General features: G+C 43.6%; 1 protein-coding gene across 3 annotated transcripts; it reads right to left on the reverse strand.

The window, feature by feature from the left end:
* Positions 1-1,131: 1,131 nt before the first annotated feature.
* On the reverse strand, positions 1,132-59,382 carry LOC110486489 (phospholipid phosphatase-related protein type 5). 3 transcript variants are annotated; one of them, XM_036941201.2, is made up of 8 exons: positions 58,910-59,382; positions 53,630-53,757; positions 34,551-34,739; positions 11,920-12,040; positions 8,312-8,562; positions 7,979-8,155; positions 5,503-5,630; positions 1,132-4,749 (listed from the first exon to the last, which is right to left on the reverse strand). In XM_036941201.2, exons 2-8 carry the CDS (start codon positions 53,702-53,704, stop codon positions 4,641-4,643), a joined length of 1,050 nt encoding a protein of 349 aa, XP_036797096.1. In that variant the 5' UTR covers positions 53,705-53,757; positions 58,910-59,382; the 3' UTR covers positions 1,132-4,640. The 3 variants fall into 3 exon arrangements, with proteins under 3 accessions (XP_036797096.1, XP_036797098.1, XP_036797097.1); XM_036941203.2 differs by having other exon boundaries at positions 5,487-5,630; positions 58,910-59,324; XM_036941202.2 differs by having other exon boundaries at positions 1,132-4,979; positions 5,487-5,630; positions 58,910-59,311.
* Positions 59,383-60,176: the final 794 nt, after the last annotated feature.

Below are 60,176 nucleotides of genomic sequence, written 5' to 3' on the forward strand. Positions count from 1 at the left end.
GTACTGAGGTAATAAGGACATTTTAAAACGTCTTAGGGCTAGGCAACCTTTTTTCTCAATTTCTGCCTGAATGATGTGCCCAAAGTAAACTGCTTGTAGCTCAGGCCCTGAAGCCAGGATATGCATAGAATTTATACAATTGGAAACACTTTGAAGTTTGTAGAAATGCTAAAATAATGTAGGACAATATAACACAATAGATATGGTAGGAGAAAACCCAAAGAAAAACCAACCAGAATTTTTTTTTGAGAGGCCATCCTCTTAGAAATGCAAGAGAATGGTCATATTGTAAAATAGCTCTCTGGATGCAATTCCTATGGCTTTCATAGGATGTCAGCAGTCTATGTTCAAGACTTCAGGCTCATGAATAAGAAATAGCAGTTTTTGTAAGAGGACAGTCTTGGAAATCCGTGTTTTTGCGAGCCATGACGAAGTTGCGCACCTCCTAAAATTGGTTTCCTATTGAACATACTTCTTTCCAAAATAAATATTATAGTTTGATTACATTTTAGGGTGTCTGAGGAGTAAATAGAAATGTATTTTGACTTGTTGAAACAAAGTTTAGGGGTAGATTTTCAGATTCCTTTTCTGCAAGTTGAATGAGTGGATTACTCAAATCGATGGCGCTAAATAAACAGACTTTTTGGGATATAAAAAATGATTTTATCTAACAAAACGACACTACGTGTTATAGCTGGGACCCTTTGGATGACAAATCAGAGGAAGATTTTCAAAAGGTAAGTGAATATTTAATCTTCCCAAACAACTTGTATATTCACAGAGGTTAGAGAGTTATCAACTCAGACTTTGCAGCTCTGCATTGACTAATAATACAAATTATTTACATGTAATGCGTATCTCTCACTAGCAGGTGGCAGTAACCCTACTATTATGTTCTTCTCAAACCTTTAGAGATTGTTGCTGAGGCAGAAGTGCATATTATGTCCAATAGAGAAAATAAAACGAGAACATTGATTAAAAAGTACAAGACATTCCTGTTGGCTATGATCCACACCCTGGGCCACGTTTGAGCAACACTCAGCATTGTGATTGGTCAAAGGATAAAATCAATGACAGTAAAACAGAATGTGTCCTGCCCTCATAAAAGGCAAGAGCGAACACTCAACATCCTTTTTATTGCAATATCCATTTATTGTTCTCATCAGACAAATCCTTACAAAACAGAAGGTACGTTGTAACAAGATGAAATGAAGTGTTAAAACTCAGAACACTTTTCTTTTGTTACTGCATTATTTATCGTCTTATTATTTTAAAATAGAACTAAATCAAACTGCAGATGTATTGTATTGTATGTGCACCAAGGAACACACATTCTGACCAAAAACATAATCAAGCCATCTGTGTAGTATTTTGTAGCTGCTGTCATTTTTGGCCTAGCAGTTAAGAGCGCTGGGCCAGTAACTGAAAGGTCACTGGTTCGAATCCCAGAGATGACAAGGTGCCCTTGAGCAAGGCACTTAACCACAATTGCTTCTGTAAGTCGCTCTGGATAAAAGCGTCTGCTAAATGACTAAAATGTAAAAGCAACAGACCCCGTCAAGATTGTGATAGTAGTATACAGTGCACTTTGTCCTAATTCACTGACTTTGGTGTATAGGGAATGGGGGACACCTAGTCAGCTGTACTGCTGAATGCATTCACAGGGGGACACCTAGTCAGCTGTACTGCCGAATGCATTCACAGGGGGACACCTAGTCAGCTGTACTGCCGAATGCATTCACAGGGGGACACCTAGTCAGCTGTACTGCCGAATGCATTCACAGGGGGACACCTAGTCAGCTGTACTGCCGAATGCATTCACAGGGGGATACCTAGTCATCTGTACTGCTGAATGCATTCAACCCAAACCCTCTGAATCAGAGAGGCACGGGGGGGCTGCCTTAATCGATGTCATCGTTGCCCGAGGAAGAGTGGGTTAACTGCCTTGCTCAGGGGCAGAACCACAGATTTTTACTTTGTCAGCTCGGGGATTCAATTCAGCAACATTTTGGTTACTGGCCCAATATGGGCTGGCAGGTGAACTATTACAAGAGAAACTAAACCATGAGAGGATTCTATTGTTAGCATAAAACCACGAGTCATCTTTGGTTGACTCCAACCTTGGTCCGGGAGGACACCTGGTTTGATGCAGAATGGCTGCCAGTTTGGGACGAGGAGAGGTCCAATCCAGGCCTGATTTAGAGTGGACCAGAACCTTTACATACACTCTTGTCTTCAGTAATAAAGTTGATACAATTAAATGTTCCCATTTCTCCATAACAACTTAATGTAAGGAGAGCAGTGGGGTGTCTGTGTAAAAATCACATTCTCATTACAAAAAATTACTATTTACAAAACCATACAAATAGGTTTAAGTGTAAGAAAGTGGAAAAGAGGGGAGGTATAGCCTAGAGATTAGGAGAGGTAAGTGAGTGTGTGTGTTTGTTTGTTTCGTTGGGTGAGTATGTGTATGTACATCCAAAAGTGTGTGTATTTTGGTAAGTTTGTCAATATTAAATGTATGTTTTCTTATGAGCGTTTTCGTGTGTGTGTGTGATGTCCAGCAGAGGGAAACATTACACAGCACAGTGACGGTATAGTCAGGATACAACACAAAGAAGAGAACCAAACAGTGGTAGAAAACCATATGCCAGTGGGAGGGAGTGGGGAGTGGAGGGTGAGATATGAGCATACTTGAGTAAAAGTAAAGATACCTTAACAGAAAATGACTCAAGTAAAAATGAAAGTCACACAGTAAAATACTACTTGAGTAAGTCTAAAAGTATTTGGTTTTAAATATACTTAAGTATCAAAAGTAAATGTAATTGCTAAAATATACTTAGTTAAACGTAAAAGTATAAATCATTTCAAATTCCTTATATTAAGCAAATCTTTTTAATTTATGGATAGCCAAGGGCACACTACAACACTCACATAATTTACAAACAAAGCATTTGTGTTTCGTGACTCCTCCAGATCAGAGGCAGTAGGGATGACCAGGGATGTTCTCTTGATTAGTGCATGAATTTGACCATTTTCCTGTCCTACTAAGCATAAAAAATGATTTGGGTGTCAGGGAAAGTGTTTAATTTGCAAATAAATTCATAAAAAATCCTACAATGTGATTTTCTGGATTTTTTTCTCATTTTGTCTGTCACAGTTGAAGTGTACCTATGATGAAAATTACAGGCCTCTCTCATCTTTTTAAGTGGGAGAACTTGCACAATTGGTGGCTGAATAAATACTTTTTTGCCCCACTGTAAGTAGTACTTTAAAGTATTTTTTACTTAAGTACTTTACACCACTGGATATGAGTGAGGGCTGTGCAAATCAAAATGAAACTGTTTGTGGCAACCACAACATATATACACATCAAATAAATACATCTACGATCAATCTCCTCATAAATAAATCACATTATCACATGAATAGGCAAAGTCCAATAATATCTCTCTACAGCCCAGAGACAGGGAATCTTGGTTTTCCAGTGTGGCGTTCCGTTCCATGCCGGTGTGATCCGTTCCATGCCGATGTGATCCGTTCCATTCCAAGCAAAAGGGGTGTGTAAGTAAACAAGTATTTTAGTGACATCACAATGACAAAGCTTTGGTAACCAAGGTTCCCTGTCCAGATACATTTGAGTGTAAAATAAAATGTTTTGTACTGTACAAAGCTCATGTCCTGTCACTTGTGATGTATTTCAAAATGTGTCTCATCCGGTCTTACCAAATCTGTATCTATTTCACGCTGACTTGCGGCAGCTGCAACCAATCGAAAGCAGAGAAAAATAAACTGTCTGCAGTTTCATCCTGTTTGTTCTTGTATCGTCTTCTCCTCAGTGATATGAACAGAATCCTTTGATCTGGGTAATGTCGTGCAGAGCTGAAGAGAGGTCTGATCTGTGTGTGTTGTCTCTATGCTGTATTTGGATGGTACAGTAATTAAGTACCACAGTTGCTACAGAAGGTGATTGGTCCGTAAACATTTTGAGTTTGTTGACTCTTGCAGATATTTGATGATTGGCTCATTCTAGGATACTGAAAAGGAGCCCTAAAGCCAGCGGAGAGCGTTCATTGAGCGGTTGTTTGGATTCATCTTACAATTGCACAGAGACACAAATGACTGAAGTGTTTCAGGATGACTGGCTGCATTGCCTGTGAGGACACCTCCGACAGACAGTTGAAAACACAAAACAACACAGTTCTCAAATGGATTCGGACAGTTTCCAAGCACGAAGATGATGAAACATCACCTTGTGATGTCAGTGAAATGTGTACTTCACACTATGAAGCACATTCAAAAAAAAAGTCTGCAAAACAAAAAAGAAGCCTCTGAAAACAACTAAATGAAAGAGGCATACCTGTACCTGACACTGTACTGAATGTTCAGCTGGACAGCTGTTAAGTCTTTGTGAGTCTCACTTTATGAGCTCACCTTTCGGTTCCCCCAGGGGTTTGGGCTTGGACAAGGTTAGGGGGAGGTTCGTAGAGGTCTGAGTATGCTGTGTGTGTTGTGTTTGTGTGCGTGTGTTTTGAAAGTCTAGACCTGCGTGGAGTAGGATCTGTAGAGGGTGGAGTAGCGGCCTGCCGGGTGGGCGGCGCAGTGGTGTTCGTGTGAGTGTTCATGTTCGTGTGGCTGGTCTAGACTTCGCTGGAAATGGAGCGAGACGGAATGAGGACATCTGGGGTGGCGGGGAACCGATACGGCTGATGGTCATGTGATCTCTGTGAAAGGAGACCCCCTCGGAGTCTGCAGGGGAGAGAGAGGAGTGAAAAAGAGAGAGGGAGGGACAGAAGAGAAGAGAGGGAGGAAGAAGGAGAGAGAGAGGGAATGAAAGAGACAGAGAGAAAGATGGGGTGGAAAGAGTGATGAAAAAAAGAAAAACGAGTGAGGAGCAAGAGAAAAAGATCCAAAGTTGGTCAAAATGGGTGGTGAACGTAGGGATTGTAGGGAGGGCAGGAGGAGGAGAGTGCAGGATGCTGGTGACATAGATAGAAGGATAGAGATCAAGTGAGGGATAAGGGAAAAGAGCAAGGTGGGAGACAGGGGAGAGGAGGTCAGGTGAGGGTTAGTGTAGGTGACAGACAAGAGGAGACACAAGCAATCTCAAAGCTGCTCCCTTGAATCACACTTCCAACAGGTTGTCCTTCTCTAGTGCCTTCTGCTCTCCCTTATCTAAAGAGCTCACAGTGCACCTCTCATTCACTTCAAAGTTCTAAGAGGCCTTCAAAGCTTAAACCACTGAGGGATGGTGAATGAATGCTGAGGAAGAGACTACTGCAAATGGCTCCCTCTAAAGACAAGGTTTGGTGTTCTTGTGCTTTGGTTGGGGTTGAGGGTTAAGGGGTGGTGCTGGGGCATGCACTGTGAGGGGACATCTACTTTTGGGATTGGGGGGACGACAGAAGGGGAGAGAAGGGGTGCATGTCTGCCCCCCCCCCCCCCTGTGTGTGCAGCCCTGCCGCTCACCCACCCCCACCCCTTACCTGAGTTCCACTTAACTTTTCGAGTGGACTCTCCACACAGGGCAGAGCCACCATGGGCATGCCTAGCACCGACTCAGGGCGCTGGGGTCGCGGGGGAAGGGGAGGGGGCCTCGTCTGCTGGAAGTTGTTGATCACACACGTCACCTGGAGAGAGAAGAGTGAGTGAGTGAGTGAGTGAGTGAGTGAGTGAGTGAGTGAGTGAGTGAGTGAGTGAGTGAGTGAGAGTGAGTGAGAGAGAGGGGGAAAAACTGAGTTAATAAGAAAATAAAAGGTAATGCCAAAATGATTGGGACAGTGATAATTGTGTTGTTTTTTGACTCTGTACCGCAGAACTTTGGATTTGAAATGATACAATGGCTATGAGTGTAGACTGTCAGCTTTAATTTGGGGGTATTTTCAACAATGAACAATGAACCATTTAGAAATTACAGAACGTATTGTATATAGTCCCACCATTTTAGGGGACCAAAAGTATTGGGGCAAATTCACTTATCAAATCAAATTGTATTGGTCAGATGTGCCGAATACAACAGGTGTAGACTTTACAGTGAAATGCTTACTTAAGAGCCCATTCCCAACATTGCAGAGTTAAAAAGTAAGACAAATATTTGCGCAAAAAAACTAAATAGTAAGACAATAAAAACAATAACATGGATACAGTTGAAGTCAGAAGTTTACATACACCTTAGCCAAATACATTTAAACGCAGCTTTTCACAATTCCTGACATTTAATCCTAGTAAATATTCCATATTAGCTCAGTTAGGATCACCAATTTATTTTAAGAATGTGAAATGTCAGAATAATAGTAGAGAACGATTTATTTCAGATTTTATTTCTTTCATCACATTCCCAGTGGGTCAGAAGTTTACATACACTCAATTAGATTTTTGGTAGAATTGCCTTTTAAATTGTTTAATTTGGGTCAAACTTTTCGTGTAGCCTTCCACAAGCTTCCCACAATAAGTTGGGTGAATTTTGGCCCATTCCTCCTGACAGAGCTGGTGTAACTGAGTCAGGTTTGTAGGCCTCCTTGATCGCACACGCTTTTTCTGTTCTTCCCACAAATGTTCTATAGGATTGAGGTCAGGGCTTTGTGATGGCCACTCCAATTTCTTGACTTTGTTGTCCTTAAGCCATTTTGCCACAACTTTGGAAGTATGCTTGTGGTAATTGTCAATTTGAAAGACCCATTTGCGACCAAGCTTGAACTGATGACTTGAGATGTTGCTTCAATGTATCCACATCATTTTCCATCCTCATGATGCCATCTATTTTGTGATGTGCACCAGTCCCTACTGCAGCAAAGCACCCCCACAACATGATGCTGCCACCCCCGTGCTTCACGGTTGGGATGGTGTTTTTCGGCTTGCAAGCCGTCCTCTTTTTCCTTCTAACATAATGATGGTCATTAAGGCCAAACAGTTCTATTTTTGTTTAATCAGACCAGAGGACATTTCTCCAAAAAAATGATCTTGGTCCCCGTGTGCAGTCGCAAACCGTAGTCTGGCTTTTTTATGGCGGTTTTGGAGCAGTGGCTTCTTCCTTGCTGAGTGGCCTTTCAGGTTATGTCGATATAGGACTCATTTTACTGTGGATATAGATACTTTTGTACCGGGTTCCTCCAGCATCTTCAAAAGGTTGTTTGCTGTTGTTCTGGGATTGATTTGCACTTTTCACACCAAAGTACGTTCATCTCTAGGAAACAGAACGCGTCTCCTTCCTGAGCGGTATGATGGCTGCGTGGTCCCATGGTGTTTATACTTGCATACTATTGTAAATACGTGGTACCTTCAGCCGTTTGGAAATTGCTCCAAAGGATGAACCAGACTTGTGGAGGTCTACAATGTTTTTTTTCTGAGGTCTTGGCTGATTTCTTTTGATTTCCCCATGATGTCAAGCAAATAGGTACTGAGTTTGAAGGTAGGCCTTGAAATACATCCACAGGTACACCTCCAAATGACTCCAAATTATGTCAATTAGTCCAAATTAGTATAATTTACGAATGGTAAATAACGTATTGTGTCATTTTGGGTGAATTTTGGCCCATTTCCTCCTGACAGAGCTGGTGTAACTGAGTAATTGTAAATAAGAATAGAATATCTTCTAAACACATCTACATTAATGTGGATGCTAACATGATTAAAGATAAAATGAATCATGAATAACCTCTTACCACTACAATAACAGGGAAGGTTAGCAGGGGGGGGGGGGGTATGAAATTCCAGCCTCTAAATTTCTCACTCCTCAATATTACACTTTTGGGGCTCACTGTAAGTGAAATGAGAGTGACATTTCTCATCCCATGGCGAGAAGTACCAGGATTAACAGCCCCTGTGCTTATGAACTTAAATATCAACGGAAAATGTCAGCAATATACATCACTGTTACATTCTATCACCCTCATCTCCCTGAATAATGACTTCCCTAACCACCTTCTTCTCCCTCACCATTCCCTCAGCTCCCTCCATCCTCCCCTCCCCTCCCCCTCACCAGAAACACAGCGATGGCTCCTCCAGTGAAGAAGCCGGCCAGGACGTCGGCCCAGTGGTTGCGGTACTCTGCCACCTTGACCACTCCCACCAGCATGGCCAGGCATAGCAGGGTCAGGCTGACCGTAGGCTTGGTCAGCCGAGTGCCTTTGGTCCGGAATACCAGCGTCACATACATCTGAGACAGACAGAGGTAGGGGGAGGAGACCAGGAGGACTGTCAAGAATTGTAATACTGTAGGCTGGGTATCAACTCTATACTATAGGGTGGTATACCAAAACATGTGTATCAAACTGTCCAAACTCCTACTCCTACTCCCCAGACCAGAACCTACCACAGTGTAGACTGCAGAGTAGACACTGAGGGCTGCGTCCTTGGAGGGGAAGGATTTGCGTGCGGATGCCACTACCAGGGGGTTTCCAGTGCAGGCACGGGGCTGGGTGATGTACTGCATGTTGGATGTGCACCCCAGGGCCGTGTAGTTAGGCCGGCAGGCAGACAGGAAGTGAGGCGTCTGGTTTCCTGTCACCACCTGACCCGCGTTGGCAAAGATGGTGGTGGTGAACAGGCCGAAGGAGAACACCCCTGAGGGAGAGAGAGAAAGAGAGAGAACGAGAGAGAGCAATGACAGCCAACTAAAATAGGAGGAGTTTAGTTATCCCCAGCCTCCCTCGGATCCCCTGTTATCAGCTGAGGTGTGAAATTGCAAAAGCCTTCATGATCACCTGAAGTGATGAACGTGCAAATCTGTCTGAAATTCTTCACACCAGTTTTAGCCATCATCATCATCACAAACTGCTGAGACATGTCTCTTCCTGTTTCATTGTTGTGTTACTTGCATTCTCGTGTTTCTTCAAATGTAGCAAGTTCAACCAGGAAGGCTGGTCTGAATGCTTGTTTAACTTCATCAAGCCGCAAAACATAATCCACTCTATTATACCGCAAATCAAGCCGCAAAACATAATCCACTCTATTATACCGCAAATCAAGCCGCAAAACATAATCCACTCTATTATACCGCAAATCAAGCCGCAAAACATAATCCACTCTATTATACCGCAAATCAAGCCGCAAAACATAATCCACTCTATTATACCGCAAATCAAGCCGCAAAACATAATCCACTCTATTATACCGCAAATCAAGCCGCAAAACATAATCCACTCTATTATACCGCAAATCAAGCCGCAAAACATAATCCACTCTATTATACCGCAAATCAAGCCGCAAAACATAATCCACTCTATTATACCGCAAATCAAGCCGCAAAACATAATCCACTCTATTATACCGCAAATCAAGCCGCAAAACATAATCCACTCTATTATACCGCAAATCAAGCCGCAAAACATAATCCACTCTATTATACCGCAAATCAAGCCGCAAAACATAATCCACTCTATTATACCGCAAATCAAGCCGCAAAACATAATCCACTCTATTATACCGCAAATCAAGCCGCAAAACATAATCCACTCTATTATACCGCAAATCAAGCCGCAAAACATAATCCACTCTATTATACCGCAAATCAAGCCGCAAAACATAATTCACTCTATTATACCGCAAATCAAGCCGCAAAACATAATCCACTCTATTATACCGCAAAACAAGCCGCAAAACATAATCCACTCTATTATACCGCAAATCAAGCCGCAAAACATAATCCACTCTATTATACCGCAAATCAAGCCGCAAAACATAATCCACTCTATTATACCGCAAATCAAGCCGCAAAACATAATTCACTCTATTATACCGCAAATCAAGCCGCAAAACATAATCCACTCTATTATACCGCAAAACAAGCCGCAAAACATAATCCACTCTATTATACCGCAAATCAAGCCGCAAAACATAATCCACTCTATTATACCGCAAAACAAGCCGCAAAACATAATTCACTCTATTATACCGCAAATCAAGCCGCAAAACATAATTCACTCTATTATACCGCAAATCAAGCCGCAAAACATAATTCACTCTATTATACCGCAAATCAAGCCGCAAAACATAATTCACTCTATTATACCGCAAATCAAGCCGCAAAACATAATTCACTCTATTATACCGCAAATCAAGCCGCAAAACATAATTCACTCTATTATACCGCAAATCAAGCCGCAAAACATAATTCACTCTATTATACCGCAAATCAAGCCGCAAAACATAATTCACTCTATTATACCGCAAATCAAGCCGCAAAACATAATCCACTCTATTATACCGCAAAACAAGCCGCAAAGCATAATTCACTCTGTTTCCTATTATACAGGCATAGTGGGAATGAATAGAAACTTTCATCATCATAGCGTCTAGTTCTTATCCTCTATCTTATTAGTCATGTGCAGAATGTCATTCACCTATTTACCTTTAGCCTATAAGCGCGGCACAATAATGCACATTCTGCAGACTTACTGTTAAACCTATCCCTTTCCTCTCTTTCAACCAATGGGTGTCAATCTTGGGATGTATTTCTATGTCAACTTACCCATGTTCTCTCACTTGCTGTTTTTCAGCAGATGTTTTGGACAACCATCCACCTTCCCACAACCAGCAGCTATAATAACCTTAAGGCCTGTCATTATATTATTATTATTATTATTATTATTATTATTATTATCTATATGATCTATATTATGATTAATATTATCAATTATTATTATTATTATTATTATCTATATTATTATTTATATCTATATTAATTTCTATATTATTAAGATCTATATTATTATTTTCTATAGTATTATTTATATAATTATTATCATCATCATCTATATTATTTACATTACTATTATTATCATCTATATTATGATTAATATTTATCTTCAATATGATTTATATTATTCTATTATTCTTATTCTATATTATTTATATTGTTAGTGCAAATCAAATCAAATCAAATCAAATCAAATTTTATTTGTCACATACACATGGTTAGCAGATGTTAATGCGAGTGTAGCGAAATGCTTGTGCTTCTAGTTCCGACAATGCAGTAATAACCAACAAGTAATCTAACTAACAATTCCAAAACTACTGTCTTGTACACAGTGTAAGGGGGTAAAGAATATGTACATAAGGATATATGAATGAGTGATGGTACAGAGCAGCATAGGCAAGATGGTATCGAGATGAGTATGTAAACAAAGTGGCAGTAGTTATTATTATCAATTGTTTATATTATTATTATTTTCTATATTTTTATTTTCTATATTATTATCTATATTATTATTTATAGCTATATTATTATTATTTATAACTATATTATTATTATAATAACTATTACACATATTATTATTATTATCTATATTATTATTATTTATAGTATTATGATTATTATTTATATCTATTAATATTATCTATATTATTATTATGATCATTATTATCTATATTATTATCATCTATATTATTATTAATATTGTAATTATTAATATTATTATCTATTATTATTATTTATATGTATAATATTATGATTATTATTTATATTTTTAATTATTATCTATATGATTATTATTATTATTATTATTATTATTATCATCTACATTCTTATTTATATCTATATATATCTATATTATTATTATTATTGTTATCATTATTATCTATATTATTTATACTATTATAATCTATATTATTATTAATATTTTAATTATTCATATTATTATCTGTACTATTATTATTATTTATACTATTATTATTATTACTGCATTGTTGGGAAAGAGCTCTCACTGTATTGTTTTATACCAGTTATATCCTGTGCACAGTGACACATACAATCAACATCTACATTTTCCTTTAAAAATACATCAAATGTAGGTACCCTTTTGTAGATATTTCCAATTCCAGGTGTGTTTATATCATGTTGTTGGACACACTAATCATTCAAGACTAGTTCAGGCAGGGCTGGGTGGTGTTGGCCTAAACTCTAGAGGCTGTAGTGGTTACCTAGGAAACGGACGATGCGTCGCAGCAGGGGGTTGAAGTAGCAGCAGTCTGCTGTCACTATGGTCTTCTCTTGCGTCCCCTCAGCCTTCAGAAAGAACGCCATCAGCTCCCCTACCAGGATCTGTAGAGAGAGAGAGACAGACACAGAGAGAGAGAGAGACAGAGAGAGAGACACACACAGAGAGAGACAGAGAGAGAGACACACAGAGAGAGACAGAGAGAGAGACGAAGAAGAGACAGAGAAAGAGAGAGAGACAAAGAGAGAGGGAGGCAGAGAGAGAGACAGACACAGAGAGAGACACAGAGAGACACAGAGAGAGAAACAGAGAGAGAGAAACAGACACAGAGAAACAGAGAGAGAGACACACACAGAGAGAGAGAGACACACAGAGAGAGAGAGACACACAGAGAGAGAGAGAGACACACACACAGAGAGAGAGAGACACAGAGAGAGAGAGACACACACAGAGAGAGAGAGAGACAGAGAGAGAGACAGCAAGAGAGAAACAGAGAGAGAGAAACAGAGAGAGAGAGAGACAGTGAGAGATCCAGTTAGCTTTATTGAGGGCCCCAAACTGAGCGAGAGAGCACGTCTTGAAAACGACAAGGTATTTGATTTAATTTAGGCTATGCACACATTCTCAGAAAGCCACTTGCCCACACAGACCTCAACTCTCTCACACAACACGTGGCTTAATGTCAGCGCGTGGCTAGTGATCCCCATGTTCACACCCACACAGTTTCATTTGAAACCCTCATCATCAACATCACATTCGCAGGAGTCCAGCCATTCATTTGTGTTACAAAAAACACCCACCATTGGAGCGAGGAACGTGCCAGGCTCGTGACAGCTGCAGAAACCAGATAACTGTAGCTACATTTCACACCCACTGAGTGAATGTTGCTTTATTGAGGGCCCTGAACTGTGAAACTTACTCTTTTATGCATGGTACTCAGACAACATCAACTATTTCCACTTTCCGAAGCGACTCGCCTCAACAAAACATTTGCTTGTTCTTCTGTAGAAAACCATGTGTTTATTACTCCAACAGCAAGGACTTAAGCTAATAGCCACCCTAACACTAAAGCATAACTGAATCCAAGTTATGTTTTCATGAAATATAAATGTAAAATGCACTCGGGATCCACAATACAGCGGAATAGCAGAAAATAACATGTTACCTTCCCTTATTTATAGAAATGAGAGAGAAAGAAAAGTCTCAGGTCTAAGAAAAATTAAGACTGGAGAGTTTGAATGAGCTAACAGCCTCTGAAGCAGAGACTCTGTGTTGCTATGTGCGTGCCCAATAGCACTCCCCCTCCATTAGGGAAACATAGATCATAGCGACTAATGGTTCCATAGCAACATTAAACTAACTCTAATACGAACAATGACATTAAATTGGAAGGAGATGATCAACATAAACTAGAAGTTGCTGAGTGACTGACCGCTGTCTGACAAACATATCCATGCAGGAGTGGGATGGGATGAAGCCCAATAACTCACTTCCCTAACACATGCTAACAGATTTACTGTGTACTGTGTAAATCTGTTAGCATGTGTTAGGGAAGTGAGTTATTGGGCTTCATCCCATCCCACTCCTGCATGGATCAGTACTCTGAAACACTGATTCTCAGTCTGCTAAAAGCCGTTCAGCAGTAGGGTGGTGATCCTGTTCAGAAGCATATCACATAGTCAATACTGTACAACCATCCCTCTTTCACCACTGTTAATAGCTACATCCTCCAGAATTGGAGCAGATGAAAACACTTTGGAGATACAATCAGTAAAGAGAGGGAGATAGAAGAGCGTGTCGAGATGGAGAGGGAGCGAGTGAAGGGAGAGGGACACAGAAAGAGAGGGAGATAGAAGAGCGTGTCGAGATGGAGAGGGAGCGAGTGAAGGGAGAGGGACACAGAAAGAGAGGGAGATAGAAGAGAGAGAGCAAACTGTAGCAATTAATTATTCACAGATGTGCCTGGACCCTGTCTGCATGGTGAATCATGTTGCACATTATTTCAACCAACGTCTTTTAAATTATCCCCCTCCATCATGCTGCTGCGTGTCTCTATTCTTACTGCTCTCTTAAGGAGTCAAGGTAACATTGCTGGAGTGTTTGTGTTGTAGACAGGACATTGGCTGCTGTACTTAACTTCCTTGACATTAAAACACAATCACGTAACATTTCTGTTTCCACACAGCACCAGTTGACTGATGTGAAGCAGAAGGGTACTCTACAGTAAGTGTTTGTTCCCAGTGTTATTAGACCCACTCCACCACACCTTTGAGGAGGAAAGGAGAGAGAGAGTGGAAAACACACAGGAGGGTTGGTTTCAATTACATTTCAATCCCAGTCAATTCAGGAAGTCAACCAAATTCTAATTCCAATTCCAAACTTCCCTCATTGAAAAGCATTGAGTTGGAATTGAAATGTGAATTTCAGTATACTTCCTGAATTGACTGGAATTAAACTAAATGTTTAACACCAACCTTGGCAGACAGGCAGTAGCCCCTCAACAGACTAAGAATAGTATCTGACCAATCACGTGTCTGGGCTGTGACATCAGTCTAATATCCGTTGTGTGGAGACACAGAGTGGACAGGAAGAAGAGAAGAGAACATGTCCTGCACTTCACCCTCGTCTGCCGCTGAATCAGAGAAAAGCTCTGACCAGTGGGATGAACTGGGCCCTGACACTGTTGGGGTGTGTGTGTGTGTATGTGTGTGTGTGTGTGTGTGTGCGTTTTAATGTGTGCATGTGCCTGTGTGTGTAAACATTCCTGCCAGAGTTAGAGCAAGTTGGAGGAGTCAGTTTGTGTTTGTGTGTAAGCAACTGGGTAAATATCTTTACTGTGCATATCAAAATATGTGTCTTCTCCAAAACAAGTTGGGAATCAGTTCTAATCACGTGGGAAAGAGGGGGAAGGAGATATGAAGACAGGGAGAAGAGGCAGAAAGAAGATAAGGAGGAGAAGAGGCAGGGAGATAACAGCCCTAGGTAATCATCTGAGGCTAATTCCAAGAGGCCTGTTAGATCCCAGATAAACACAGACAATAAAACCGAGAGTGAGAAGAACAGCAGCAGCCTCCTGACAACAACACAGCACTGGAGCAGAACCATTGTTCCTCATACACACACACACACACACACACACACACACACACACACACACACACACACACACACACACGGCTACGGATGCTCAGCGAACCGACACACACCGCTCTGGTCCAACAGCTGACTCTGTCAAGATGAGTGTGTAGGGAAATGGAAGGCTGATGATTCCAATCCCATAAGCAGATGCATTATGGGACATGGTATATCACCTCTACTGTAATTATTTGTTTGTATCGGTCATCACCTACAGTGGAATCTGACCTGAATCACCTCAACATACACTGGGCTTTAGATAGGTCTACCATGTAGGGTACATGTCACAGCGGATTGAGTTGATTATCCTCTGGTGCTGAGAGAATAAGCTACAGCCTACAACACTATGAATGGTACATAAAGGAAGTGTTAAGGGCCTTGGCGACTTGGAGTTAGATCCCATCTAGTACATACAGTAGTGGCTGGGATTGTATAGTGTATACAGTATCATGTGAATATGAAGAGGATCCAGGCTGTACCACATCTCCACGGAGGGTTGGAACAGCTGGCCAGGCTGGGGATTGTTAAAACCATTTGTTCAACATGAACTGTTACAAGAGGGAACAAGCACTATCGCGGGTTGAATGAAATCTGTAAACGCGTGTGCACGCACAAACGCACGCACGCACGCACACACACGCCAATTAACTAATGTGTGAATACACTTCATGGCCATTGATATAGCTCTCTGATTTAAAGGGAAATAACTGTTTTCAACACACTTATTTCAGTGTAAACAGCTAAACATTTACTGTTTCTATGGTTAATTATTCTGGTTGTTTTCGGTTTACTATGTTCTAATGCTGTGATTTCTATAGTCTTTACCAACCATAACCCTTTAGTCTTGTGTTATATCACTCTTCTCTTACCCACTCCTTCCTCCCTCATGTCTTTTTCTATATCAGTCAACCTTTATAGATGTTTCCTCCCAGTCCCCAACAGGGAAAGTAGGTTAGGATTTCTCTCTCCCTTTGTCCTTCCCTTCCATTCTTGAACTCTTTCATTTCATGCTCTCTTTTCCCAAAATCTCCTCTGTTAAATCCCTCTAAATTCCCTGTCGCCAGCCAAACAGCTAAGCCACAGCTGCAGATGAGGAACAGAGTCTGTCTTTAGTGTGAAAAGCACAGAGATGCAGGAAGAGAGGCAAAAGAGAGGAGCAGAAGCTGAAGAGAGTGAGAATGAGTGAGTAAAACAGAATTGGATGATGCTGGTAACTGGTCTCTGGGGTGCTGAGTGAAGCATGTCCCTCTGCCAGGACCACTGAGGTGTCTCTGCTTTCTGCCTGAGCGTAAAGGGATCAGTCATCCGTGCTGTGGAGCTGTGACTGACGAGTTCACTCTAATCACATTGCACAAGCGGGTGTATGTCTTCAGCTGTCACATACAGTACAACTAGATACTGGAACATAATCTGCTTATATCATACACATATGTACATTATACACACATACAGTATTACTTTACATGCAGGTATATGTAGGCTATCCATGGCCAATCAGGTCAGTAAAGAAACCTTCTCAGGAGAACCAGGCTAATGCTACATGGAGCTGATAGCAGCAAAGCTCTGCCATAAACTATACCATAAACTATACCATAAACTATACTATAAACTGTACCATAACTATACCATAAACTATACCTTAAACTATACAAGAAACTATACAAGAAACTATACAAGAAACTATACCTTAAACTATACAAGAAACTATACAAGAAACTATACCTTAAACTATACAAGAAACTATACAAGAAACTATACCATAAACTATACAAGAAACTATACCATAACCTATACCATAAACTATACCATAAACTATAAACTATACCATAAACTATAAACTATACCATAAACTATACCATAAACTATAAACTATACCATAAACTATACCATAAACTATACCATAAACTATACTATAAACTGTACCATAACTATACCATAAACTATACCTTAAACTATACAAGAAACTATACAAGAAACTATACAAGAAACTATACCATAAACTATACAAGAAACTATACCATAAACTGTACCATAAACTATACAAGAAACTATACCATAAACTATACCATAAACTATACCATAAACTATAAACTATACCATAAACTGCACAAGAAACTATACCATAAACTATACAAGAAACTATACCATAAACTGTACCATAAACTATACAAGAAACTATACCATAAACTATACCATAAACTATACCATAAACTATAAACTATACCATAAACTATACAAGAAACTATACCATAAACTGTACCATAAACTATACAAGAAACTATACCATAAACTATACCATAAACTATAAACTATACCATAAACTATACAAGAAACTATACCATAAACTGTACCATAAACTATACCATAAACTATACCATAAACTATACAAGAAACTATACCATAAACTGTACCATAAACTATACCATAAACTATACCATAAACTGTACCATAAACTATACAAGAAACTATACCATAAACTGTACCATAAACTATACCATAAACTATACCATAAACTGTACCATAAACTATACAAGAAACTATACCATAAACTATACCATAAACTATACCATAAACTATAAACTATACCATAAACTGTACCATAAACTATAAACTATACCATAAACTGCACAAGAAACTATACAAGAAACTATACCATAAACTATACCATAACCTATACCATAAACTATACCATAAACTATACAAGAAACTATACAAGAAACTATACAAGAAACTATACCATAACTTTACCATAAGCTATACCATAAACTATACAAACTATACCATAAACTATACAAGAAACTATACCATAACTATACCATAAACTATATCATAAACTATACAATAAACTATACCATAAACTATACAAACTATACAAACTATACAAACGATACATAAACTATACCATGAACCAAGCTATACAATAAAATATACCATAAACAATACCATAAACTGTACCATAAACTATACAAACTATACAAACTATACCATGAGCCAAGATATACAATAAAAGATACCATAAACTAAGATATACAATAAAATATACCATAAACTAAGCTATACCACAAACTATATATAAACTATACCATAAACTATACCATAAACTATACCATAAACTATACCATAAACTATACCATAAACTAAGCTATACCACAAACTATATATAAACTATACCATAAACTATACCATAAACTAAGCTATACCATAAACTATATATAAACTATACCATAAACTATACCATAAACTAAGCTATACCATAAACTATATATGAACTATAACATAAGCTATACCATAAACTATACACAAGCTACACCATAAACTATACCGTAAACTAAGCTATACCATAAACTATACCATAAACTAAGCTATACCATACACTATACCATAAACTAAGCTATACCATAAACTATACCATAAACTAAGCTATACCCTAAACTATAAACTAAGCTATACCATAAACTATATCTAAACTATCAACTATACCATAAACTAAGCTATACCATAAACTATACCATAAACTAAGCTATACCATACACTATACCATAAACTAAGCTATACCATAGACTATACCATAAACTAAGCTATACCATAGACTATACCATAAACTAAGCTATACCCTAAACTATAAACTAAGCTATACCATAAACTATATCTAAACTATAAACTATACCATAAACTAAGCTATACCATAAACTATACGTAAACTACACAAACTAAGCTATACCATAAACTATACATAAACTAAACCATAACCTATACTATAACTATACCATAAACTATATATAATACCATGAACTATACATAAACTAAACCATAAACTATACCTATACATAAACTATACACAAACTATACCATAAAGTAAACATAAGCTATATACAAACTATACCATAAACTATACATAAATTATACCCTAAACTATACCACAAACTATACCCACTCTCAGAGAGAGTTTTATTTTGCAAATAAAAAGAGCAACAGAGCAAAAGAGAGAGAAACAGTAGAGAAATGAGAAAGCAAGTGAACCAGATCAGAAAAGAGATAGATAGAAGCGATAAAGGGAGGGAGTGAATCGTTTGATGGTGCGATCAGTGTATCGGCTCTGATCGAGCTCAGCAAAGTGATTATCATTGCGGTCAGTCAGAAAATCCTTGTGATTGTGTTGAGGACTGTGAAGCTGCCTGTAAATTGCCCTGCTGCACGGATACCAAACAGCACCACTTCACAGTGGCTAAATTAGACACTGTCATTCTCCTTACAATAATAGGCGACAACCTCTCTTTTTCTTAATGGTGTGTACTATGTACCTTCACTTCAACCCCTCTCTACTAGATCTATTGTGTTTTTCTCGTAGGGAGATAAAGGAAACTCCTACTCTCCCACCATCTCTTTCTGTGCCTCCACAAACAATCTTTCTCTATCCACTCCCAGTATTTCATCATCTAGTACTCTTCTCACCTTTATCAATTTGTCATTTCACCCTTGGCACTACTCCTTTACCCCCTCCCCCTTCCCCTCTGCACCCCTCCCTTACCTCCTCCTCCTCTGCACCCCTCCCTTACCTCCTCCTCCTCCTCTGCACCCCTCCCTTACCTCCTCCTCCTCCTCTGCACCCCTCCCTTACCACCTCCTTCTCCGCACCCCTCCCTTACCACCTCCTCCTCTGCACCCCTCCCTTACCTCCTACTCTTCTGCACCCCTCCCTTACCTCCTACTCTTCTGCACCCCTCCCTTACCTCCTACTCTTCTGCACCCCTCCCTTACCACCTCCTCCTCCTCCTCTGCACCCCCCCCCCCTTACCTCGTACTCTTCTGCACCCCTCCCTTACCTCCTACTCTTCTGCACCCCTCCCTTACCTCCTACTCCTCTGCACCCCTCCCTTACCTCCTCCTCCTCTGCACCCCTCCCTTACCTCCTCCTCCTCTGCACCCCTCCCTTACCACCTCCTCCTCCTCCTCCTCTGCACCCCTCCCTTACCTCCTACTCTTCTGCACCCCTCCCTTACCTCCTACTCCTCTGCACCCCTCCCTTACCTCCTACTCCTCTGCACCCCTCCCTTACCTTCTCCTCCTCTGCACCCCTCCCTTACCTCCTACTCTTCTGCACCCCTCCCTTACCTCCTACTCTTCTGCACCCCTCCCTTACCTCCTACTCCTCTGCACCCCTCCCTTACCTCCTGCTCCTCTGCACCCCTCCCTTACCTCCTCCTCCTCTGCACCCCTCCCTTACCTTCTCCTCCTCCTCTGCACCCCTCCCTTACCACCTCCTTCTCCGCACCCCTCCCTTACCACCTCCTCCTCTGCACCCCTCCCTTACCTCCTACTCTTCTGCACCCCTCCCTTACCTCCTACTCTTCTGCACCCCTCCCTTACCTCCTCCTCCTCCTCTGCACCCCTCCCTTACCTCCTCCTCCTCTGCACCCCTCCCTTACTTCCTACTCTTCTGCACCCCTCCCTTACCTCCTACTCTTCTGCACCCCTCCCTTACCTCCTACTCTTCTGCACCCCTCCCTTACCTCCTCCTCCTCTGCACCCCTCCCTTACCTCCTCCTCCTCTGCACCCCTCCCTTACCTCCTCCTCCTCCTCTGCACCCCTCCCTTACCACCTCCTCCTCTGCACCCCTCCCTTACCACCTCCTCCTCCTCCTCCTCTGCACCCCTCCCTTACCTCCTACTCTTCTGCACCCCTCCCTTACCTCCTACTCTTCTGCACCACTCCCTTACCTCCTACTCTTCTGCACCCCTCCCTTAACTCCTACTCTTCTGCACCCCTCCCTTACCTCCTACTCTTCTGCACCCCTCCCTTACCTCCTACTCTTCTGCACCCCTCCCTTACCTCCTACTCTTCTGCACCCCTCCCTTACCTTCTCCTCCTCTGCACCCCTCCCTTACCTCCTACTCTTCTGCACCACTCCCTTACCTCCTACTCTTCTGCACCACTCCCTTACCTTCTCCTCCTCTGCACCCCTCCCTTACCTCCTACTCCTCTGCACCCCTCCCTTACCTTCTCCTCCTCTGCACCCCTCCCTTAACTCCTACTCTTCTGCACCACTCCCTTACCTCCTACTCTTCTGCACCCCTCCCTTACCTCCTACTCTTCTGCACCACTCCCTTACCTCCTACTCTTCTGCACCCCTCCCTTAACTCCTACTCTTCTGCACCCCTCCCTTAACTCCTACTCTTCTGCACCCCTCCCTTACCTCCTACTCTTCTGCACCACTCCCTTACCTCCTACTCTTCTGCACCCCTCCCTTACCTCCTACTCTTCTGCACCCCTCCCGTACCTCCTACTCTTCTGCACCACTCCCTTACCTCCTACTCTTCTGCACCCCTCCCTTAACTCCTACTCTTCTGCACCCCTCCCTTAACTCCTACTCTTCTGCACCCCTCCCTTACCTCCTACTCTTCTGCACCACTCCCTTACCTCCTACTCCTCTGCACCCCTCCCTTACCTTCTCCTCCTCTGCACCCCTCCCTTAACTCCTACTCTTCTGCACCACTCCCTTACCTCCTACCCTTCTGCACCCCTCCCTTACCTCCTACCCTTCTGCACCCCTCCCTTACCTCCTACTCTTCTGCACCCCTCCCTTACCTCCTACTCTTCTGCACCCCTCCCTTAACTCCTACTCTTCTGCACCACTCCCTTACCTCCTACTCCTCTGCACCCCTCCCTTACCTTCTCCTCCTCTGCACCCCTCCCTTACCTTCTCCTCCTCTGCACCACTCCCTTACCTCCTACTCTTCTGCACCCCTCCCTTACCTCCTACTCCTCTGCACCCCTCCCTTACCTTCTCCTCCTCTGCACCACTCCCTTACCTTCTCCTCCTCTGCACCCCTCCCTTACCTTCTCCTCCTCTGCACCCCTCCCTTACCTTCTCCTTCTCTGCACCCCTCCCTTACCTTCTCCTCCTCTGCACCACTCCCTTACCTTCTCCTCCTCTGCACCCCTCCCTTACCTTCTCCTCCTCTGCACCCCTCCCTTACCTTCTCCTCTGCACCACTCCCTTACCTCCTACTCTTCTGCACCCCTCCCTTACCTCCTACTCTTCTGCACCCCTCCCTTACCTTCTCCTCCTCTGCACCCCTCCCTTACCTCCTACTCTTCTGCACCCCTCCCTTACCTCCTACTCTTCTGCACCCCTCCCTTACCTTCTCCTCCTCTGCACCACTCCCTTACCTCCTACTCTTCTGCACCCCTCCCTTACCTCCTACTCTTCTGCACCCCTCCCTTACCTCCTACTCTTCTGCACCCCTCCCTTACCTCCTACTCTTCTGCACCCCTCCCTTACCTTCTCCTCCTCTGCACCCCTCCCTTACCTCCTACTCTTCTGCACCCCTCCCTTACCTTCTCCTCCTCTGCACCACTCCCTTACCTCCTACTCTTCTGCACCCCTCCCTTACCTCCTACTCTTCTGCACCCCTCCCTTACCTCCTACTCTTCTGCACCCCTCCCTTACCTTCTCCTCCTCTGCACCCCTCCCTTACCTCCTACTCTTCTGCACCCCTCCCTTACCTCCTACTCTTCTGCACCCCTCCCTTACCTTCTCCTCCTCTGCACCACTCCCTTACCTCCTACTCTTCTGCACCCCTCCCTTACCTCCTACTCTTCTGCACCACTCCCTTACCTTCTCCTCCTCTGCACCCCTCCCTTACCTCCTACTCTTCTGCACCCCTCCCTTACCTCCTACTCTTCTGCACCCCTCCCATACCTCCTACTCTTCTGCACCACTCCCTTACCTCCTACTCTTCTGCACCCCTCCCTTACCTCCTACTCTTCTGCACCCCTCCCTTACCTTCTCCTCCTCTGCACCCCTCCTTCACCCTGTCCTTCCCTGAAGCAGTCCACAGCGGCAACAGTGACTCTTTCTAGACACTTATGGTCCTATGGCAGAGAAGAGACAACACGTCCCCCTGGAGCCCACCCTGCCATCTGCATCAGTGTGTGTGTGTGTGTGTGTGTGCGCTCATTTGCACTCCAGATGTCCTTCATTTGATCCTTCCTTCCATCTTACCTTCTGGACCCAAATTCTAATTTCAGTATGTATCCCTATGATTAAAAAAGGTAGTCAAAAGTTCTTATAGAATTACTCTTATAGAATTTCCACATTGGTGAGGATATTGGACATTTTATTAACATTTTATTGGATAACACCTTGTTTTTAACCAGGACAGAATAATGTATAACTTACTTTTTCTGACATAATATAGGCACAGCAGATCCCCTTAATCTATGGGACACTTAAATGTGCATTTAGAGGTCATGTAATTCAATACTAATCTTTAAAACAAAAGCAATTTAGGTCAAAATAACTCATATTACCAAAGGAAATAGAGGGACAAACAGTACAGATAGTAATAAAAACTGTACCATAGAGGCACAGAATATGTTAAGAGGAAAAACTAAAATAAATGGAGGAACTTATTCAAGAAAGATCAAGTGTAATATATGACAAAAAATAAAGTGAACTGGATGGAATATGGGGGAAAATACACTACATTATTTTTTCATCTTCAACCTAATTTATTGAAACTTATGTCCCCCATGATTCACCAAACAATATTTTGGAATAGAGAGCAAAGTTGTCATGCCTGCTCCCGCTCTCCCTCTCTGGCACTCAAGGGCGCCAGGCTGCGCACACCTTCATTACGCACACCTGTCACCATCATTACGTGCATCAGCGCTCATTGGACTCACCTGGACTCCTTCACTTTGTTGATTGCCTTCCCTATTTTTGTCTGCACAGCGTCGTCTGGGTTGGGGAGGGTTTGTCCGGCAGGGATATCCTTGTCTCATTGCGCACTAGCGACTCCTGTGTCACGCCTGTTGCAGTGCACGCTGACCAGGTCTCCAGGTGTACGGTGTTTCCTCCGACACATTGGTGCGGCTGGCTTCCGGGTTGGATGTGTATTGTGTCAAGAAGCAGTGTGGCTTGGTTGGGTTGTGTTTCGGAGGACGCATGGCTCTCGACCTTTGCCACTTCCGAGTCCGTACGGGAGTTGCAGTGATGAGACAAGACTGTAACTACTACCAATTGGGGAGAAAAAAGGGGTAAAATAAATAAATAAAAATAATTATGAAGTTGCTGGATGTTATTCTTATTATGAAGTTGTTGGTATTCATAACTGACTTTAAAAAGTATTTTGATAAAGTACGCCTGGAATATTTACATTTTGTTAAATCTCTTATACACTGGGTTCAAGTTATGTATAGTAAGTCTAGGTGTAAAATAGTAAATAATGGCTACTTTTCAGAAAGTATTAAACTGTCAAGAGTAAAACAAGGTTGTACACTATTGGCATATCTATTTATTATGGCCATAGAAATGTTATCTATTCAAATCTGATCCAACAATAATATCAAGGGCTTAGAAATCCAGGGTTTAAAAAGCTGCCCCCTGTACCCAGACTTTGAACTACTCCCCTCTGGGCGCAGGTATAGGGCACCCCTCAGCAGGAAAAACACAACTAGACAATGATTTGTGCCAGGTGTGATATCCCTCCTAAATAGCTCGGGCTAATGTTCCTATTGACTCAGTAAGGCCAGCAGGCTAGTCTTTTTCCCCCCAAAAAGGTATTGGTATGTAACGGTTATGAAAGTTGTATTGTCAATTCTGTTTAGTATTTAAACGGCACTTTAAACATGCACATGACATTGCAACAAAATGTCCCCATGTGGTCAATAAAGTCAGTAAGTATTGTACGGTGATGATTCATGTTCTTTTAAATCCACTATTTGGATCCCTCCACAGCCTCATAGACGATCTAGATCAGTGGTCACAAGCGTTTTCTGAGTCAAGATCACTTTCGCAGTCAAAAGGCAAGCTGAGATCTACTGCTCAGATTATTATTTTACATTAACCCACACAAACAGTTGTAGGAATGATGTTTGGGCAGTAGGCCTAATACAGATCACAGAATACTGGCTATATGATTGGCCTGCCAATATTGTTAATTAGACCATATTATATTTCAAAACTCGAGCTTTGATAACAAAATAGATCAGTTGGTTTAGCACGTGTGAGGCACAGTGGAGCATGAATTGAAATAATTTGCTTTTTTATTTTACTGGACTGATGGTACCTGCATCTGACGGTCAACGAGGTCAAATCACGACGTGAGTGATCTTCAGGTCGAAAAGTCGGAGCTCTAGAAAGATGCCGAGTTTCTGACGTGGAATTCCGAGTTGGATGACCGTTCAAAACGATCCTTCCTTTCCTCCGGTGAGACTGACCAGAGAGAGGAGACACTGTCTTCCACTGGATGGCGAACCTCGAGTCGCACCACATCTGCCTCATGCACAAATTCATGTTGTCCCTATGACCAGAGAAAGTGAAATATTCTTTAATATTAAAATCGACACGACAAGCTGCTAATAATAAAATGCAGGGCTATCGATACTTGGCCACTCATTCATTGCAGCTGCAGCCCGAGCGGAAGTACGGAGAAGCACGTTTTGTAATAGTGTTGAATATAAACTTAAACATGAACTCACTCAAAAACTGCAGATCTTTGCTGTATTCGTTGACAGGTCTCTCTATGGTCATGGTTTTAAAGGTTATTAAATCTTACGTAGGTTAGTAGCCTTTAAACTTGGCTGTGGCCAGGGTCATGGAAGCTCTGTAGCCACGGTGATTTGAGCTATCCGATTGGGCAGCGCAGTAGATGCACTTGATTTAGTCACAGATTTGCCGGTCCGCCGGGTAGGCGGAGTTTGTTTCATGGGAACATTTCGCTTTCCCGGTGCGCAGGACTTTTGAATCAAGTGATGAATTGCAATATTTACCTGGAGCCAACTCTGCAAATAGCTGCTGGGTGATTTAAAAGTCATAGTCAGTCGATCAATATAGTAATTCTCTCAGCAAAAATGTTTATCTTTAATGTACTATCTGTAGAAACTATGAGATTAGATAGGTTCAGAACTTTGTGAAACAGCCAGTGGAAAAATATGTGGAAAATAAAACTGTATGGTTTTCAGAGATAGATGGAGGGATAGCTGAAGGATGGGACTAAAAACGAACAAAATACAACTATTGTAAAATATACTGTGTCTGTAAAATGCATATACAGTGCCTTCCGAAAGTTCAGACCCCTTCACCTTTCCACATTTTGTTACGTACCAGCTTTATTCTAAAATTGATCAAAATGCTTGATACCCCATTATCACAAAGCAAAAGCAGGTTTTTAGACATTTTTGTTAACATATGATTATTATTATTATTTTTAAATCACATAAGTATTCAGACCCTTTACTCAGTACTTTGTTGAAACACCTTTGGCAGTGATTACAGCATCAAGTCTTCTATGGTATGACTCTACAAGCTTGGTACACCTGTATGTGGGGAGTTTCTCCCATTCTTCTCTGCAGATCCTCTCAAGCTCTGTCAGGTTAGATGGGGAGAGTTGCTGCACAGCTATTTTCAGGACTCTCCAGAGATGTTCGATCGGGTTCAAGTCCGGGGTCTAGCTGGGCCACTCAAGGACATTCAGAGACTTGTCCCGAAGCCACTCCTGCATTGTCTTGGCTGTGTGCTTAGGGTCGTTGTCCTGTTGGAAGGTGAACCTTCGCCCCAGTCTGAGATCCTATGCGCTCTGAAGCAGGTTTTCATCAAGGATCACTCTGTACTTTGCTCTGTTCCTCTTTGCCTCGATCCTGACTAGTCTCCTAGTCCCTGCCGTTGAAAAACATCCCCACAGCATGATGCTGCAACCATCATGCTTCACCTGTTGGAAAACTCCAAGCGGGCTGTCATGTGTATTTTACTGCGGAGTGGCTTCCGTCCGGCCACTCTACCATAAAGGCCTAATTGGTGGAGTGCTGCAGAGATGGGAGAACCTTCCAGAAGGATAACCATCTCCACTGAGGGACTATAGAGCTCTGTCAGATTGACCATCAGGTTCTTGGTCACCTCCCTGACCAAGGTCCTTCTCCCCGATTGCTCAGTTTGGCCAGGCGCCAACTCTAGGAAGAGATGGTGGTTCTACATTTCTTCCATTTAAGAATGATGGAGGCCACTGTGTTCTTGGGGACCTTCAATGCTGCAGACATTTTTTGGTATTCTTCCCCGGATCTGTGCTTCGACACAATCCTGTCTCGGCGCTCTACGGACAATACCTTCGACCTCAGGGCTTGGTTTTGGCTCTGACATGAACTGTCAACTGTGTGCCTTTCCAAATCATGCCCAATCAATTGAATTTACCACAGGTGGACTCCAATGAAGTTGTAGAAACATCTCAAGGATGATCAATGCAACCAGGATGCACCTGAGCTCTGAGCTCAATTTCGAGCTGTCTTTTGCGTTCAATACATTTGGAAAATGTTCTAAAAATCTAATTTGTCATTATGGGGTATTGTGTGTAGATTGTTGAGGATTTTTAAAATTTAATCCATTTTAGAATAAGGCTATAACGAAACACAATTTGGAAAAACACCAGTCTCAACGTCAACAGCGACGTTGTTGCGGCTACTATTTAATGAAGCTGCCAGTTGAAGACTTGTGAGGTGTCTGTTTCTCAAACTAGACACTCTAATGTACTTGTCCTTTCGCTCAGTTATGCATTGGGGCCTCCCACTCCTCTTTCTATTCTGGTTAGGGCCAGTTTGCGCTGTTCTGTGAAGGGAGTAGTACACAGCATTGTACGAGATCTTCAGTCTCTTGGCAATTTCTCACATGGAATAGCCTTCATTTCTCAGAACAAGAATAGACTGACGAGTTTCAGAAGAAAGTTATTTGTTTCTGGCCATTTTGAGCCTGTAATCAAACCCTCAAATGCTGATGCTTCAGGTACTTAACTAGTCTAAAGAAGGCCAGTTGTATTGCTTCTTTAATCAGAACAACAGATTTCAGCTGTGCTAACATAATTGCAAAAGGGTTTTCTAATGAACAATTAGTCTTTTAAAATGATAAACTTGGATTAGCTACCACAACGTGCCATTGGAACACAGGAGTGATGGTTGCTGATAATGGGCCTCTATACACCTATGTAGATATTCCATAATACAATCAGCGGTTTCCAGCTACAATAGTCATTTACAACATTAACAATGGCTACACTGTATTTCTGATCAATTTGATGTTATTTTAATGGACAAAAAAAAAGTGCTTTTCTTTCAAAAACAAGGACATTTCTAAGTGACCCCAAACTTTTTAACGGTAGTGTATATATTTACAAAAAAATATATATGGGGGATTGGAAATTATGCAGACAATTCCATTGATGAAAGCCACAATCTGTCTGCAATATTAAAGTTGATCTAACCCCCCACCCCACAGCCTCTGAGCAGCAGGGAGACACAGGAGAGAAAACATCTTCTCTGGGTTAAATTGCCATCATCTGCATGGTAATTAGAATGTAAGCTAACGAGCAAAGACTCTCGGTCAGCTCCGAGACGAAAGGTGCTAATTGGGAGGCGAGACATGAAGGGTGAGGAGGGGTGAGGAAGGGTGAGGAGAGCAAAGTCAGCTGATAGGGTATGGGACACCTAAAACGTTTCTGTCTGCCAGTTGGATCATGTGCATGAGATCTCACTTCGACTTGGCCTGATGGAACTGTACTGAACAAGCAGTTCTAGAGCTCACCCATAGAGCTAGCATCTAACCCCATTTCTAAAGGCTAACTGTTAAGAGAAGCTAATCTTAAATGACATCTTACTTACACAATCCCTTATTACTTTGATGTCACTAAAGTAAGAAATAAGAAATGACATGGTAATGGTAACTGGCAACTCTTATCCAGGTTTCCCCAACTGGCAAGCCTGTGCGAATTTGGCCAATTTTCTGAGTAAAAAAAGTATGTTTTTTTAATTAAATGTGTATTATTTATCATTTGTTGTTGGACATATAATACTGTATAAACACTAGGAAATCAGCTCCAAGTGATTTTAATTTCAGAAATCTCTTCCAAGCATTCCCAAGCAGAGGCACGTGATCGTATACAAATGTAAGCAAGGTTTGAAATGATGTTTTAGTCAAATATTAATTCTGTTTGGGCTTCTTGCAGTTAATTTGCAAATTATTTGTTATTATGTTCCGACCCCACGACCATCCACTCAAGAAAAAAACATTGCCCATGGCTGAATTTAGTTGACGATCCCTGTTCTAGTCTATTTTAAACACAGACGGAGGAGTCAAAAGACTCTTGTTTCTCTTCCATTAGGGCTACCTGTCATCCCCATTACCTTTTCCTGATATGAAGAGACTGGATGGGCAGACGTGCTATGGTATGAGCCTATTTGCTAGCAAAACCAAGGACTGCTAGTGTGAATTCCTCAGGTTCCTGTTAGATTCAGCCTCTCCTCAATGAGACACACATAATGGGCACTAAGCACATCGTTTCCATCTGTTCTGTCCTCTCAGATAACTGTTGGAGTAGAAGAGGATGATTTGCCACGGTAGAGTATTGGGATTCACCCCAGATTCAGTATTTCTCTCATAGGCCTACAATACAGTATATGCCACAAAAGTATTCTCTGGTGAGCAGGTTTGGTAGGCCAAGTGGTAGTCCATTAAGACTGAAGTGAGAGGGCCGTCCAGAGGATCCATCTCTTTATCTAGGCAGAGATTTTGATGGGGGGAACTAATAAAGGAATCTTGGGATGATGCGTCAGATCTCACTACATCTCTGCATGACAATGTAGACACACACATACACACACTCATCAACTGCCAGATAGAATCTACCATTAGACATGTTCTCTCAGGTCAGCCCGCTCTTCCGCACACGCCACTGGCTTCCAGTCGAAGCTCGCATCGCCTACAAGACCATGGTGCTTACCCATGGACTAGCAAGAGGAACTGCCCCTCCCTACCTTCAGGCTATGCTCAAACCCTACACCCCAACACAAGCACTTCTGCCACCTCAGGTTTCTTGGTCCTCCCACCCGCTCAGCCCAGTCCAAGCTCTTCTCTGTCCTGGCACCCCAATGGTGGAACCAGCTTCCCCATGAAGCTAAGACAGCAGAGTCCCTGCCCATCTTTCGAAAACATTCGAAACCCTACCTCTTCAAACATTATCTTAAATAATCATCCTCCTCACCTCGACCCCCCCCCCCCCCCAATTTAAAAAATAAATAAATAAACATATCCAGCACTTGACCCCCCCTCCCTTTCTAGCTCTGACTCTACTGATAGCTACGTTATTGAGAAAAATGTTTATTTTTATGCCTGTGATATGTGTCCCACCTATCTATCTTAAGATGAATGCACTAACTGTAAGTTGCTAAATGACTAAAATGTGAAATGTAATTAAGCCTCAGACCTACTTCTAAGATGTCCTACAATGAACCAAACTCAAGTGTGTGTGCACGCGCTTGCTTGCATGTGTGTGACGATCTGCGTGTGGACCAGGGGCCACAGCAACTGCAAATGCAGAAACAGCCTTGGGGTAAAAGCCCACAGTATCCTACTGGATGGAATGTATTAATAAATAAATAAATGCAGCTGTCTTTTTAAAGTTCACTTGTTTTTCTGGAATAATCCAGTTGACGTGCGTGTACACACACACACACACACACACACGCACACACACACACACACGTGTTTTTGAGATAACATTAAATCAAAAGCCAGCTTCAGAATGACGTCACTACAGCTGATTGTGAACTCCATGGGGTCTGGCTCCCTGCAGGGAATCAGCTCTGCTTCTGTGTAAAGCAGAGTTTTCCAACCCTGATCCTCTGGTACCCCCAACAGTACACATTTCTATTGTAACCCTGGACAAGCACACCTGATTCAACTTGTCAACTAATCATCAAGCCCAAGATGAATTGAATGAGATGTGTTTGTCCAAGGGCTACAGCAAAAGGGTGTACTGTTGGAGTTGGAAAACACTGGTGTAGAGGATACTGTCATCCTGAGTGGCGCAGTGGTCTAAGGCACTGCACCTCAGTGCTAGAGGCGTCACTACAGACCCTGGTTCGGTCTCGGGCTGTATCACAACTGGCCGTGATCGGGAATCCCATAGGACGGCGCACAATTGGCCCAGTGTCGTCCGGGTTAGGGGATGGTTTGGCCAGGGTAGGCCGTCATTGTAAAATAAGAATTTGTTCTTAACTGACTTGCCTAGTTTAATAAAAAAATGCCTCAGCGTGATAACAGTGGTGTAGAGGATCCTGTCGTTACCTCAGTGTGATAACACTGGTGTAGAGGATCCTGTCATTACCTCAGCGTGATAACACTGGTGTAGAGGATCCTGTCGTTACCTCAGCGTGATAACACTGGTGTAGAGGATCCTGTCGTTACCTCAGCGTGATAACACTGGTGTAGAGGATCCTGTCGTTACCTCAGTGTGATAACACTGGTGTAGAGGATCCTGTCGTTACCTCAGCGTGATAACACTGGTGTAGAGGATCCTGTCGTTACCTCAGTGTGATAACACTGGTGTAGAGGATCCTGTCGTTACCTCAGCGTGATAACACTGGTGTAGAGGATCCTGTCGTTACCTCAGCGTGATAACACTGGTGTAGAGGATCCTGTCATTACCTCAGCGTGATAACACTGGTGTAGAGGATCCTGTCATTACCTCAGCGTGATAACACTGGTGTAGAGGATCCTGTCGTTACCTCAGTGTGATAACACTGGTGTAGAGGATCCTGTCGTTACCTCAGCGTGATAACACTGGTGTAGAGGATCCTGTCATTACCTCAGCGTGATAACACTGGTGTAGAGGATCCTGTCATTACCTCAGTGTGATAACACTGGTGTAGAGGATCCTGTCGTTACCTCAGTGTGATAACACTGGTGTAGAGGATCCTGTCGTTACCTCAGTGTGACAACACTGGTGTAGAGGATCCTGTCGTTACCTCAGTGTGATAACACTGGTGTAGAGGATCCTGTCGTTACCTCAGTGTGATAACACTGGTGTAGAGGATCCTGTCGTTACCTCAGTGTGACAACACTGGTATAGAGGATCCTGTCATTACCTCAGCGTGATAACACTGGTGTAGAGGATCCTGTCGTTACCTCAGCGTGATAACACTGGTGTAGAGGATCCTGTCATTACCACAGCGTGATAACACTGGTGTAGAGAATTCTGTCATTACCACAGCGTGATAACACTGGTGTAGAGAATCCTGTCATTACCACAGTGTGATAACACTGGTGTAGAGGATCCTGTCATTACCTCAGCGTGATAACACTGGTGTAGAGGATCCTGTCATTACCACAGTGTGATAACACTGGTGTAGAGGATCCTGTTATTACCTCAGCGTGATAACACTGGTGTAGAGGATCCTGTCATTACCTCAGCGTGATAACACTGGTGTAGAGGATCCTGTCATTACCTCAGCGTGATAACACTGGTGTAGAGGATCCTGTCGCTACCTCAGCGTGATGACACTGGTGTAGAGGATCCTGTCGTTACCTCAGCGTGATAACACTGGTGTAGAGGATCCTGTCATTACCTCAGCGTGATAACACTGGTGTAGAGGATCCTGTCATTACCTCAGTGTGACAACACTGGTGTAGAGGATCCTGTCATTACCTCAGTGTGACAACACTGGTGTAGAGGATCCTGTCATTACCTCAGCGTGATAACACTGGTGTAGAGGATCCTGTCATTACCTCAGCGTGATAACACTGGTGTAGAGGATCCTGTCGTTACCTCAGCGTGATAACACTGGTGTAGAGGATCCTGTCATTATCTCAGCGTGATAACACTGGTGTAGAGGATCCTGTCGTTACCTCAGCGTGATAACACTGGTGTAGAGGATCCTGTCGTTACCTCAGCGTGATAACACTGGTGTAGAGGATCCTGTCGTTACCTCAGCGTGATAACACTGGTGTAGAGGATCCCGTCGTTACCTCAGCGTGATAACACTGGTGTAGAGGATCCCGTCGTTACCTCAGCGTGATATCAACTGCTGCCCATTCATCATCCACCCTCATTATTTTTTTTTACCACCGTTTTTTCTAGATCACTTACAAACCCTTTCTAGTAGAGCCCACTGGATACTGACACTACATCATCACGATGTCATTTCTACAAATACTAGGTCTAACCACTGGACTGGTGACCACCACAGACACTCGGGACAAAGTTCCAACACGGTGTTGTACATAAAACAGCTATGAGATCTGTGACGGTATCAGTGTACTGTAAATGCTGCTGTCACAGCAGAGACCCACAGGGTCATCATACAGTAGTACTTCATACATAATGCAGCATTCTAAGAAAAGGGGTCAATCATCAACAAGCACCAACTGAAAAATCACAGACGAGGCGTGAAAGTGGCCAAACAAAGTTCCCTCTTTGGTCTGTGTGGATACTGTTGGCCTCTAAGCAGGGGACTGGCTCCTAATGCAGAGAGCTGAGACGTCAAAGGATGACTGACTACTTTAATTAGGAAAGAGGGGACCCCTGGGAAGATGAGTGAGGAGGATAGTGCCAACTACTAGCCCTGGAGAACTGGCTCTGACCCAAATACACTGGCCAACAAGCAAAGGTAAAGGACTGACTGGTGCACTGTACTGTAGCTGTTGGGAAAAGGGATCAAATGCCTCTAGACTAGAGTCAACAACAAAATGACAGAGGTACTATAGGCGGGAGGTGTTATGAATATGCCTGCCCACTGGTTACGTGTTTGGCCCCTGTCAGTTAAGGTTAGGTCAGGTTTTGGCTGTGCTCTGATGCAGTGAAATGAGGCTTGACCCAGGTCAAATCTTGGTTAATGCACTTTAAAGCTGTTGTGGTCTTTTATTGTGTAGATTGAGGTGGTTTTCAGCTAAGGCCGCTATTGTCTGTTGTCTGAAACAAGGAAGCAGGTTTGGCCTGTGTTGTTCAGTGCCAGGTGCTCCATGTTTTACGCCCACTGAATCTCTCACACTGACAGCTCCACAACATTGGTACCCTTCCATCCACATTACCATCTCTTTTCTATCCACCATCTCTGTGGTTCTTTGTCTCTCTTTATTGTCTCTCATCTTCATTCAATTGGCCTTTCTGTCTATTTCAAATGAAACCCACTGACCTTATCACCCTCACAGCCTCTAAAACGTTGCTGTTTCCATGTTCTGTTTTCTCACTCTCTCGCCAATCGTTTCTCCGACTCTGTTTGTTTCCATTACATCTTTACTCAATCTCTATTTACGTCTGTCCATACACAGCTTTCTCCACAAGCCTGAGCTCTCCTCCCTGGCTGACCACACACACACACACACACACACACACACACACACACACACACACACACACACACACACACACACACACACACACACACACACACACACACACACACACACACACACACACACACACACACAACCTTTCTGTGACAGGCTCTGAAATGGAGGGAGGGCGCTCCACATGTGGCTCACCAATCTGTTCATCATGTCTGTCATAAAGCAGAGACACATTGGAGATGCTTTGACTCACCAACATTCAGACAAATTATGAATGGTAATATACAGATCCAGAGCCGAGCCGAGCCCCCCCCCCCCCCCCCCTCCCCCCACACACACACACACAGGATTAACCACATGGTCTTACCGTGAAGCAGGGGATGCCTGTAACCAGTGAGTAGACCAGCAGTGGGGGTATCTTGCTGGTGTCATCCGGGCCGGGGTAGGGCTTGGAGAACGTCTTGTCGTAGCAGAAGAAGCCCTGGATGTGCACGGGGAACGTGTCTGTGTACTCAAAGTAGTACGCCAGGAGAACCGTCCCTGCCATGATCACCAGCTGGAAATAGAACATGATCCCCGCGTTAGGCAAGAAGAGGAGGAGGAGGTGGCGGAGGAGAGGAAGGAGGGAGAGTCAAGTCCCGGTTCCCCTCATCCACGGAGAGAGGCATAGGAGTGATGGGAGCGAGAGAGAGGTCCGGTGAAGAGATCAATAGAGGGAGAGAGCACCTACTGTAAGCCTGACCAGTGCAGCGGGAGACAGAGGAGTGTGTGTGAGAGAGAGAGAGAGCGAGAGAGAGAGAGAGAGAGAAGGGAGCATCTACAGGGGAGAGGAGGAAGATGGAATAAAGATAGAATTCTACTGCAACATGAAGAGAGAAAACAAAGAATATCAGAGAGCGAAAGAGAGACTGGGAGTGAGGAGGGTGAAAAGAGTGTGAGATACAGAGGGAACTGCTTGCATTGGTATCGGTGAGTCTGAGTCTACTACGGAGGAGCAGTGGGTGTATTTTTGGATGCTGTGTGTGAAGAGTAGTGTGAATGTGATCATAAGCATCCTCCAAACCAGTTATATGAGCTGACATCCCCTGTGACTGATTGATGTCTGACTCCAGGGTTTTTCTTATACAGGCAGGTCCATGGATATCAGAGATACACTACTGAAATATCAACTCAATTGCAAGTCGTCTTACAGTTAAAAAAAAAATATGAAAATGGTGTCTACATGTAATATTTTCCCCCATATTGAATAGACCAAAATATACTTTTCCATTACTTTTTGTATCTCATGGAATGTACACTGTACAGTAGTATGGTGGAATGGAGCTGCATCTGACTTAACTCAAATACACAAAACAAATCCTAGCTGTATGGCCTCGTTTATCATGGAAGTGAAGGGATAGTAATAGCCCCTTTCCTGGGTGAGGGGACATGTTGAGGGGACACTCCCTTAGGATATTATCTGTGCTCCATTGCCCTATGACCATAGACACTGCAACACACACACACACACACACACACACACACACACACACACACACACACACACACACACACACACACACACACACACACACACACACACACACACACACACACACACACACACACACACACACACCAGGGTACTCAGATATTTTTTTAATTTGTTCAGAATCCTCTTCACTCTCTCTACCCTCCCTTGAGAGAGAGACATGTTATGCCATGTGCGGTTGTCATGGTGAAGAATGTAACGGTAGAGACGAGTTCACAATATTGTGTAATTTCATTTCCTCTCAACAGGATTTATGATTGCATAAAGTGTGAAAGTATAGTATATTTAGGTTAGCGTGATCTTGTCCTCCTTCAGAATGATTCAAGGGAGAACATTGTAATGAAGACCAGCAGCATCACTGAAAGATACATAAGAACTCAACATAAACTCATATACTTTATAAATGGCGTTATATTAAATTATACTGTTTATTAACTGTATGTTCTATACTAACAATGAGTATGCGGAGTAGGTTTATGTTTAAGTAACACATCTGCAATAGTGTAGCCTATTCCAGATACAACATTATCTTATCAACAATGATACCCAAAGCCCCAGATTTATCACATCCCAAGCCAATGTTATTCTCTCATTGTGTATCTTTATCCCCAACAGCCTGGAGAGAAACAGAGATATTTTGAAGTAGGAGTGAGTCATATCATTTCCCCGTACCATTATTTTACATATGATCTGGGAGGGATCTGGGTTGGATTTGAATCATTACATTCTGAGAACTGTTCATCTCACAGTAATGCATTTTAAAGACATATGAGATAATGTATGGCATTGTGTTATTAGCAGTACATTGTTCAATAAGACACAGTAACAGTAGTGAGGACATTATGCCCATTCAGGTGGCCTCTTGTCCAAATCCAGTTGTGGGTTTGTTGTTTTTTGTGCCAGTCTCACTTTCATCTGACTCGTTGGACTGGTGATGTTCAGACACATTATGTACACCCTGACACCTCCTCAACCTCCCTCTGCTGCTGCTCTCTCTCTCTCTCTCTGTCTCTCTCTTCCTACCTCTCTCACACTCAATCACTGTCTACAGTATCTCTCTCTCTCACACACACCAATCTGCCTGTATCTGACTGGTCCAGCTGTGCTGCTGTCAGAGCTCATGTCAACCAATCCCTGGTCAGTCATAATTCGTAACCTGTGATTGGATGGTCACAATGTGAAACATGGCAGTACTGTTTACAATGTGGGCTGGTCCCATTTACAGTTGTTTTCGATTGCTAAACGACAGTGGACACAACTGGAGTCACATGTGCAAAACTCAGTTCATGTGGACCAAACTCTAGTTCGTTTTTCATTGCTTGAACACAGTTTTCAAAACTCTACACACTTATCCCATGACTTTAGCCACAACCTGCACAACACTGTGGATTTACAGCACTTTGTTCAAATGCTAACACACTGCTGTCAAAACTGTGAACCACACATTCAAAACGGAATAGATTTCAGCCTTGTGCCTTTCAAACACTGCTGATTGCAATTTCAGCTGAAAGGCTAATGTAACGGTTTTCTATATGTGAAGGAGAGTCGGACCAAAATGCAGCGTGTAGATTGCGATCCATGTTTTAATGAACAAACGTAAAACACGAATCAATACAAACACTACAAAATAAAGAACGTGATGAACGTAACGAAAACCTAAACAGCCCTATCTGGTGAAAACACATAGACAGGAACAATCACCCACAAACACACAGTGAAACCCAGGCTACCTAAATATGGTTCCCAATCAGAGACAATGACGAACACCTGCCTCTGACTGAGAACCATATCAGGCTGAACATAGAAATAGACAAACAAGACATGAAACATAGAATGCCCACTCAGATCACACCCTGACCAATCAAAACATAGAAAATACAAAGTAAACTATGGTCAGGGCGTGACAGTACCCCCCCCCCAAGGTGCGGACTCCGGCCGCAAAACCTGAACCTATAGGGGAGGGTCTGGGTGGGCATCTGTCCGCGGTGGCGGCTCTGGCGCTGGACGTGGACCCCACTCCATGACAGTTTTAATCCCCCTCCTAAACGTCCCTAAATAGGTTACCCACCACAATGATAACATGGGACAGAGGGACAGCTCGGGACAGAGGTAACTCGGGACAGATGGGTAGCTCAGCACTGAGAGGAAGCTCAGCACTGAGAAGAAGCTCAGCACTGAGAGGAAGCCCAGGCAGGTAGTAGAAACTACCAGAACCTGGCTGGCTGGCGGTTTCAGCAGATCCTGGTCGACTAGCAGATCTGGAAGAGTCTGGACGACTGGCAGATCTGGAAGAGTCTGGACGACTGGCAGATCTGGAAGAGTCTGGTCGACTGGCAGATCTGGAAGAGTCTGGTCAACTGGCAGATCTGGAAGAGTCTGGTCGACTGGCAGATCTGGAAGAGTCTGGTCGACTGGCAGATCTGGAAGAGTCTGGTCGACTGGCAGATCTGGAAGAGTCTGGTCGACTGGCAGATCTGGAAGAGTCTGGTCGACTGGCAGCTCTGGCTGCTCCATGCTGACTGGCTGCTCCATGATGACTGGCAGCTCTGGCTGCTCCATGCTGACTGGCTGCTCCATGCTGACTGGCAGCTCTGGCTGCTCCATGCTGACTGGCTGCTCCGGCTGCTCCATGCTGACTGGCTGCTCCATGCTGACTGGCGGCCCTGGCTGCTCCATGCTGACTGGCGGCCCTGGCTGCTCCATGCTGACTGGCGGCCCTGGCTGCTCCATGCTGACTAGCGGCTCTGGCTGCTCCATGCTAACTGGCAGCTCTGGCGGCTCCTTGCAGACTGGCAGCTCTGGCGGCTCCTTGCAGACTGGCAGCTTTGGCGGCATCCTGCAGAAAGGCAGCTCTGGCGGCTCCTTGCAGACTGGCAGCTCCTTGCAGACTGGCAGCTCCTTACAGACTGGCAGCTCCTTACAGACTGGCAGCTCCTTACAGACTGGCAGCTCCTTACAGACTGGCAGCTCCTTACAGACTGGCAGCTCCTTGCAAACTGGCAGCTCCTTGCAAACTGGCAGCTCCTTGCAAACTGGCAGCTCCTTGCAAACTGGCAGTTCCGAACAGGCGGGAGACTCCGGCAGCGCTGTAGAGGCGGGAGGCTCTGGCAGCGCTGGACAGGCGAGGCGCACTGTAGGCCTGATGCGTGGTGCTGGCACTGGTGGTACTGGGCCGAGGACACGCACAGGAAGCCTGGTGCGGGGAGCTGCTACCGGAGGGCTGGGGTGTGGAGGTGGTACTGGAAAAACCGGACCGTGCAGGCACACTGGAGCTCTTGAGCACCGAGCCTGCCCAACCTTACCTGGTTGAATACTCACGGTTGCCCTGCCAGTGCGGCGAGGTGGAATAGCCCGCACTGGACTATGCAGGCGAACCGGAGACACCGAGCGCAAGGCTGGTGCCATGTAAACCGGCCCAAGGAGACGCACTGGGGACCAGCTGCGTAGAGCCGGCTTCATGGCATTAGGCTCGACGCTCAATCTAGCCCGGCAGACACGCGGAGCTGGAATATACCGCACCGGGCTATGCACCCGCACTGGAGACACCGTGCGCACCACTGCATAACACGGTGCCTGTCCGGTCTCTCTAGCCCCCCGGTAAGCACAGGGAGTCTGCCCAGGTCTCCTACCTGGCATAGCCATACTCCCTGTTAGCCCCCCCCCAAGAAATTTTTGGGGCTGCCTCTCAGGCTTCCATCCGCGTCGCCGTGCTGCCTTCTCATACCAGCGCCTCTCTGCTTTCACCGCCTCCATTCTACGGTAACCTTCCTCGCACTGCTCCAGCGAATCCCAGGCGGGCTCCGGCACTCTCCCTGGGTCGGCCGCCCACCTGTCGATCTCCTCCCAAGTAGTATACTCCATACTGTACTCCTCCTTGGGCTGTTCCTGTTGTTTCTTCTCCCGCTGCACCTTAGTGCGGCTACACTCCCCTGGTTTAGCCCAGGGTCCTCTCCCGTCGAGGATTTCCTCCCATGTCCAAAAATCCTTATTGCGCTTCTCCTCGCGCTGCTCCTGCCTGTTGACACGCTGCTTGGTCCGTTGGTGGTGGGTGATTCTGTAACGGTTTTCTATATGTGAAGGAGAGTCGGACCAAAATGCAGCGTGTAGATTGCGATCCATGTTTTAATGAACAAACGTAAAACACGAATCAATACAAACACTACAAAATAAAGAACGTGATGAACGTAACGAAAACCTAAACAGCCCTATCTGGTGAAAACACATAGACAGGAACAATCACCCACAAACACACAGTGAAACCCAGGCTACCTAAATATGGTTCCCAATCAGAGACAATGACGAACACCTGCCTCTGACTGAGAACCATATCAGGCTGAACATAGAAATAGACAAACAAGACATGAAACATAGAATGCCCACTCAGATCACACCCTGACCAATCAAAACATAGAAAATACAAAGTAAACTATGGTCAGGGCGTGACAGCTAAGCAGGTGTCTTGTTTTAGACTTGTTAGTGAACACACACACATATTACAGTATATATAGGTAGAGCTCAGAAAGACTCATTTTGGAAATGGAACAAGGAAGATGGGTTCGTGGAGGGAGAAGGGTGGCAGGGAGAGGGCGGATGCGTGGAGGAAGACAAAGAAGACAAAGAGCTGTTATTTCAGATGAAATAAGGGCTACACTTATAGACCATGTCGTGAACCATGGTCTCTCATTGAGAGAGGCAGGGTTGAGGGTGCAACCCAATCTGCAAAGATCCACAGTGGCATCTGTAATGCGAATTTTCCATCATGCAAACAGGTGAGAGTTACATCCTTACAGTAAATGAAAACATTACAGGAATCTATTTTGTATTGCAATTATAGAATATTTACACAGATATATATTACAGTAAGTTAAACTGTAAAATATATTTTTACAACAGGACCCAAAGGTGCCCCCAACAGGGGGAAGAGGAAAAATATTTTCAGATGCGCAGGAAAATGCAGAAAGGCTTATAGCTTTCCTAGAACAGCTCATGATGACATGGTTGTTGTCAACAATGCAATAAAACTGCGGGAGATTCAAGATAGAGTGCTGGCTGATAATGATATATTTGAAAATGTTAATTCTGTCAGCACAACAACTATTGCTCGAGTCCTAAAGAAACACCAAGTTACAATGAAACAGTTATGCACTGTACCGTTCGAGAGAAACAGTGAACGGGTAAAAGAGCAAAGATACCAATATGTCCAGGTAAGACGTCTGAGGTTACGTACACAGCTATACAAAATATTTACAGTAAAAAAAAACACTAGCATTTCTACAGTAAAACTGTGCACTTACTGTTTTTCAGAGAGTAATGGAGGTGGAAGCACTGGAAAGACCACATTTATTTGTATTTATCGATGAAGCTGGATTTAACCTTGCCAAAACACGGCACAGAGGAAGGAATGTTATAGGTCAAAGGGCCACTGTGGAGGTTCCAGGCCAAAGAGGAGGAAATATCACCATGTGTGCTGCAATGGCCAATGATGGTTTGCTTCTCAACACACCACTCATTGGCCCATACAACACAGAAAGGCTTATAGCTTTCCTAGAACAGCTCTATGCTCAGCTAGTGCCAGCAGAACAGGGGGAGCCAGTAAGAAACCCCCAAGTTTTTGTCATAGTTTGCGATAACGTTGCTTTTCACCACTCTGCAGCTGTAACAGATTAGTTTGCAGCACATCACAGATTTATGGTCTTGTACCTGCCTGCATATTCACCCTTCCTCAACCCAATAGAGGAGTTTTTCTCTGCCTGGAGGTGGAAAGTGTTTGGTCACCACCCACATGACCAAATGTCTCTTTTGGAAGCCATGCGTGCCGGATGTGAGGACACAAGTCCAGACGACTGCCAGGAATGGATAAGGCACCCCAGAAGGTTCTTCCCCAGGTGCATGGCAAGAGAAAACATTAGATGTGATGTTGAAGAAAACCTGTGGCCTGATGCTAGAGAGAGGCAGGATTAGCCCCTCAATTATTTGTTCGAATTACAGTATGTACTTTTAGTTTCGACCTCTATTGAAGCAAACTGCTAATTTTCATTTACCTTAAAGAATTGTTATGTTCTAAAAAATGTAATAAATCATTTGAAAGAATGTCACTCTTTTCTTTGAAGAAAATATTACTTTGTATGAAGTCACTGAAATTGTTCAAACTGTAAAGATGAAAAGTTTGTATTTTCTGTATTGGTGTTTGATGCTAGTGTTTTTACTCTCAGTGTGTTCTGAGTGACAGTGTGTGTTATCTCAGTGAGGGTTGTGCATAGTGTTTGGCTGCACTGAGCGTGTTTTGAGCCATGTGTTAAGAGTTGTGTTGCTTGGAATGAGTTTTGCAGGTGATGTGAACTGTTTAGCTCAGGTGACTGTTGGTAGTGCAGACTGTAGTTAGAGTTTGCACATGTGACTCCAGTTGTGCCCACTGTCGTTTAGCAATCGAAAAAAAACTGTAATATTAGCCAGTATGAAAAAAATCCTTTAAAAAGGGGTAGAATAGTTAAAACAAATATAGATATTTTTTCCACTTTCTAAGGTCAAAATAACACTCTGAAATTGTGAAAATGATAATGCACTTACTGTGTAAGAGCTGTTGAAATCATGGAATTTCAGCCTGTTCAGTTGGGATGGTGTTGTTTTTATCAGGAAATTATGGTTCCGTTAGCCTGGAGGAAGAATTTGCACACTGCAGAGTGACAGGCACCTCTTCTCCTCTATTCTAAGATCATTAAGTGTTAATTGACGTGGACCTAGCAGAGGACCACCCGCAGAGCGCAGCGCCCAAATAGAAAGCCCTTCCTTTATTCTTAGTCACACACTTCTGGGTCGTGGCCAGAGACTATCTAATGTGATGATGAATGTTAGAACAGTGTGTCCTCTTCATTAAGCATGCTTCAGAAGACTGAATATTTTAAAAGCAATACATTTGAAACTATTCTGTTTCCGAGCCTAAGCAAGTGGACATTCGCTCAGGCATCCTGACTGTGGTTGTACAGTTATACAACTATGTTCTCCTGATCAGGTGTTTTGTAGGGAGCTATTGTGCTAGCTAGTCCCACTTTAGTGTTGTTCTAGCGCTGTTATGTGTTGTTTGTGGTGGAATCGTTTCAAAATGACCTGCATCCCTCGCAGAGAGATACTTTTCTTGCTTGGGATCTTGCATTGTAGCACTCAAACACAGGGGGACATAATTGTCATTACCTTCAATGACCACAGTTTGAGTAGCAGTCGTGACACCCACACTGCTGAACACAGTTACCCTGTCGTTACCCTTTTTAACAAAGGCTGACCTGTCATGCACATCCTCACAGCACCAGTATTCAAAATGACACAGACAGGAAGACATTTTGCCTTTTTCGTAAAATACTGTTCCACCTTGCTTAAGTATGAAGTTAGGAATTTCACATTGTGTGTATATCTTTTCCTTTCAACATGTCCCGTGTCCCTGTCTTTCTTCATCTTCCTCAAATCTTAACCTTTTACTTTCCCCTCTCTCAACCCCCTGATTCACCTCCTAAAATGATCTTTCTCCCCTCAGTCTCCCCTCAGGTTTCACTGTTCTCCACGTCTCCTCCCCTCGTATTTTCCCAGCTGTTCTCTAGCATAGAATGCTTTAACTGTGGTGAATATTTCATAGCTGTACATCTGTGTTCAGGACAGACCAGAAAGACATAAAGTTCTTGAAGACACCATTTAGACTACGCCAATAAACTCAGGGAATACTCCATCACTCTCACCCCAAGCTTCCAGATAAAACATGTATCATAATCCTAACTCCACATCCTAATCCTAATCCTTGGGTGTAATCCCAAATCTTTTCTTTTGTCCCTTTCACTAAAAAAAAATATTGTAATCCATGTTCCCTATAATAATGATACAAGAACTCAGATCAAGACTGGATTGGTAAGGGCACGCTGTTGACACTGACTGTACAGAACATTAGGAACACCTTACTAATACTGAGTCGCACCTCCTTTTGCCCTCAGAAAGCCTCGATTCGTTGGGCCATGGACTCTACAAGGTGTCGAAAGGGTTCCACAGGGATACTGGCCCAATGTTATTTGGGTGGTGGCCCATTCTGGTAAACACAAGAATCGGTGAAGAGTGAAAAACCCAGCAGCACTGCAGTTCTTGACACACTCAAACTGGTACGCCTGGCACCTACTACCATACCCCGTTCAAAGGCACTTAAATATTTTGTCTTGCCAATTCACCCTTTGAATGACACACATACACAATCCATGTCTCAAGGCTTAAAACTCCTTCTTCAGCCTGTCTCCTCCCCTTCATCTAAACTGATTTAAAGTGGGTTTAACAAGTGGCATCGATAAGGGATCATAGCTTTCACCTGGATTAACCTGGTCAGTCTACAGTGTGTCATGGAAAGAACACGTGTTCCAAATGTTTTGTACACTCAGTGTATCTCCCTAAAGAGTACATAATATACTATTCCTGACCTGTGTGCCTGCCATTCATGTGTAAGCAGGCCTGTAAACAACCTATGTATGTTATATGATGTTTTATGAATGTTATGGGGGATTACAGATGTAGGATCTTAATTTGAGCCAGTTTTCTGCAGCAGGAATATAATCCTGCAGCAACAGAAAATGTGAATCATTATGTGGACATTTTTGTAGGGGTTGATCCATTTTTTCATTAGAGAAAATCAATTCTGACATTTTTAAGTGGAAATGACACACTTTAGAAGCCTTTTTAAGACTCAAATACACTTTGCAAGTTTGCATTTCCTGCTGGGCAGAAAAATTATCGGTATCAAAAGAATGAGGAAATTAAGATCCTACATCTGTAGAGATGCCGTTTGCTTTTCAAAGTGCTTTTCTCTGCCTCCATGTATGATGCATTCTCACCCTCCATTTTACAGTACACGGTCTAACCTTACTCCATGGCTCCAAGCTCTGCTGACAGACCTCACCCCCCAACTTTACAGAGGGACTCCCATGCTGAGTGGACAAGACTGTGTAGCGTGATGCTCACTACCACTGACCACCATACTCTAACACAGGGTCAGCTGAAATATTTGTACATAGTTTTGTCTCAACGTACAGTATATTTTTCTCAGGAGGAACAGCCATGTCCCTTGGTGCTGCTAAAGCAGTGTGCTCTGAAAGAGCAGTTTTGTGTTTTGCTGGGTGGGGTGGGCGGGTTCAGATGGAGAGCTGGGCACAAGGGCCCACGTCAAACACATGCTGTCCATTAAGAGCCCCCAACAGCCTTCCACTCTACTGCCATCACACACGCTACACTGAACCGCCCAGACATGACAGGAGACATGGGGAGAGAGGAGGGGGAATGCAGGGAACAGGTGCAGGACTAGGGGTGGTGGTGGTAGCAGCAGAAGTCCCCTCTCTCCCCCTCTACAGTCACAAAAATAGCATTCACTAAGGACCAGGTCCAACAGTGAGGGTAGAGGGCACAATAACAGATGATTGTATGATTCACTAAGTGTGTAGATTAAAGAAAATTCCCTTCAACTTGCTTACCTTACCCTATGTGCATACAAGTGTTTGTGTGTGTGTTGGTGTGTGCTGAATCACATGTTGAGCTGGGAGGCTCCTCTGTAACTGACTGTAAAGTGGGCTGGGAGGGGGGCTCAAATGGATGTTGTGTAACCTTTATAAACACACACCCCTCTCCAGGGTACTGACCAATGCATGTGGAGAAGAGAGATCACTCCTGCCCTCCACACTATAAGACACGATGCAACAACACAGAGACGGTTGTCACTGGCATCCTCAGTCTAAGGAGTTGGTGTTGCCCTCATTACATACAACTTAATATACTCTTATTGTGTGTCAACAACCAAATCTCTCCTAGGTAGATGTTCCCATCCATGCAGCTGACAGCAGGTCAGTGTTAATTATAGCTCAACTACAGACTACAGTAGAGTTGGCAGGACTGTGGTCTAATCCTGATCTCAGGCCTGTGCCAGACAAACAGGTGAGCTGAATGGGAGTTTAGTGAGGCTAGAATGGAGATATTTTTCTTCAATCAATCTATACTCTTAATTTTCTTCAATCCTTTCTCTTCATTTCTTTCATAAGATCCATCTCAACATCTATCAGACCCACATGTTGAATAGCTAGCAACATTAGAGATAGTACTTTTTGCTCATTCTGCCAGCCAGCAGCTGATCATGTGACTATTTGACAGAGCAGATACTAGTCAATAGAAACGTGTGAGTGTGAGAGAGTGTGAGTGTGAGAGAGTGTGAGTGTGAGAGAGTGTGAGTGTGTGAGAGAGAGAGACAGACAGAGAGAGAAACAGACAGAGAGAGAAACAGAGACAGAGACAGAGACAGAGAGAAAGAGAGAGACGGAGAGAGAGACAGAGGGAGACAGAAAGAGAAAGAGCATGAAAGCATGAGAGAGCAAAATAACGGAGATGGAGGAGGAAAAATAGATGGACAAGGAGGGATGGGAGATTAAATTAACAGGAAGTATGTCTCACTGTGCATTGTTGGGTCTGTACAGATCCCAGTGGTGGGAGGAAGAAAGGAAAGCAGAGGAAGAGGAGGTGTACAAGGATGGAGGGAGGAAAGAGAGGACGGGATGGCGGGGGAGTGGAAGGGACAGGAAAAGAGAAAGGTTGAGAGGGGGTGAGTGAAGAGAGATGGAGGAGAGTGAAAATGGCATCTGAGAGGTACTGTAGCATGGAGAGGTTGGTAGTTTGGCATGCTTTCAGGGCTGTGTGTGTGTGAGAAACGGGAGAGAGAGAGAGATAGAGAGATAGAGGGAGAACGAGTAAGTGCGAGAGAGGAAGAGAGAAAGAGGAAGAGAGAGATGACCGATCTGTGTGAAAGAGTGGAGGAGGGGGAGAGTAGAATGGGTACAAAAGAGAGATGTGAGCTGAGCTTAGATCGTCCTCCAGAAAACATCTCTAGGGCTCCTTCTTGAAATATCTCTTTCTCTCTGTTTCTGCTTTTCAATCTTCACTCCCTCTCCCAACCACTCTTTCTTTTCCATGTAACTTCTCCGCTATGCAACTCTCCTCTGATTTCCCCCTCTTGTCATGAAATCCCTCTCGCCCTATTTTCAGTACAGCTCTTCTTTTGTCCCAGTGATGCCTCTGTCGTACACTATGTGAGGATGGGTGGGGCTGTAAACTGGGTAATAATGGCTGGTAAACAGACCCACAGACCAACACACAGGGGGGCCTGAATCACTGGGTGTAAATATTTAGTCAGATCCATACCCCTTCATAGTGTGGGACCAGGGAGGAGACCCTGTACTCACATTACACTGATTACATTGCAAAAACACATACATTAATGCTACAGCACATATCACAGTTCCTGCTTCTTACGAGTGTAGACACACTAACCTGAAAATGATGTGAATGAAGGCTTATAAAATCTTTACATTGCAGGTCCTTTATAAATATGGAATTACACAGGAATAGCAGTAAAAGCTGCGGTGTTGGGTTCTAAATTGAAATATTGAAATATCCTTAGACATGTAACCATATTAGAACTGGGTGTATGGAAATCTAGAGTGAGAAAGGGGAGTGCAGAAAGTTATCCAGCCAACTGCTTAAGGTGTTTCCACATATTCTATGTTTTGAAACACATTTAATCCCAAATGAGGGATTATAAATGAAACACTAAAAGGATGGGGAACTTTGACAAAGTGATACTAAGAGACCACATTCACAGAAGATTGATTGACAGCTGGCTACAGCGACAACAATCACCCACTTCTCTTTCATATTGTCTGCGATCGCTAAAGATTGGAAAGCTGCCGTGTTCATCCCTCTCTTCAAACGGGGAGACACTCTAGACCCAAACTGTTACAGACCTACATCCATCCTGCCCTGCCTTTCTAAAGTCTTCGAAAGCCAAGTTAACAAAACAGAACACCGACCATATCGAATCCCACTGTACCTTCTTCGCTATGCAATCTGGTTTCCGAGCTTGTCATGGGTGCACCTCAGCCACGCTCAAGGTACTAAACGATATAATAACTGCCATCGATAAAATACATTACTGTGCAGCTGTCTTCATTGACCTGGCCAAGGCTTTCGACTGTCAATCACCTCATTCTTATCGGCATACTCAACAGCCTTGGTTTCTCAAATGACTGCCTTGCCTGGTTCACCAACTACTTCTCAGATACAGTTCAGTGCGTCAAATCGGAGGGCCTGCTGTCCGGACCTCTGGCAGTCTCTATGGGGGTGCCACAGGGTTCAATTCTCGGGCCGACTCTTTTCTCTGTATGTATCAATGATGTCGCTCTTGCTGCTGGTGATTCTCTGATCCACCTCTACGCTGACGACACCATTCTGTATACCTCTGGCCCCTCTGTGGACACTGTGTAACAAACCTCCAAACGAGCTTCAATGCCATACAACACTCCTTCGTGGCCTCCAACTACTCTTAAATGCTAGTAAAACTAAATGCACGCTCTTCAATCGATCATTGCCCACACCCGCCCGCCCGACTAGCATCACTACTCTGGACGGTTCTGACTTAGAATATGTGGACAACTACAAATGCCTAGGTGTCTGGTTAGACTGTAAACTCTCCTTCCAGACTCACATTAAGCGTTTCCAATCCAAAATTACATCTAGAATCGGCTTCCTATTTCGCAACAAAGCCTCCTTCACTCTGCCAAACATACCCTCGTAAAACTGACTATCCTACCGATCCTCGACTTCGGCGATGTTATTTACAAAATAGCCTCCAACACTCTACTCAGCAAATTTGATGTAGTCTATCACAGTGCCATCTGTTTTGTTACCAAAGCCCCATTTACTACCCACCACTGCGACCTGTATGCTCTCGTTGGCTGGCCCTCGCTTCATACCCGTCACCAAACCCACTGGCTCTAGGTCATCTATAAGTCTTTGCTAGATAAAGCCCTGCCTTATCTCAGCTCACTGGTCACCATTGCAGCACCCACCCGTAGCACGCGCTCCAGCAGGTATATTTCACTGGTCATCCCCAAAGCCAACTCCTCCTTTGGCCGCCTTTCCTTTCAGTTCTCTGCTGCCAATGACTGGAACGAATTGCAAAAAAATCACTGAAGCTGGAGACTTAGATCTCCCTCACTAACTTTAAGCATCAGCTGTCAGAGCAGCTCACAGATCACTGCACCTGTACATAGCCCATCTGAAAATAGCCCACCCAACTACCTCATCCCCATACTGTTATTTATTTTTGCTTTTTTGCACCCCAGTATCTCTACTTGCACATTCATCTTCTGCACATCTATCACTACAGTGTTTAATTGCTATATTGTAATTATTTTGCCACTATGGCCTATTTATTGCCTTACCTCACTAATCTTACTTCATTTGCACACGCTGTATATAGATTTTTCTATTGTGTTATTGACTGTACGTTTGTTTATCCCATGTGAAACTCTGTGTTGTTGTTTATGTCGCACTGCTTTGCTTTATCTTGGCCAGGTCGCAGTTGTAAATGAGAACTCATTCTCAACTGGCCTACCTGGTTAAATAAAGGTGAAATAAAAAAATGAACAAAAAAAAACTTATTGAATGCAAAATGGTGGAATGCTTCAATCAGGAATGTTTTAGAGCCTCTTAGAATGACTGAGTGGATGTGCAGGGGTACGAGGTAATTGAGGTAGATATATACATATAACCAGTAACTAAGTGATGTGATGATAGATAAAAGTAGCAGCAGTGTATGAGATGAGTCAAAAACAGTTTGTGCAAAAAGGGTTGATGCAGATAGTTAAATAGGTAACCATATAGCTAGCCAGACTAACTAGTTATACTTGGTGCATCGCTACTGCTAGCCATGCGATAGCAGAGAGAACAGTCTATGACTTGGGTGACTGGAGTCTTTGACATTATTTAGGGCCTTCCTCTGAAACTGACTTGTATAGAGGTCCTGGTTGGCAGGGAGCCCGGCCCCAGTGATGTACTGGGCCGTACACACTCTGTTGCGCCTTGCCGTCGCATACCAAGCAGTTGCCATACCAAGCGGTGATGCAGCTCGTCAACATGCTCTCAATTTAAATCTCTCTTTAAGAAATGTCTCCCACACTAGCTCCAGAGGTAGTGTGGAAGAAATCTACATCACATACCGCCCTCTGAATGGTACAGTGTAAAGACAACAGCTCTCCCACACCACATGTCCATGCAAGAATTACCTTAATTACACCAATACCAGTAGGCAGCATTTTTGCTTTGTTAGCCAAATTTGTGAATCATTGCGTTAATCAAGCCTGAAACACTATGTGCAATATGGTTTAGATGAGAAGCTCCTGTATAGTTTGAATTGCTATCCTCATTTTGTTTGTCCATATACAATGACATTAACAGTATGCTAATAGCTACACTCCCACATGAAGCAGGAATGTGGCTTTGGCCACACCACATGAAAGGCTTGTGTAAATAGAAAAGTTGCTAATCTGATAGATCTCACTAGACATATTTTACTCATGTAAATCCACCTTTAATATACACTCCCCTATGTATTTATTAATATTATTTGGACAGTGAAGCTAGAAAGTTTCATTTGGCTCTATGCTCCAGCATTTTGTATTTGAAATAAAATGTTTAATACAAGGCAACAGTAAAGAATGTCACCTTTACTAAGAATTCAAGGCACACCTAACCAGCATGGCTACCACAGCATTCTGCAGTGATATGCAAATTTCTTAGAAATAAAAAACTGAAATATGACAGGCACAAAGACCACACCCCCAATACATACTTTTTGGAGGGTATGATATTTATGCCTCTGTAACTTTCTCACTCATCATTATTCAGAATTAATTCCATGAAACATTCACTTCTATTGGGTACAACATAATCTGAAACAAAAGCAAAACAAACAATGAATTTGTCCAAATACTTCTGAAATAGGGACTTCCGAATCGCAAAGTCTTTCACCAGTCATTCATGCTTCTCTCATTGTTTTACCTGAACTACTACTTTCCCTTCCACAGTGCAGAGCTGCTGAAAACACTGTGCTCAAGCTGGACTGGCTGGCTGGCTGGCTGAGTGCTGAGTGCTGAGTGCATTCTCCCTGCTTTGATTCAGAGGCCAAAACATAAAGCAGGGGCAGCTCTTTAATGAACATTTACCAGATGGCAACCAAAGGAAAAGTCCGTTTTTCTTTGTGTCTTAGGGCTCCAGCTGATCACAGCACTCTAAAAAAAATATGTGTGTGTGTGTTCTTTGTGCACTTCACTTGAAAGACTCTCTCCGACAGGTGTTACCCACCATCACACACTGGGGTTATCTTTAGAGACGGAGGAAGCAAAAGAGAAGGAAAGGTGTTTTTTCACCTATTTAAAGTGTTAATGAGGCTGTGTGTGTGTGTGTGTGTGTGTGTGTGTGTTCTTCTGAACAATAATTAAAATTCTATGAAAATGAAGGCAACTCGTTTTCAAATGGACAGATGTGGAATATTCATTACCGTAAATTGTCACCATTACCATTCCTTGTCCTTACTGTGAATAAACTAACACAACAAAACGGAGCTTCATTGGCTAAATAAAACATTAGCAGGATATAAAGACAAATTGACTCTGGTTGGACACACAAAACCACGACGAAACAGTATTACTGAGCTTCCAAAAGCAGCTCTGAAAGCCCTAACAGTACATCAACAGTGCCCTCTGGTGGGTATAGAGTCCTATAGAGTCCTCCCATGGAACGCCGAGGGGAATGGTCCATCACACTGCATGTGGTGAGAGATAGATGATGCCCACACACAAACACAAATGAGTACTGCTCATTATGAGTACTGCTCATGCCAAAGACATTAAACACCCCTGCAGTCACGGACATCTCCAACGTGATTCTGACTCATAACCATTCAGTCCAGAACAGTGGCTGAGAAACATGGGACATGTTTGATAAGAGGGGAAAGCACACCATGTAGAACAGAACGGGTCATTTAGCGTCCAAATAAAACATTTGAAACATTGAGAGTAAATCAGTTATCGTTGCTTTTTAAAATGTTAGAGTAGAGTGTGTGTAGAGCATATTACTTGACTACTTCTTTATGGTTTAAGTTTTGGTTCATTGAAGTTGATGTTTCCAACTATTCGGCTAGGTTATTCCTGCTTCCATATTGCAGCTGCAGCCATTATACAAAACACATTCCCACACTTCATAAACTGAATCTGTGACCACCCATACATGGTGCTGTGTGGACAGGACACATCAATATTAGGTTACAAGACGCACCACACACCCCAATCACATGACACCGGCTGTCCAATAGCAGTACATCCAAAGATATCAGAGGGGCATGGAGGGGGACTTTGTATTTCCTCCTCCATTGGTCTGGATAACTGTTTATGTTAATGTGGCCTTTACAACCCAAAAGCTGAGTTCTCTGCTACACCTGATTACTTATACACACACAGTGGATTATTTCCTAAAAGCATGTCTGTGTTCTGACAATGGCATTTCCATGCATCTTTTGTATCAACCCAGTGCTGAGAGAAAGTGATCCGTATAAGCGCTATTGATGTTGAAATTCACATTCAGATAGAAGAGACAGAAGGAGATATCTATATCTAATAAATGTCTATGACTTTCAGGGAGGGAGGGAGGGAGAGAGAGAGAGAGAGAGAGAGAGAGAGAGGCTAAAGCCTGCATAAGAGGGTAGGTAGTGGATGAAAGGAGGTAGAAGAGAGAGACAGACAGAACATTTATCCAGCTGATTGGTTTCCATGGAAACGGGCTGATGAGGTGTGAGTCTAAATAAAAGAGCAGGTCCTGGTTCAGTCTAAATCACTGTCTGTCTGTGACACACCGCTGGGGAGGGGAGGGGGACAGGGAGAGGGACAGGGGAGAGGGGAGCTAAAATGGTTGGGTCTCAGTCAGACCACACTGTCACATCTTCTGCACTCACTCACTGCTACCTCACATATTGCACATTATGATTCCACAAATCCCACATATCACTACAACTGTACTGAATACCACAAGGTATGTAGCACTTCATTCCTCCTACAATTCTTTTCACCTTACATGTCATACATCACACCTCATATATTGACCTCACATATTTCACATGACACAGAACACCTTGTACCTCAAATATCACCTATTCCACCTCACATTAAATATGTATGAGGGATGGCACAGTGGACTAAGGGAGTGCCTTTATTGTGGACTATAAACTAACAGCATTGAGACCTTCAATACCCTCTGAGTAATGTAGCTCCCACAGCAATACGGGACACGCCTACGGGAGAGACCCTGTCCTTTGTGTGCGTGTGTGTGTGCGCCTGTGATCTGTATGTGAGTGTGTGTGTGTGTGTGTGTGCGTGCGTGCGTGCACGTGTGTGTGCATGTGCCTGACAGTGTGTGCAGAGCATCCAGTACCTATCCAAAACACAGTTAGCTGTGATATCACTAAATTCTTCAATGGATCAGATGCAAAGACTCATATAAACAGGAAGCAGAGATCACATATTGTAGCAGTGTGAAGACAGGAAGCTCCATCTGAACAGATTACATACTATAACAACTATTTTATACCCACTTGTTCCATGTTACTCAGTCTCAGCCATGGCAGAGAGACCGTGGCAGAAAGACCGTGGCAGAGAGACCGTGGCAGAGAGACCGTGGCAGAGAGACCGTGGCAGTGAGGTGGATGTGTGTTGAGCTGACAGTATTTACAACATTTTCCACTGAAGCTAAATATGAGAAAGTGTTCCCTGGCTGCTGGACAGCAGACAACAGCCAATTGAGGTCAAGTAGTAGAATGAATGGAGCTCATTGAGCTCTGAGCGGAGCGGAGGGGGGTGAGAAACTGAATATGGGGAAGGTTAAGGGATACGGAAATTCCCCATAAAGAGATATCATCAACCAGCATGAAGAGGCCCTACTGGACCCATGAGGAGCCAGAGGGTCCATCAGCTCCTCCCAGTAGTGTCATTTTAGCCAATCAGGAAAAGAAAGACTTGGCAACTCACCTCAACAAACAAGAAGCAGGGAACTATGGAGCTGCTGCTCTTCAAACCCGGCTTCTCCTCCTCCGCCGCCATCATTCTCTCGTTCTCTCTCTCCTGTCCTCTCTCCAGCACTCTCTCTCTCCTCACACCTGTGAAGGAAAGAGCGTTCCAGGTCAGTAAGAGTTGTCTTGATCTAAAGGCAGCTTGAGGCCAAGCTCAAAGTATAACATTTAAGTTTTATCCCATGACAAGAATGTAGCGTTGGATGGAACAATGGGTCTTGATATTCTTATACAGAATGACAATTTTGTTTACATGTTACCTCTGTGGCCATGAGACAAAGTGCAAAGACCCTACCCCCCCACCCACACACTCCCTCCCACTCTCCTCAACAAACACAAAGAAACAACTAAATAGTATAAAATAAGCCTATCAGTGTGCAGTAATGAGCCTCTCCCTCAGTCCTGATGAGTCAGTGCTGAAATGAAAATACAGATTGTGTCTAACACTGAATGCCACTATAATGAATGGAACCTTTATGAGTTAGAATAAACATAAATCCAGCCAAGACACAACACAACATGGAAATAGCATATTGTAATGATGCAAAGTAGTCTTAGATTAGAAATATGCTCTTGACATTTGCATAATCACATTTATGTTCTCATCTATACTGAATTAGACTATATTCCAACCAAGGCACAACCCTCTGTCTGCATGTCTCATTCAATGTCATGTCTACACGCTTTACACCACAGGTAAGGGTGCTCTCGAGCGGCTAGATGTTCTTTACCGTTCGGGCCATCAGATTTGCCTGCCAACAATGCTCCTTATAGGGCACATCACTGCACTCTATACTCCTCTGTAAACTGGTCATCTCTGTATACCAGTCGCAAGACCCACTGGTTGATGCTCATTTATAAAACCCTGTTAGGCCTCACTCCCCCCATCTGAGATATCTACTGTAGCCCTCATCCTCCACATACAACACCCGTTCTGCCAGTCACATTCTGTTAAAGGTCCCCAAAGCACACACATCCCTGGGTAGCTCCTCTTTTCAGTTCACTGCAGCTAGCGACTGGAACGAGCTGCAACAAACACTCAAACTGGACAGTTTTATCTCAATCTCTTCATTCAAAGACTCAATCATGGACACTCTTACTGACAGTTGTGGCTGCTTTGCGTGATGTATTGCTGTCTCTACCTTCTTGCCCTGTGTGCTGTTGTCTGTGCCCGATAATGTTTCCACCATGTTTTGTGCTGCTACCATGATGTGTTGCTACCATGTTCTTGTCATGTTGTGTTACTACCATGGTGTGTTGTCATGTGTTGCTGCCTTGCTATGTTATTGTCTTAGGTATCGCTTTATGTAGTGTTGTGTCTCTTGTCTTTATGTGTGTTTTGTCCTATAGTTATATATATATATATTTAAAAATTATCCCACCCCCGTCCCTGCAGGAGGCCTTTTGCCTTTTGGTAGAATAACAATTTGTTCTTAACTGACTTGCCTAGTTAAATAAAGGTGAAGTAAAATAAAAATACACTGTATCCCCAGCAGAATTACCTTGAGGGGAAGAATACAACAAGCTAGCCTTGTCGGTTCAAGGCAGGGCTAAGGGACAGACAGGAACAATGCAAACTGGACATGGTGCTCAGTCAGTGAGGAGTCTCCTGAGCTGGGACCTGGGGTTTTCCCTGACTACAGGAACAACTACAGGCCCTAGTCATAGGCTATTGCGAGTCAGGTGGTCAGGTGAAACGCAGGGACCTTCTTACGACCATCCAACCTCTGTGTACCAGAACTCCTCCTGAAAAGATCCTATAGCTTGGATCAGGTCTGTGAGAGTTCCCATTTCCTGGGCGTTGTCAGATCGACCTCTATTCGGAGGAAATTAGTGTTGTGTGCCTCCCCTCACTGACAGTCAGTCTGGCAGGATGTCAGAGAATAGGCTGTGAGGATGAATAAGGAATGACACTGGGCTCTTAGCAGCAGAGAGAACGAAGAGAAGCAGGGCTGCTTTTAGAAATATCTCTCTCTCAAACATCGTGTAGCTGTGACTGAACAAGCTAAGGCACCAGGTAAGGGAAACTCACACAGGATATTTTGGTGATCCTGCTCTACTGATCCCAGCAGCTGATGGGCAGTGTAATGCAGCCTGGGGGGGACGGCCAGGTGTCTAACGTCCCTAAGATCAGGATGCCAGGAGGAGGGATGAGAGAAAGTCAGAACACAGGTGTTGCTATTTGAGATGGAACAGTGTCTGTCAAAGAGAAAGCCTCTGTGTCCACATGTGCTACATACCGAATAGAAAAGATGTAGCATTTTGTAGAAACCTTTTGGGTGGGCAGGGAGGAGAGGGAGGAGAGAGAGATTTGTTGAGGAAGATAAAAGTAGGACACCAAGGGCAATTTTACCCAGAGATAGGAGAGAGAGTGTTGTTTGTTAGCATATGCCTGCCTGCGCATGCGTGTGCGTGTGTGTGAGTCCAGCTGGATTTGATCTGAAAGGGAGGCAGGGTGACAGGAGTCCTGATCTTGTTGGCTTGCCATCCGTCAGAGAGCCCAGCCAGCCTGTCATCACTGAGACACTGCAGCCCACAGACACACACACAAACACAAAAGTGAGAGAAATTGAGGGAAGAGAGGAAAATACCAGGGAAAGAGAGAGGGAGGAAAAAGAATGAGAGATGGGGGTTAGGAGGAAAGGACATGTGAAGTGAATGAAAGGATGAGGATGAGGTTGTTAATATGAATAGACTAGTGACTAGTTAGCTGACACAGAGGAGGAGGAGAACTATACAATATCCTGCTGATCTGAATCTACAGTCATAGGAGAGGAGCCCAGGAAACCATATGTCCACTCTCCTCCCTCAGACACACACACGAACATGCACGCGTGCGACACACACGCACAGGCACATGTACAGACACACACCGCCTGGGGACACAAAGGCTAATTGGACACTACAATCTGGATCACGGCTGCCTTCACGTCCAGCTATTTCTACAACATACTGAGAGATACTACACACAGATATATTACAACTGCACAGATATATATTGTAATATTCTATATGAACATACAAGAGCAAAGTACAATGTACAGTGCCTTCAGAAAGTATTCATATCCCTGAACTTATTCCACATTGTTGTTACAGCCTGAATTCAAAATGGATTCAATATTTTTTTCTTACCCATATATACAATATCCCATAATGACAAAGTGAAAACATTTTAGCAAATTTACTGAAAAATCTCATTTACATCAGTATTCACACCCCTGAGTCAATACATTTTATAATCACCTTTTGGCAGCGATTATAGCGGTGAGTCTTTCTGGGTAAGTCTAAGAGCTTTGCATACCTGGATTGTACAATATTTGCACATGACTCTTTTTTAAATTCCTCAAGCTCTGTCAAGTTGGTTGTTGTTCATTGCTAGACAGCCCTTTTCAAGTCTTGTCATAGACTTTCAAGCCTATTTAAGTCAAAACTGTAACTAGACCACTCAGGAACATTCAATGTGGTCTTGGTAAGCAACTCCAGTGAATATTTGGCCTTGTGTTTTAGGTTATTGTCCAGCTGAAAGGTGAATTTGTCTCCCATTGTCTAAGTAGTCTATCAGCAGACGGAACCAGGTTTTCCTCTAGGATCTATTCCATTACTTTTTTATCCTAAAATACTCCCTAGTTCTTGCCGTTGACAAGCATACCCATAATATGATGCAGTCACCACCATGCTTGAAAATATGAAGTGAACTGTTGTGCTGAATTTGCCCCAAGCATAACGCTTCGTATTCAAACAGGATGCATGTTTTGGAATATTTTTTATTCTGTACAGGCATTCTTCTTTTCACTCTATCATTTAGGTTAGTATTGTGGAGTAACTACAATCTTGTTGATCCATCCTCAGTTTACTCCTATCACAGCCTTTAAACTCTGTTTTAAAGTCACCATTTGACTCATGGTGAAATTCCTGAATGGTTTCCTTCCTCTCCAGCTACTGAGTTAGGATGGATGCCTGTATCCTTTGTAGTGACTGGGTGTATTGATACACCATCCAAAGTGTAATTAATAACTTCACCATGCTCAAAGGGATATTCAACGTCTGCTTCCCCCCCCCCCCCCCCCCCCCCATCTACCAATATGTGACCTTCTTTGAGGCATTGGAAAACCTCCCTTGTCTTTGTAGTTGAATCTGCGTTTTAAATTCACTGCTAGACTGAGGGACCTTACAGATAATTGTATATGTGGGGTACAGAGATGAGGTGGTCATTAAATCATAATGTTAAACAATATTATTGCGCACAGAGTAAGTCCATGCAACTTATTATGTGACTTGTTGAGCAAATGCATACTCCTGAACTTATTTAGGCTTGCCATAACAAAGGGGTTGAATACTTATTGACTCAAGATATTTCAGCTTTTCATTTTTTATTAAATGGTAAAACGTATTTCCTCTTCGACATTATGGGGTATTGTGTGTAGGCCAGTGACAAAACAATCTTCATTTAATCAATTTTAAATTCAGACTGTAACATAACAAAATGTGGAAAAGGTCAAGGGGTGTGAATGCTTTCTGAAGGGCACTGTATATGGCAGTCTGGTTGATCCTTCCATCCTTGAATGTAGCCATCCCCCTGACACAGTACTACTCAGAGAGGTACAAGGTAGTATATTCAATGTGTTTGTACAGCCCAATGCAGCATTTACATGGCACTGTCTGCTTCTTTCTTTCACCCTTTGTATGGCTATCCTGTGCTGCTGAATACTCTCCTATAACCAATCACGTTCAAAGAGATCAGTCCAAGTCCCTTTAATCACTGCACTGTTGTCTTGGTGCATTACCAAGGTATGTGTAGTTAGCATGCAGGATGGTAGTATGTTGAGTGCGTGTGCCTTGCTCTTGACAGACATGTTTCACTCAAACCAGACCACATGCTGAATCTGCAGATATCATGTGTGCAGAATACATGAACACACACACCTTCACTTACATGCATACACCCCCCCCCCCCCTCCCACTTCACGCTATTAATAGGGCGGTGTAGGTAGGGGGGGACCCTAATAGGATTTCAGAACGCTAGGTTATTAGAGCTTCCCTTTGGGGAATACCATGATGTAACATTCCTCACCGCCACATAAACACCAAAACACTCTCACTGCCTCTGCATCAGACCACAATCTGAACCATTGACATACAGCGCAATGTTAGCATGCTAATGCTCCTCATACTGCAACCCATGCAGACAGAGGAGAGGAAAACAGACGGAGGAGAGGAAAACCCATCACCCTCCTCTTACCTTAGACACCTCGCTGCTGCCTAGCTCTTCTGTTGCCGTGGCACCAGATTCCTACGCGGAGGCCATATCAGATGAGGGAAAGTGTAGTGAAAATCTCCCCACCCAGCTGCCTCTCTATCTCTTCTCTTCTTCTTCTCTCCTCCTCCTGATGCTCCAGAGTGAAGCGTGGTACTGGAGCTCCTCAGACAGACACACGCGCACGGAGATAAAGAGCGCTAGCGACTCCCCAGCCCTCCTCACACACTCGACACACTCCCCCTCTAATTAGCCACTTCAAATAAGCAGCCTGGGCTAATCAATTAAGTGTCGGGAATTACTGCATGTGCTGCGCTGTCTTCCAATACAGACCGAGAGGCAGCGTGTGTGGAAGATTGTGTATTCGTGTGTGAGTAAGAGAGAGAGAGGGATGTGTGGTATCTGTGCCACTAGAGAGAAGCTCATTTGTATTCAAAACTTGTTTCCTTCCATCCCTCTCTCTCTCTGTCCTCCCTCTCTCTCGCAGTGAATGAGGGAGGGAGGGAGGGGATGTAAACCCCAAACAGAGTGGTGTGTGTGTGTGAGAGAGAGAGCGAGAGAGAAGGATTGAGGGAGGGGGGGAGCTCAGGTGTGCCTCTTTGTCGGGCTGCAGCCTGTCTTCCTCAGGGCACACAATCCAATAAATACATGGCTATTGATCTAGGGCTGGTGTGGGTTTAATACTGCAGGTCAGGACTGATAAGAGATAGGGGCTGGCTGCCTGCCTGCCACTGTTAAACAGGACAGGGTCAACAGCCAGAGGGGAACTGTTATAGTGGAAGGGAGAATCAGAGTGTGTGTAGAGAGTGAGAGAGAGAGAGAAAGAGCAACACAATTAGACCCAACCAAATCATGAGGAAACAAAAAGAGAATTACTTGACACATTGGAAACTAAGCTGCACTTCCTGCCTTCCTGCCAAATGTATGACCATATTAGAGACCCATATTTCCCTCAGATTACACAGATCCACAAAGAACTCGAAAACAAACCACATTTTGATAAACTCCCATATCTATTGGGTGAAATTCCACAGTGTGCCATCACAGCAGCAAGATATGTGACCTGTTGCCACATGAAAAGGGCAACCAGTGAAGAACAAACACCATTGTAAATACAACCCATATTTATGTTTATTTATTTTCCCTTTTGTACTTTAACTATTTGCACATAATGCCATTTGAAATGTCTTTATTATTTTTGAACTTTTGTGAGTGTAATGTCTACTGTTAATCTTTATTGTTTATTTCACTT

The sequence above is a fragment of the Oncorhynchus mykiss genome, chromosome 13 (assembly GCF_057628025.1).
Source record: "Oncorhynchus mykiss isolate SJ-2025 chromosome 13, ASM5762802v1, whole genome shotgun sequence".
Classification (NCBI taxonomy): domain Eukaryota; kingdom Metazoa; phylum Chordata; class Actinopteri; order Salmoniformes; family Salmonidae; genus Oncorhynchus; species Oncorhynchus mykiss.

Excerpts from the sequence above, each read along its gene's own strand:
- LOC110486489 (XM_036941201.2), bottom strand. The coding sequence starts at position 53,704 with ATGATGGCGGCGGAGGAGGAGAAGCCGGGTTTGAAGAGCAGCAGCTCC. Across the intron at positions 12,041-34,550 it reads CAGGCATCCCCTGCTTCACG|ATCCTGGTAGGGGAGCTGAT; the intron begins GTAAGACCATGT and ends CTCTCTCTACAG. Across the intron at positions 4,750-5,502 it reads GTGGAGAGTCCACTCGAAAA|ACTCCGAGGGGGTCTCCTTT; the intron begins GTTAAGTGGAAC and ends TCTCCCCTGCAG.